Here is a 72,089-nt window from a genome sequence, read left to right as displayed (position 1 = left end):
GTGTCCTCAGGCTCGTCGAGATGAGGAGCTCTTTTTGAAGTACGGTTGAGGAAAAGTGTTTGGTTCCAATCGCCTTTTTTATTTTTAATATAAAGAAACAGTAGAAACAGCAGCCAAAAGTCTAGCTAGAGACCGACGGGCAGCTCCCAGACAGAGGCAATGTTCGGCCAGTGTGAATCAGATTTCAAGAATCAGATTTACAGCACAGCACAAATGCTGCCAGACCGGTTCGACCAGGGGTCTGCAACCCACGGCTTCGGGGCAGCATGCTGCTCCTCCGCCCCTTATCGGTAGCTCCCTGTAGATTTGGCAAAAACATATAAAAACAATGTGTAAATAACATGTTTTTTTGCACGGTAGACAAGGGAAAACATGTTATCTTAGAGTTCACGGTGATATTGAAAAAATATTACGTGAAAATATGCGTCACATCCTTGGTCTACGGCCCAGCGCATCTCCCTGCAGGTGGCTAATGTTGAGTTGGTGACCCGCGCTGCTGGTGGATAAATGCCCCCCAAAACATTAGCGAATATTCATTTGCTTTTACATGATGATGGCTTACCTGTTTGCTTGATATGTGGTGAGAAATGAGTGAACAACCACAATTTTGTCAACAGTAACTTTATATAAACCTTTATGAGCCGTGACATCAAATATGTTTTGCGGCTCCAGACAAATTTTACTTGGTGGAAGACGGGGCAAAATGGCTCGTTCGTAAAGGTTGCAGACCCCTGGGTTCGACGTTTGATACCTGCAGGGGACAACGCCTTTATGTGTCCTTTACCTCCAGGAGATAACCAGGTTGGAAGCATGGAGGCCAGGAGCACATTTACATTCATCAGATCTGGACGACATCACAAATGTGCAGTCACCTTATGTCGTCTAAACTTAACCATCACCTTCTGTTGCCTAAACTTAACCGTCAACTTATGTCGTCTAAACTTAACCGTCACCTTTTGTCGTCTAAACTTAACCGTCAACTTATGTCGTCTAAACTTAACCGTCACCTTTTGTTGTCTAAACTTAACCGTCACCTTCTGTCGTCTAAACTTAACCGTCACCTTTTGTTGTCTAAACTGAACTTAACCGTCACCTTCTGTTGCCTAAACTTAACCGTCACCTTTTATCACCTAAACTGTTAAAACTGTAAATAAAATGCCACATTTCTACACTAAATATATAAAACAGAAGTCCACTTTTTTAGACATTTTAATGCAGAAAAGTGACCTTTTACACATTTGAAGGTGTGTTCAGACAGAATGCACAGTACATGTTCACACAGTCACTGTTGATTCAACCCAAAATGATGCAGACATGAGCGTTTCACCCGGGACAAAACACCTTTAACACTGTTTAACACACAGGCACACGGTTGCTCTATAGCCTGAAAGTGTCAAAAATCATGTGTATTCAGTGAAATGCTCTGGGCTTAAACCGCTAAAGACCCAAACTACTGCTTATAACAGGTTAAACAAAACTACTGTTTGCCCCCCCCTCAGGTAAGACTGTATTGACTTCTGCAATCATGCCATGTTTATTTTCTACACAGTTAAATGACACGGACAAACACACTGCTGAGCTACATTCTCCTGTCAGGCTCATTCTCCATAACCATCGCCCCTCTTTGGCTTCACTTGCTTTGTCTTCTCTCTCTCTACCTTCTCTTCTCTCCATCTTTTTTTTGTTTTTTACATAAGCATGCTGTAATATCTGTGGGCCAAGGCAGTGACCGCTGACTCTCTCTGTTCTCTTGCTTCTTAAAAAGCCACGGGCGGCCCACCTGCATCAAGGCTCTCCTCTCCGTCAGAGTTTTGGGCTTTAGATGAGTCACTTTGCACATATTCTTACGGGGGAAAAAAAGCCTCTCACCTCTTTTTAAACTCTGCTTTGCTGCTCTCAACAAAAGCAACAAACTCACACCTCCCACTTGTCCCCCCGTCCCGGCTGCTTTTCATTGCTCCAGAGAGAACCCCGCCGACTGCACCAAACGAGCACCCCGTCTTTGCACAGCGCTACAGTGTGATGATGTTTAATGTGGTTTTTGTTTGAACATTGTGTGACAACTGGCGGACGACATAACTGAGTTGCGTTGCTTTTTGTTGTTGGAGGACACCTGGTTGCTTAGGAGACTGAAGCGATGTGATGTAACTGCAGTGTAATGTGACTACTCACTCCCTCTGCCCACGCAAGGCACCGTGCCGACTGTGGAGGCATAATGTAGAGTAATATGCACTGTGCGTGTGTGTGTGTGTGTGTGTGTGTGTGTGTGTGTGTGTGTGTGTGTGTGTGTGTGTGTGTGTGTGTGTGTGTGTGTGTGTGTGTGTGTGTGTGTGTGCGTGCGTGTGTGTGTGCGTGTGATGAGCAGTTAAAGCTAGTGTGTGGCAGAGGAGCTCCAAAGTACAGAGAGTAATAGTAAAAACAGAGGAAATTAGACACAAGAAAAGGACCTTGTGTGTGTGATATTGTGGTTCCAGAAAGAAGCAGAAAGTCCGTTTTAGACCCGGAGTCTTTATTCCCACAAGGGATTCACGTGATTCTTTTTGTGTCTTGGAAAAACCAGGTTACCCACTTACTTGTCACTTGTTACTGGACTGCCTAAACTCCCTCTGGGGCCACTAAAAATATCCAGTTACACTCTGACGGAGAATGCCCCCAGCAGCGTTTTTGTAAGAACATGTTTTACTATTTTTACGAGCACTGTAACATCTCTTCAGACCGTACTCTCAAACTGCCCCCACATTGGATTAGTGTGTGAAGAGGATTCAAATAATAATTTCATGTGCAAGATAATCTTTGTGTTTGCAGCAGGGCCTGGGCACAGCACATGGATTTCCAATAAATATGTAGCAGAAATACAGCTAGCATCAGAGAGAGGGTGACAAGTGGGCTACTGAGCACGACTGAGAGGAAGCATGTGTGTGTGTGTGTGTGTGTGTGTGTGTGTGTGTGTGTGTGTGTGTGTCCTGTGTGTGTTTGTGTGTGTGTGTGTGTGTGTGTGTGTGCTGTATCATTTTGTTTCACACAGCAGAGGTGCATTTATTCCTTACTTCAGTGACTGAAGAGGAACCAGCTGCTTTGTTTTTACAACCTCAAAGTCTTTGATGGTGTGTTCTTGTGGGCTAGCAAAGAAACAGCCTTTGAAAAGGGGCTTGTTCGACATTCAGGGTCTAGGTCAGGATTACGTCACAAGTGAAATATGTCGGTGGCTGAGCCAAAATGGCGGAACTGCACAAAAGGTGCTAACAGCGCTAACAATGGCAACAATGCTGACCGAGCTAATGTGGATCAGCTAGTCAGGATGGTATTACTGGCGTAGGCTAATACCACTAGTAGTGCTAAGAAGGGCAACAGAGCTAATGGAGGTGAGCTCACACTCACCAGGGTGACCTGTGTGTGTGTGTGTGTGTGTGTGTGTGTGTTTGTTTGAGGGTGGAGGGTGTGTGTTTTGCATTTGCACCACCAGCGTTCAGCCACCGTGCGTTAGGACGGGTGTTATCAGCGGTAACTGCCGTACTGTGACTCAGTGACTGTGGCCTTAAAATCTATACCCTGAAAATATGACGACCTCCCTTTTTTTAAGGACTTCCAGGAGAAAAACACTGTCTATATTCGGGAGAGTACGGTACAAGTAGTCCATGCATGTCCAGTGTGAACATTTAAGATGGAGACCAAACATCCATCCACAAATGAAGCCATATTTCCAGACTAATACTCTCATTGACACAATATCAGATCTACTTCGGGTCCAAGAATGTGTACGAGCACAGCGTGTCTGCTGCAGGAAAGCCTCGGTAGTGCCGCTGCCTGTGTGGGCTGCTGTCCATGGTGCTGAAAGCAAATAACCAGAGGAACTGTACACGTGAAGTCGCGGTTCCAAGCACGAATGAATACGACGGTATCAATAATTCTTCTCTGTTATTTTTGGCACACTGGGACAAAATGTGTGACCCTCCTCGAGAACAATGCTTTCCCTCCAGATCTCACATCCCTGACTTGTGCCGTTACCTTGCTACTACAAGAAGCCGACTCGCAGGTTAGAAACAAGCAAATTATGAGCCGAAGACTAACAGTACAAACAATCACAGCTCACAATCCCTTTCAAAAACTGCTCCTGCTCTCGTGTGTCGCCTTCTTTTATTGTGTGGTTGATGTTACAGTCAACGTCCTCTTCCCAACACCTCCCTGTGCATCTTTTATTTCACACCAAACGATATAAAAGATAGAGAAGTGTTACATGTGTGCAGAAGCTTACTCTACACAGACAAAGAACAAGGCTTTTTTTCTGTGTGTGTGTGTGTGTGTGTGTGTGGATGTGGTGTTTCTTCGGTTAATGATGAGCACGCTCTCCAGTGCAGGTCTATAAGTGTGAAGTGTGCAGAGACACGTGAACTGGAACATATGAGGTTCAATGCCCTGACAAGTGTGTTGCTGTGTCTGCGTGTAATAATTGGCTGTCGAATGCGGCCCCTTCTACATTTTCCTCTAAACAGAAAAGCCCAGCGTGCGAACCTCTCATTCATCGCTGCCTCTCTTTCACCCCCTCATTCCTCTCTTCTCTCTCTCTTCCGCCTTTGTTCGTCCTGTCAGCTGTGCTCTAATCTACTGTTGTTTCCTTTTATTCTCCTCGAGTGTTGCATGCCTCTCTCACTCATCTGCCATCCCTCTCTTCCTTTCTGTTGCTCTGCTGGCGGCTGCATATGAACGTTCAATCAGAAAGTGTGTGGTGACTGCTGGTGGAGCAAGTGTTACAGATACAACACTACAGTCTTCTTCAAAGTACGAGCAGGAAAATGTACTTAAAAAGCATGGAAAGTTAAAGTTGTGCTGTGAAATGTTTCCTGTCATTGTGACTGGGTTAACATTCCTGCTGCATACACGTGTCAGGGGCCCTGAGTCACTAAATGCTTCAAATCACCGGAAAACCCCCCACAAAACAATCACAAATAGATGCTAAATGACCACAAATCCACGCAAAACAACTGCAAACGACCCAAAATGACTGCAGAGATGCTAAACGATCGAAACAAATCGATCAAAAACATACACATAATGACTGAAAACAAGCAGGAGAACGCAAATCGACTAAAATAGATGCAAAACAACCATAAAAATAACCACAAAATGACCATGAGGAAGTACAAAATGACTATAAATAGATGCAAAACACCACAAAAAGACGATGAAAGGACTAAAAACCAACTCACAACAGTCATATAATAACCACACAGAGATGCTAAATGACTAAACTGTGAGTTTGGGTGTGCAGATGTTTAAGGTTGGGCTTATTTTAACTCCTTTATGCACCGTTATAAGTTTGGACGGTTGTCACGATGCCACCCTTTGATACTTTCACTACCATCAGATATGGATACTGTATCTTTTGCTACATTTACGCCTCATGTGCACACTACTCGGGCATCTCTGAGACCCTAAAACAGAGACGTTTTAGTTTGAAAACTCTGGGGTGGCGTTTTAGTCTGGAGGGGCAGAAACAGAGACGTTGCGTGGGTGCTCCTTTTGTCTCTGTCATGGCTTCCTCCGGAGGTGGATAATGCTCCCTACCCCTCTAAGAGGTCGCCGTATTTGTTTTGCAACGGTTCACAATCTGTGTTTCCCACCACCATCACCACCTTATACTCATGTGTTGCTTTCTGTGAACACTTCCAGCTCGTCAGCACTCCAAGAAATGAAATCCCTGGTCTTACTTTACGCCATTGCTCTTCCTTATACATCCATGATACACACACACACACACACACACACACGCACACGCACACGCACACGCACACGCACACGCACACGCACACACTTTTTCATACATCCACACGCTCTCGCCTCTCTCAACACTCCAGTCTCTGTGAGAAGATGAGCATCACAGGGCAGCAGAAGGGGGAGGGTTTAGTGTGTGTGTGTGTGTGTGTGTGTGTGTGTGTGTGTGTGTGTGTGTGTGTGTGTGTGTGTACTGGGGAAAATGAGATCGGCCTTCAGTGTCTAAGCGGTTGCGTCCTTTCGCAAGGACACTGACTTCCATTAAAGTAATGTGCCAACGCCTCGACAAAGAGGCACACGTACAACTGGAGCACACACACATTCAGAGGAAACACACTCACACACACACATTATCTTTCATAAACACCTGGACGAGCATCCATTGTGTATCGATGACCTCACACGTGCACACACATCTTAAGCACCCACAATGCACTGCTCGTGTTTATCATATATTCTTTCTGATCCGAGCCAGCGTTGTGTTCTCCCCCTCACTCGTCAGCTCGTCTCTGGACTCATCCGACGAGCTGCAGCTGCAGCATGCACCATTAATTAATCAGCAGACAGATTGTCATATCAGCTCTGGGAGCCAATTAAACACTTGGTTGTATTGCAGGTTCTCATCTATCTTTATTTATTATAATGATAGAGGCCAGAGCTGGAATTAACCTCACTTTTTTTGGCAGCTCCTTGTGTTTGGATCATTTGTATGCATGGATATGATTGGCCTAGAACGTGTTATATAATTTAGATGTGGAGTAAAGATTTTGATTTGAATAAAACGACAGGCTCTAGCTCTTTTTGCTAAAGCCTTTGTCTGCATAAAACATTAACATGCTTTGCATTTTGTGACGCATGTGTGTGGGCATGACTGTTACGTGTGCCTTGCTTTTGAGCATTTTTCCACGCATCTGATGATTTCCACTTGAGAGCAATTCAATTGCTTTTGAAATGGGGATGCAATTGAAATCTAAAAATAAATAAATACATAATGTGGGTTTTTTTGAATGTTTGATAGCGTAACAGTGTTTCTACATGCTCTTTATGCATCTTTAATTTCATGCATCTTTGGTATACCATCATTTTCACTTTAGTCATTTATAGCCGTGTGTGCGTGCGTGCGTTCGTGTGCGTGTGTGTGTGTCTGTGTGTGTGTGTGACTATAAGTCTGTCTTTCAGTCAGTGCATGACAGCAGAACAGACACACTGGAGGAGGATGGGATGCTCTTTGAAGCACACAAGCCTTTAGATGCCAGGGGAACAAGACAAGAGTGAGCGCCAAGCACAAGTCAGGGCTACTGGCGCTGGAATGATCGGCGCTGCTCCAGCTGTCAGTGTCTCTGGCTGAGCATTAATGTACGAATTTACCGTGAGACGGAGTGCGTGTTTGCGATGGGATCTGACGGATGCCGCTTTCCACACCGCCGCTGTGAAGTCATAGCATGCTGTACCGATTTGCATGACAACGTCTTCCAACACCACAAGATCCTTCCTCGCAGCAGGTCAGCCGACGACTGCAGCATCACTAATCCACGGCACCAGAACCACACTGTGCGGAGAATAACAACTACACACCATTGATGAATCAACCAGAACACTCATCACATCCCTTAGAGGGTCGGACCATCCCTGTGCACAGTATGTTATATCATGAAACTCCAGCTCCTTCTGCATTTTCATTATCAACATGTTGGTTATTTTTTTTAAATGAATTGTGTTTCCAGTGAAATGACGAGGGGCCCGAGGGGACGTCTTAAAACTCCTTGTTTTGTCGGAGCAACGATCCAAAAGTGATTCATTTTTAAAGATAGAAAACAGATAAAAGCGAGAACATCTTGAACACGGTGAGCGTTCGGCACATTTGCTTAATAATAAATGATTTAAAGTGAGACAATGGAACTTTTTAAAGAACAAAAATACACATCTCACAAATAAGATGTTGAATTCAGGAGCCATTAAAACAAACTGTGGCTCAAAACAACCCACCGCTGCTGCAGCGTCACCCACTCTAGTGTGACCTGCAGCTAATGTGGCTGTGACTTTGAATCACACTGACTCTCTTATTCTTCAGTTCATGCCTAAGTTTCAGCATTTACCCTCGATGTGTTCGAGCCCGCTCATTGTGGCCACGGTGGCTGCTGCCCCACAGAGGTCGACTCATTTCCACTTCACGGTTCTGCTCCAATCGATCCAACTCGAGAGGAATGTCTGTCGTCGTCAGATGACCCAAACGGTGGACGGTGAATTTAGGATGGCTATTAAATATAATTCCCACATGATGTCTTGCTTGAAACATCTCTTGAAACAGACACAGCATCAGGTAAGCAGGACAGGTTGAGAGAGACATGCAGCAAAGGGCCACAGGTTGGAGTCAAACCCCGGGGCCACTGCGTTAAGGACTCAGTGTTTTTGTTTATGGGCTACTAGGGAAATAATCTTTACAGAGAAATACAAGATTTTGGTCCTTAGACCTTCATCAGGTAAAGCCTTATGATGAAGGTAGAAAGGATTTGAGCTTGGCTGGTGATGATTCTCTCTCACACATCAGTGGTCTGCAGGTTTAAAGATATTTCTTATGGCTTTTCCATGCATTTATTCAGATAGCAGCTGGATGTTGACAGAAGATGGGAGAGAGAGAGAGACAGAGAGAGAGAGAGAGAGAGACAGAGAGAGAGAGACAGAGAGAGAGAGAGAGAGAGAGAGAGAGAGAGAGAGAGAGACAGAGAGACAGAGAGACAGAGAGAGAGAGAGAGCGAGAGCGAGCGAGAGAGAGAGAGAGACCTATCCCTAAATTCTACCAATGGAAAATCTGGAAAAGAGCGTTTCCACAGCCTGAGCTGAGCTGCGGAGATGCGGCCAATTAATCAATTAGTCATTTGTGCGTGACACTAAATGATAATCTTGTCAAATTCCCAATTCAATCAAATATTAACCTCTAAAGCTTAATGATGATTGATGATGTTTTGCCACGGAGAAACATCAGCATTCACCTGGAGCCATGTTTGTGTCCACCTGATAGGTCCATAGGTCTTTTAGCTTTGTTTTGGTATCTTCATGTGCTAAATGCTGCACTTTGGACACCAGCTATTTCCTAACTGCGTCCGCTGTCTGCTGCTGATCAGTGCTCGGACAAGTCGTGCGGCTAACAGCTCTCTCACTTTCTCTTTTCACCACATCGTGCGTCTCATCTGTCCTCAGCAGATCATCCTTCACTCCACCCCGCTGGTGTACCAACTGTGCATCGTGAGGAAGCATCTCACGCTTCTTCTGAATGTGCTTTTTTACCGACTGACTCGAAATTGCAGGCTTTGTTTTCTCTGGGAGACACACCACTCATGATGTCTGCATGTACTGCATGTGTTCGTGGTTCGTTAGGAAGTAAAGTTGGTAAAAAAGGAGGGTGGGCTTCTTATCTTGTCCTCTCCGTCTTCTTCCTTCTGCTCTCTGCCTCTGGGCTGCAGCTTAGCTCGACTTTGTCTCAGATTTCAGGGCGAGGGAATCCAAGTTTTGGATTGGTTCTAGTAATAATGAGGAGATTAATGTCTTTTGTGGGGAAAGTTCTCATTCAAAGTCAAGATAGAGTCGTGTCCCCCCCCCAGCTCAGGGGGGCAGTGATGAACTTTGCTGCTGAATACCAAGATGGATGAATGTCGGAGAGAAAAAGCAAGAGGAGAATGGAAGAAGAGGGGGGTGGTGGGAGGAAGAAATGAAAAAAAAGGCACAGTTCGATAACAGCTCGGGTGGAAAGAAAGACGAGGGGAGCTGCTGAGGAAGAGAGAAAAGAGTGATGGAGCGGAGAGAAAACAGAGAGGGCAGACAAAAAAAAAATTACAGCAACACAGCTCATTGTCTCCATCCTGCCCCTGCCATCAATCTGCCGAACTTCAGCTGCCTTACACACACACACACAACACACACACTCACACACACACACTCCTCTGCCTGCCTGCCTACACGGCTGATTGCCCAAGTGATGAATCATGGCACGGTATGGCATGGCACAGCACGGCATTAGTTAGAGGTGGTGTTTTTCTCCTGCACTGACAGACTTTGTATAACTGCTTTGTCTTCTGTGTGTGTGCGTGTGCGTGTACGTGTGCGTGTACGTGTGTGCGTGTGCGTGTGCGTGTGCGTGTGTTGTGGACATGGACAGTAGAGGCATGTGACGGTGTTGCTGGGCTGAGCAGTGTGTGTGTGTGTGCGTGTGTGCGTGTGTGTGTGTGTTGTGGATATGAACAGTAGAGGCATGTGACGGTGTTGCTGGGCTGAGCGGTGTGTGTGTACAGTACATAGACGTGTGTTTTCAGAGCACACAGAGTCTTTATTAACAGAGCAGAACAGACACAGCAGTCGCTCGGCTTTGACGTCATTAACTGTTGATTAGTATTCAAACTTCACATCACATCTTTGGATTTAGTTTAATTTGCAAAGGCCCCAATTTACATTTCAGCTGCTTTTGATGCCAAAAAAAACAAAAAAAACAAACAGAATTTGCTAAAATGTTTAAAAGGAAACAGAGTCAGCACTGGATCTGGCATTATGGCCTGAACACACATCGTGCGTCAGCTGCACGTCTGCGTCCCCATACCTGTTGCTTTTTATCTCGGCGCCCATGCTAACAGCCTGACTGAGCAGCTGTGTGTTGGCTGCAGAACATTAAGAGACTCAAAGTATTATTTTTACCACAACACGCACATGGTTTGCGTCAAACAGCGACAGTGAATAGTGTTTTGACAGTCATCTTTCCGTCATAACTTAACTTACACTTCACAGACTAGAAGAAAATGTAGATATCTGAACTTAACTGAACACTTTGCTTTGTTGCGTTTCCTTGGACAGAATCTTCTCTGTGTAAAAGAAAAGGCAAAACTCAGTATAGAAAGACAGGCAGAAGTGCAGCGTCACACACTGCTCATGCGTGTAGCCTGGCCCGGCCGACATGCAGGATTCATTCCATAAATTTGCTAATTTCCCAGTGTCTCCGCCCGCTCTGATTTTCAGTTCACGGTTTTATGCTGTATCAGGGTTTTTTTAATGTCGTTTTTGTTTTTAATTCCCTGTTTTATGTAATGCACGATGGCCCTGGCGTTCCTGTTTTTGCACAACCTGTAAGGAAAGGAAGGACATTAAATCTTAACTTGATGATAAAAAAACATTAATTGATAAAAAAAATGAGTTTGAACTTAAAATATTTCCCTTTTATAGGAAATATGTGTAGTGTGTGAATATCTGTGGCTGTCAAAAAGGATTTAATTAAGATTTGTTCATTTATTATCACATGTAAATGGTAAATGGACTTGTACTTATATAGCGCCTTTCTAGTCTTCTGACTACTCAAGGCGCTTTCACAGTGTTTGTCACATTCACCCGTTCACACAGACATTCACACTGATGGCAGTGGACATCTACAGACCATCTAATGTAACCATTCACACCACATTTACACATCCATGCGCAGCACAGGGAGCAACTCATGGTTCAGTGTCTTGCCCAAGGACATTTTGACATGTGGACCGGGGGAGCTTGGGATCTAACCGCCATTCTCTCAAATGGAGGACGACCCACTCTACCACTGAGCCACAGCCACCGTTAGTTCATAAGAGTATATACCTTTCAGTTCATACTTGCAGCACGTTGGACCTGTTGCATCGTAGAGCCGCGGTTCTCAAACTCACCTCCGGGGTTAAAGTTCCCTTTTTTTTAGACAAACTGGCACATTTTTAACTCTGTGTGTGTAGAAGTAGAAGAAAAACTTGTGCTGTTGGTTTTTATGAGAGTGGCTGAGAAACCATATTTGATTTGTGGATCAGACACGTCTGGCTGATCCTGTTAATAAGGTCAGTGCACAGGCTCGATACAGATCCAGCACATTGGATCAGTGCATCAATACCTTTTACCTGTCTCTCTTTGACGAACACACATAGAGCACTCCTCCTGCTCGCACTGCTGCCGCCACGTCCTTGTACTGACGCACATAAAACACAGACTCGCACAATCAAATGCTACCCGCCGGCATGTTAATAGGTTCTTAGCGTGTGTTGTAGCGCCCATCCTCTGTGAACGGAGACTTTAGCAGGAGAAAAGAAAGGTGCAGCGGAGCGAGGCTAGGCCTTCTGGGAGCATTTGTGGGGGGATGAGTGCGTGGCAGCAAGGCATACTGTCTGAGTCAGAGGTGCCAAACGTTCAGCCCGTAGGGATCACAGGGTGGCACTGAGAGGAGCTGGACTGTGTTACAGCGTCAGACAGAGAGGAGAGGGGAAATATAAGAGAGGAGGGGACAGAGACAGGGAGGGGTGAAAAGTGAGAAGAGGTGCAAGTGAAAGAGAGAGAGGAGGATTTTGAAATACAGCTGGGAGGAGGAAGAAGAGGGGGAGATGGAGAGAAAAGTGACTGCATCTCTCTCAAACAAGAGCCTACATTAAAGGTCTCATATTGTAACAAGTGAGAGTTGCATGTCTCACTTTAAAAAAAAATATATATTAAGTAGGGGGAGGTGCTATACATCTGTGAAAGTATAAAAACAGTCCACTGAGAAATGCCCACAGCCTGTATTCAGAAACTGTGCCTTTAAAACGAGCCGTCAGGACTTCCTGTACGGTTGTGATGTCACAAATACACTATACGGACCAATCAAATCCATATTTGTGCCTATTATGAGATCATTTATTGGCATATTAAACGCTTCATATCTCTAAAATCTGCACAACCTAAGCTAAAAGGTTGTGTAACTCATTCATTCATTCATCTTCAACCGCTTGTCCCTGTCGGGGTCGTGGGGGGTTGGAGCCGATCCCAGGTGACATCAAGCGTAAGGCAGGGTCCACCCTGGACAGGACGCCAGTCTATCACAGGACACATAGAGACGAACAGAGACAGACAACCATTCACACCTACGGGTGATTTAGAGTCATCAATGAACCGAACACCTGCACGTCTTTGGACTGTGGGAGGAAACCGGTGAACCCGGAGAAAACCCGCGCAGACACGGGGACAACATGCAAACTCCACACAGAAGGGCCCCAGCCGGGATTCAAACCAGGAACCTTCTCACTGTGAGGCGACAGCGCTAACCACTACACCACTGTGTACGACACCGACATGTTTTTTCCATCAAATTTCACCAAATAAACAAACAAACCAATCATTTTTCCCTCTGCTAATACTAATAATTATTAATTCCTACCCCTTCTCCACTTAGTACCTAGTTTTCTTTGTTTATGTTTTGTGTTTTTTTAATACACTCAACAAAACAAACAACGTGACGTTATCATGATTCCTTTTTGTGTTCTCGAAGGGCACTTTCCAATAACATCCACTTAGGTGTTGAAATGTGGTATCAAATGACAAATCTTACAATGAAGCGAAGGAGTAAATCTCATTAGCGTCAGTGAGACCATGAGCATGTGCCGCGCTCGTACTAATATCTAATAATGCTGCCGATTCCCTGTGCACGTTTCATGTCTTAGAGGTATGAAGGACACACAAACACAGGGCTCATGTGTAGTTTGATTTTCTATTATGATTAAAAACACACAAGACAAAATGTAGCTCCCATGGTGAGCGAGCGGCCCACATACAGAGGTCCAAAGTCCTCGCCGCAGCGGCCCAGATTCAACTCTAACCTGCGGACCTTTTCTGCTTGCAACCAGAGTTTCATGTCCCCCCTGCAGTACTCCAAAGTACCCCTAGGTGTCTACGGACAGTAATTCCTTTTTGAGACACAGTGGCTGCACAGTGACATGTATTTAAATAAAAAAAATCTCCAGATTGTTACTTTAACCTTGTATCGCTGTAGCTTTAGATGTCAATGTGAAAGCGTTCAATTCAGACTCCAGCTGCGTCGGAAGAAGATGTCAGCGTGTTCAACCTCGCCAGATTGGTGTAGAGTGACTTGAAGCAAATAAAAAATACACTTATTCAAACCGAACACCTACATGTACGGTAATGAATACACAAGCTTCTCAGAGAGTCACCCACTCAGTTCACGGCTGTGGCCTTTCCACGTCCACTGATGACGGCAGCGGAGCTTTTGGCCCTTTCATCGGCTTTATGCGGTGACAAAGGAGGAGAGGGAGGGGGGGGGGGTGCTGCAATCTCTGGAGAGAAACAGAGAGAAGAGACAGAGGAAGAGGTAGTCTCTGTGGAAAAACGTACGCCATGCCGGCCTCGTGTAATGTACGACTTCTTGCGGTAATGGCTGTAAATGAAGCAGGGAGCGAGACGTGCGCTCTCACCTGCACAGTGAAGGGCCGGCGGGGCCCCGAGAGCCTCTGCAAATGAGCCCAGAGGTCCAGGAGATAGAGTGGATAGTGTGTGACTGGAACAGAGGAGGAGGAAGAGAAGGAGGAGGGAAGGGAAGCTCAGTAGGAGCTGTGTGAGCGTGCCAATGAGAGGAGCACAGACAAAATGGATGTGCCCGTGTCCCCGAGTGTCCCTTTATTTCCTCCAGGACATATTCGGCCATCTATCAGCCCCCCCGCCCGCGGTGCTTGTGAGCCTGTGGACGTAGTAACGCTGTGGATATCGGTCTTTTATTAGTCACGCAGGGATGTAGTCTGTGAATAGGTACTACATGTGCAATGCAATTGAATCACAACATCCACTTGGCGGTTTTGATGATGTTTTTGTGGATAATTATGTCCTCGAGCCTGAAGGTAGGCGGATGGGGAGCGCTGCTTCTGTAGGCTTGTTATGGAAATGATTCACTACAGTACATACAGCAAGGTGAAAGCTCAGCCCTTTAAATACACATGTTCTCTCATCTTTCCGTCTGTTTTTGAATAAATCTATTTAGCTCACGTATACAGTGTTCAAGGCACCTCCTCGAACACTTGATGATGCACAAAAACATCAGTTTGACGACTAGAGGTAGAGGATTTTGGAAACGGATACAAACACAAGAGGTGAAACACTCAGCGATTACAGATAGGGCGGGAAATCTAGTGTTAGGTTGAGCTGATATGAAAATAGACCTTTTCTATGTGGATTGTGCAACAGCTCTGCACCCGAATGAGTCTGCAAAGGTACTCAGAAAGATCTTAACTAAGAATATTTGAAATTATTTTACATACTGAAGATGCTAATGCTGTCAGCCACATGTTTTTAACCATTTAACCAACAGTTTTAATCAGTCAACTTTCATATTGTCGTTCATTATTAACATCCCTAACGTACAGAATATATGAACACTGAGAAAATAAAGAACACAAATAGAATAGATCAGTGGTTCTCAAGTGCCACCACTAAGACCAATGTTTAAAGACAGCAGCGTAGCCGACACTATGCAGCTACGGACAGGAAGAAGATTATTCATTGTTGACTGTCTTCAGCCACGGCCACGCTGTAGGAAGGGGTAGCATCCAAACACGGTCATCCCTACGTTCCCTAGGATCTATGTTCCCCAGTGGCATAAGCCTCTGCCTTCACTGATTTAATTCAGCATTTTTAGGGTTAGGGGAACATAGGACCCTGGGAACATAGGACCAGGGGAACATAGGACCCAGGGAACATAGGACCAGGGGAACATAGAACCCAGGGAACATAGGACCCGGGGAACATAGGACCCAGGGAACATAGGACCAGGGGAACATAGGACCCGGGGAACATAGGACCCGGGGAACATAGGACCCGGGGAACATAGGACCAGGGGAACATAGGACCCGGGGAACATAGGACCAGGGGAACATAGGACCAGGGGAACATAGGACCCGGGGAACATAGGACCCGGGGAACATAGGACCCGGGGAACATGGGACCAGGGGAACATGGGACCAGGGGAACATGGGACCAGGGGAACATAGGACCAGGGGAACATAGGACCTGTGGAACATAGAAACAGGGGAACATAGGACCCAGGGAACATAGGACCAGGGGAACATGGGACCAGGGGAACATGGGACCAGGGGAACATGGGACCCAGGGAACATAGGACCAGGGGAACATAGGACCCGGGGAACATAGGACCAGGGGAACATAGGACCAGGGGAACATAGGACCAGGGGAACATAGGACCGGGGGAACATAGGAACTGGGGAACATAGGACCAGGGGAATATAGGACCAGGGGAACATAGGACCAGGGGAACATAGGAACTGGGGAACATAGGACCCAGGGAACATAGGACCCAGGGAACGAAGGACCCGGGGAACATAGGACCCGGGGAACATAGGAACTGGGGAACATAGGACCCAGGGAATGAAGGACCCAGGGAACGAAGGACCCGGGGAACATAGGACCCGGGGAACATAGGACCCGGGGAACATAGAAACTGGGGAACATAGGACCCAGGGAACATAGGACCCAGGGAACGAAGGACCCGGGGAACATAAACCCGGGGAACATAGGACCCGGGGGACATAGGACCCGGGGAACATAGGAACTGGGGAACATAGGACCCGGGGAACATAGGACCCGGGGAACATAGGACCCGGGGAACATAGGACCCGGGGAACATAGGTACGCTCCCCGTCAGAACTGACCTATCGGAGTTTTAAAAACCAATCATTTTCCCTCTGCTGACTATCTTCCATCACAGTTTAGCTCGTAACTCATGAACGTGACTACGCTGATCCTGAAAATAAGATATGACAGGAAAAACTCAACTTTTTTTAATTCAACATGATCTTAAGAGTTCATGTTACTATTATATTCATTTGGTAGTGAATGTTTCCTTTTTTATTTTGGAGATAACTTTGCGTACCGGCATTGAGCACATACCACAGTTTGAGAACTAGAATAATAAACATCAGTAGTGTATTTTCACTGGCTGACCATTTAAATAACGGACCATGTAATGACGCCTTTTCTAAATCATGCATCGCTTTCTTCGATATATAACCTCTACTGCAAGAAGCTTTAACACAACGGCTATCCCCGGCAAGTTATTGAACCGTACATCAGTGGAGAAGAAAAAATGAATAACTTCAAGAATATCTTCAATTCGACAACATGAGCACAACATTTGATTTGCATGTTCCGTGTGTTGAGCTCTCAGGGCCACCGTACATTTACAGGGAGTACAAAACTGAGAGTGACAGCGCGTTCACCAGAGGGAGACAACACGATGTCAGCACAGAGCACATCCCAGGACCTCAATATCTCCTCAGTGCAAACACCAGTCTCCAGGCAGCTGGCAGGTGACGGGCACTGTCCGTGTCCGTGTGTGTGTGTGTGTGTGCCGTCTCTTTGATTAGACAGGTTTTTGTCCACACATGCATTCTCTCTTTGTGCGACTCTTCCTCTGAGTATTTTTCTCTTGGCAGCATGTGCACAGACGTGTGTTTGTGTGCATGTGGGAGTGATTTTGGATCATCCTGTTAAGACCAGCTAGGAAAAAGAGCTGCAGATTGGCTGAGCCCCCCCCCCCCCCGCCCTTCTCTTGAAACACAAGGAAAATAGCAACCGTGGAGGAAGAAGGGAGCATATGAAAATAGCTCAGTAGGCAATCGCTGACTCACAAGGCAACGCTGGGATACGGGAAGGCATCCATTTCAGTATACATCAAATCACCTTGCTCCCTCAGTACCCGTAAATCAAAGCGTTCTCAGTGCGTCTAACCATGACTCCTGTGCACATGTCCCCTCTGTGGCTGCATCTAAAGAGGGCGGTGACATCACAGGTGCCCATTTATCACTTTTTGACAGCGTCGCCCAGAGCAGAGGCCGGGGGAGGCGGGGATGTAGCGTGGTCAGCTAACTACCCGGCTCATTCATCAGGCCACTGAGAGCGTGGGCTGTCACAGCTCATGTTTTTTTTAAATACTGTGTAATGGAACAAGAGCACAGAGCCAGACTCACACATGAATCAGAGCTTGATTAACACATCAGCTCCCCGACATGCACCGGTTACTCACGCACCTGCAGAGTAACCAGAGATGAGATGATACAATATAAAAGAGGCATTGGCTGTGCTTTAGAGATTGTCAATATGTTGATGCAGGTTGTAAGCATGTGGGTTGAAGAGAGAGTTTAATGTGTGTAAATGTGCTAAACCTTACATAATTAGAGGTATACAAGGACGTGTTCTCAGGAAAGTGACAATGGATGCTCATGAAGGACCAGGAGGACGGTCCTTCACCCCACAAACTGTGACCTTCATTGGCTCCTGTTGCTCATCTCTCTGCATAAATGGTTGCATAAACAGGAAAAGGGACTATGGAAAATACCAAGTTTGTATTTTTGTGCAGTTGATTCTGATGGAAGATGCCTTTTCCAAACAAAATAAAAAGTTGCATATATATAAAAAGAGGCATTGGCTATATAAAGCTACAGAACCTGCCATGAGCGCATCCTCAACGCAAGTATAAGGAAGTCAGTAACATGAGAAATATGATGATAGCTAATGTAATGGTGTTTTTTATGTGCTGAAGTAAAAAGCTGACTTGTTTTTTGTTTTTTTTTAATCACTGATGGAGATGCTAAAGCCAACAAACAGCAGTGTGTCCAGGCAGCCTGAAAAACAAACTGTGGAGGGACCGGCCTCCACCACATGTGATTGGAAACTGGGATAATCTTAAAGTGCAGGGTGGCTCCTCTTAATAAGACACCGGCTCCCTTGAAAGCATGATTTGTGAATCTTTGATGTTATGTTTGCCGTGCATTTCTATTTTCCTGTATCCACATCATCATGGATGCTACTTGCATTATTCCTGCAAATGACTTGGACCATTGAGTCCCAAACATACCCAACGGCAGCCCGCTGTCGTGCAGGCTACCGTCAACATGCCTGTGCTGAATGTGGTGATGTGCCAGTTTATGCTGATGCAGCACTAAGGGAACATACTGCCTTATTTCCATTTTCTTGCAAATCAGCATACGGCCTCACCGCGCTGGTTTATGAAATGTCATCTTTGTCCCACTTTGTACCTCACTCCTTGCAGGGCAGGATAACCAGGCCGAGTGTTTGTTTTTGTTTGTTTTCCCTTCATTCATGTTCATCTGCCCACACCGCCACAACACGGGTGCTCCCTTTTGTTTCAATAAAGGGACATTTGACTCGTTAGACACGACATTTCACTGCAAAGTATGTCAACATCAAATTCAAATGTGGACATTAAAAGAATCATGATTTCAGGAATAAGTTTAACAGACTAGCATTTCTGGTGCTTGCTGACAAGTGAGGCTGGCGACGTCGCCGAATCACACATCGCCACTGATGTGTGTGTGATTCAGCGACCCGCTGTTCTGTCACCTGGCTCAGCACGATGAGTTTTTTTTGGCACACAGCAGTGAGAAACAGCAATCATCAGATGGAAGGGGATGGGAGGATTTGCCACTGTACATATAGGCTCAAAGAAACGCTGATGCATCTCAGCTCTCGAGGGACACAACATCCGAGTGTACTGAGCGCTGAGTGCCCCGACCAAAAAAGAATCTGTATGGAGGGACGCTGGGGTGTAAAGAATATTTGGGAACCACAGGGCTAGACTGTTGTGCGGTCTGTGTTTATTGGCAACAATGTACAAAACTGTACTGATATTTGGTGAAGCTAGCTTTAAACAGAGTTCTGTCATTTCCCTCCTTTTCTTTGTTGCACATCTTTTTGAATTATTGTCATAAAGCCTTAAAAAAAGGGGGTTTAAGGGATAGAGGTCGCTAGAAACAACACACTCAACTCTGACGGATTATGACTTTAACTACAAACAATTTCACATCTTTGTCCAAAACTTCCATCTGTTTCCATCCTCTGCGTTGCATCTTTGTGCCGACTCTAAAAAATCACACCTCCTCTGAAGTTTTGCATCCGTTTGAAACACGAAGATGAAAATCAGGACGATGGAAACGACCCAAACATCACCTGCACAACAGAAAAACACACTCATGCGATACTGTCGGATGTCTGAATTATCCACTGAGTCATGTTGAAATTTCGCACTGGAGTAACAGTGTCCCTCCGTCTGGCTGCTGTCTCTCTCTGTACCCACTTTGCTTTTGAATATTTTACATTGTGTGTGCCAGAAATCCGCTCTGTGTCGACTGCGGCTTTGTTCTTTTTTTTTGTTTGTTGCGAGTAGCTGCCTGCTTGATGTTTTTAGCACTGCTGCATTGGCACTGATAGTCGACCCGTGCCAGGATTATGAACTGCCGTTTTCCTTTTTGTCGGTAGGTGCGTTTAATTGAATGGGGGGGGGGTGAAAATCTGGTGATTTGATAATTAATGAGCAAATAACTGTCTGTCCTCAGGTTGAGGCTCTGAGTGATGCAGTCTCTGTTTGGTGGAGGGGAGCTGGGGCTGCTGGGAGGAGGCGGCGGCGATGCAGGCGGCCTGAAGGAGGATGGCTGTGGCAGCGTGGTGTGGCACTCCACGCCGCTGCCCCCCGACGACGTCTACTCGGCCTCGCACTTCGCCCTCATCACCGCCTATCAGGACATCAAGACGAGGCTTTCCTGCCTGGAGCGTGAGAACACCAGCATCAAGAGGAAGCTCAAGATCTATGAGATCAAGGTGAAGACTTTTCATAACAGAGTCAAATATTAGGAGATTTTACAATCAGACACAAGGACCCAAGTGCTGACAAGGCTGGTTCTTTTGATTTATGAGTCTTTTGAAAGAGGAGTGAGCCGTCCACCCTGAGCATTACTGAGGCTCTGAGATTGAATACAAAGATAAAAAGCTTCGACGGGCTTTGATCCTGGACCAGTGGGGGAATAAACAGCAGAAATCACTCTGCCACATCTAAGCAGAAGGCTACTAAAGATTAACTCGTGTTTAAGTGAAATATTATATTGAGTAACAACCGTAAGGAGCCCTGCGAGCAAACAGAGGAGCCATAAAAGGGGGTTTTGCATTCATCACCCCTTGTTGAGACTAAATTGATCGTTCACCTGAGCTAATGCAGTGTAAATATTGCTCTTTAGAGTAACAACGGACCCCATTTACACCATGCAATCTGTATATGCATGCAGTATGTGGTTAATGAGGAGAGGTCACAGACTTTTGGATTCATACTGTGACCTGGGCTTGTAATTGGGTCAAGTGATTCATCAGGCAGAACTGGTTCGACGTATTTATTGTCATGTGCACAATTATAACAGAAGAGTACAACGTCTTTGACCATAAAGATCTCAGGCCCCCCTCCAACAATGCTCATTAAATATGAAGACAATCTCAAGGGCTGCAATACCTTCGACGAGAAGTGAGTGACAGCTGGACGCGCCCCTAATTATTCATAAACTTTAACCTCCAATTAAATAAAAACTAAGTAAGTTGCTGCGGTGGGGGCTTGGTAGTGAGGAGGGACGGGGTGGCTGATGGGTCCCAAAATACAGGACTTTAAGCTAAATCACAACCTTTTTATTTCTTCTCCCCTTTAACCAAATTGTTTTAGTTCCTAAACTTAACCCTCATGGTCACATACAAGGGGCCATTTCACAGCGTTAAATACAACAGTAGTCATGAATTGTCGTAGTATTGTTATTATTAGTATAATATTCAGTCAGTTCAAGGACTCACACTGAACTGAAAATGATTCAAAATCTGAACGCAAATTAGACGATGTGAAAATTATGACTAATGTATGACCATAGGTTTTATTAATGTCCCTGCTTTGTTGCTTCTTCAGTGACTTCATCTTAGGTCTAAACCTACTGCCGTTGCCAATATCGGTTTGACTAATTTACTCAATTCCCACGAGGATTATTGATGAAACCGACTGGGAGTCAGTAGAGAAACGGCTACAGTTAATGAAGAGGCTCATCCGGAGGGGTCGTGAGAGATCAGATATTGGAAACACACCCTGATCCCAAAGAGACGGAGCTGCACACATCTTATTAACTGTTCAAAAAAGGTTGCTCTGGATCAGTTGAGCTCCTCTAGCACACCTTGAAGATGTCGTGTCGGCATAAGCGGGGCTGCTTTGACTTGGTTTGTAGAAATCAGAGTACTTTTCAGTGCGATGAGGGAGCAGGTGAAGCAGCAGAAATGCACCTCTAAGCAGTAGCGGGGCTAACGGACACACATGCAGGAGGGGGATGGTAGCGTTAAGGGAAAGCGTGGGAGGATGGAAAGTGAAGAAAAGTGGAAAAATAAGTGGAAAGAGAAGCAGTTAAATGGGTGGAAGGATGCAGTCAGAGACACAGAAAGGGGGAAGAGAAATGAGAGCGTAAAGGGACGTAATGATGCAAAGAGCAAGGGAGAGATAAATGGCTGAAATTAAGAACAAAGGATGATTAAAGAAGGAGTAAAAAATCCTGAATGTTCATATTATCATCTCGAGCGTGTGGTACTTATTCTAGGAATGATATGGTGTAATGTACCGACATGTTTCTTGTCTGAGAGTAGAGAGAATGAAACACTTTAAATGAAAAATCAAAGAAGCTGCTGTGCTCAAAAACGCTGAGGAAGACAATTTCAAAAAAGATGCATTATGGTCTACGAGGGTTGCTGTTGTTAGGGAAACTGAGAGTGTGAATCTCCTGTGATGCTCCAGGTGAGTGAAAGCTCTGATTCTGGGAGATTTGCATCAAAAGCATTTGATCAGTGTAGACGTTTTTTAAAGCAGAGTTGTATGAGGTTCTACGTGGTTAGGTTTATGCAACAAAATCACTTGGTTATGGTTCGGAAAAGATCATGGGTGGGGTTACGTTATGTCTGTAACGTAACTACAGCGACATGAACAGGACACAAACTGCGGTCTGGTGACCCATCTCCGCTGCAATCTGCATCCTTATATAGGGTTTGGCGTCTGATATCACCGCAGACGGGTTTACATTTAGGGCGCACTCCCACTGTCCATCCGTACCGTGCCCAAACAGGTTTTACGGCTAAAGTCTAGTTCGTTTGACCAGTGTGAGTGCAACCGTACCGCGCCTATTTGCGGAACGCTTGCCGGCCACCGCCCGTTTGGGAGAGGTGAGCTTTTGTAAAGCGTGTTTGCACATGTACGAGCACAAGGCCTACGGCAGTTCTGACGTCATTTTATGTGCGCCTGTTCGGCAGTGTGAGTACAAACGGGCCTGGCCCGCTGGGGAGAGGGAAGGGGGGACAAGTACCCTAAAGCAAGGGGCGCGGTACGGACGGACAGTGTGAGTGTGCCCTTAAAAGCCTGTGGTTGGTGCCAAACGCAGAGGGCTGTGAGGAAACTGTGGCTGACTGTGGACAGAGGCTGCAGTTTAGAACCTATAAAAAAACAATATCAGTTTACGTGTACGTTATATTTAGAATATTTCCACTGCTTTGTGTTGACGTAAGACAGCCCTGTTTAAGTTTACGCAGGGGGAACTGAAGTTGTCTCTGCTCTCTTCAAAGCCACCAGACTCCATTGACAAAAACAATCATTTTACTGTCACAGAACACAGGAGTTGCTGGTTTACTGCTGTCGGGATCAGTCAGTATGTTTGTATAATTGTGTGATTTTGGTATTTTAAAGTCAATGGAGTCTGGTGGCTTTGAAGAGAGCAAAGATAACTTAAACAAGGCTGTTTGACGGCAACGAAAGTGGTGAAAATATTCTAAATGTAGCGTACGCTTAAACCGATATTGTGTCTTTGGCGTCCAAAACATATTTAGCTGCATTATATGTGTTGGATTTATGATTTATTGATCGGTACATAAAAGGATGGAAGTTCCTCTGCTGACACGCGTCAGTGCAGAAATCCTGCAGCCTCTCCGTGAGCAGCTGTTACTGAAGGCTGCAGGCTGCCACATCGCTGTTGATTTACTCGCAAGCAGCAGTTTATTCAGGGCCCAGTCCCAGAGACAGACAGGTGTTGATTTTAGGGAGAGAGCACAGGTGTAGATGTTGACGTAGTCACACCTGTGTAGCTCTGTAGATACAGCATGGACTTTTTTTTGTTTTTGTTTGAAAGATTTGGATAATAAATTGTCCTGAAATGACAAAATCCCCACATGGAAAGACGTTTTGCCCACTTGCAGAAATCTGGATACTTTTCTAATGTTCCAAGTGTTTCTGAGTGAGAGGCAAGTGTTGCTGCAGGCCGTCTCTGAATACAAGATGCAAGCTGCTGTAACGATGCAGATGGAAGTGCTTCCTGCTTCTCTGAACATGGGTTGAAGCGAGGTACTTCTCCGGTTTTAAAGCTCCCGGTGCTCGGCAGCATGAGCGTTCTCGGGACCCCTGGGGGTTTCTGCCCTTGTTGCAAACATTTACTGTTAAACTGAGCAGAGAGAGGTGTTCTGCTAAATGGAAAAGAGTTGTTTGCTCCTCAAATAGACGTTGCATCAGTGGCGTGATGACTTCACACAGAAAATGAACCCCCCCCCCCCCCCCCCCTGCACATGGTAGCCACTCTAAATGTAAATGTGTTCATTTAGGTTGAACCACACGCACATGTTATATAACTGTGCGTTTCCATCGCGAGTCTGCAACCAGACAACAGTTTAGAAATAAAATGAGACAAATTGCTCATTTCACGAGTAAAACAACAGTATATGTGCTACAAGCCAAATTCTCCACAGTTAGGATTATGTAATCAGTCATATCTGCATAACTCTAGCTGCATATAATGCAATTACTTCTGCACAATTTAAATGTTCACATGTGATGCTGTTGTTGTGATATGAGGTGCGACTATGATGCAACAATAAATGTTTCCCCAAGATTAATCCAGAGCTGCGAGGCAATAAGATGTAAATATAATATTCTATATTTTTCCCTACTGTCAACAAATCTCATTAAAAGACCAAAATCGATTGTGTCTAACAAGTATTGTGTGTTTATCGCAGCCTGATATTTCTTATACCTCAGAGAAGAAAATTAAACAAAACAACCAATAATAAGAGTGAACAATAAGCAACAAACATTAACATTTTAGGACCACCATGCTTATCTAGATCTACCCCTATTTTATACTGATCTAATCAATAAATACATAAAACACATAAACATGACCAACAAATACTCACTTAAGCACCAAATGTGGATTAATCTGCTGATGAAAATAGTCCCCAAATGCATCACTACCTCCTGTTTGAGTAACGTTTCCCCTAAAAACTAAAGTGAACAGCTGTTTAAGGAAATAATTTATTGTTTTTCAAGATCTAAGCGTTCATTAGAAACTTATTGGCGAGAGTCACCAACAGGAAGTCAGAAAGAAGTGAAAGGCGGAGTGACGTGTTGTTGGATTTGTGCTTAAACTGGATTTGTTGACGTGCCAGTGGCTGATATTCGCCTTATTGACTGGAATCTGGAAATAAAATGATGTTAAGCAATGTTTATCTGCTGTGTTACATTAATTGTGCACCGGCTAAATGTTGTGTTAAAAGGTTAAAAAGGCTTTTGAAAGAGTCATTTGTGATGTGTGAAAGAAAGTTACGTTGAAGGTCGTTATATGATTAAATTTGTGCTCCTCAAAAGAGAGAGAGTAACAAAGGACTGAATTACTTTAAAAACTGTTCAGTTATTCTAATCACTATTATTTTATGAATCAGATTTCTTTGTTTCTCTGGTACAAAAGGGGGGGGGGAGCAAAATAAACGACAAAAAAAGCATCAACATCTGCCGTCCGATCATGATCGAAAGAACCAGGTCGTGGGTACAAGCGGTCGAAATGTGTTTCCTCAGGAGGGGGGCTGGAGTCTCCCTCAGAGAGAGGGGGAGAAGTTCAGCATCCGTGAGGAACTCGGAGTAGAGCCACTGCTCCTTTGCGTTGAAAGGAGCCAGTTGAGGTGGTTCAGGATCATCTGGTAAGGATGAACCCTGGGCGCCTCCCTAGGGAGGTGTTCCAGGCACGTCCAGCTGGGAGGAGGCCTCGGGGAAGACCCAGGACCAGGCGGAGAGATTAGATCTCCACACTGGCCTGGGAACGCCTCAGGATCCCCCAGTTAGAGCTGGTTAATGTGGCCCGGGAAAGGGAAGTTTGGGGTCCCCTGCTAAAGCTGCTGCCCCCACGAGCGGACCCCGGATAAGAGGCTGAAGAAGAGATGAGATGAGATGAGATGAGATGAGATGAGATGAGATCTTCTGTCCGACAAATTTTTCATTCTTAAACATCATTAAAACAGTATCGGCCCAGAATTTCACATCGGTGCACCCCTGTAAAGTGTAAAATATCAGCGGTCTTAGCCTGTTCAGTGTAATTTTGAAAACGCCACAGTTGTGCGATGAGATGTGACGGCTCCCTGGCGATCTTATACGCAGTCTGAGAAATCCTGACATGGCTTAACAACCTTAAAAATGAAAATCGTAGCACCCACTCTCAGGCCAATGGGTGTCAATTTGAAAAAGCATGCATTATCTCTGGAGTCAGGAAATACGAACAGTCAGACAAACAAAGCAACTGAACTGTTACTGAAGCAGCAGCAGCTGAGTCACACGCACACGCACGCACGCACACACATGCACACACACACAGACGCACACACAGACAGACGCACACACACACAGACGCACACACAGACAGACGCACACACACACACACGCACACACACACACACACTCATACACACACACACATACACGCACACACACACACCGCAAATGTCATCATGTCTGCAGAAAAAGTGCGATTAAAGCAGCTCGAGCAAAAAGTGAAAAATAAAATCTAGTTCATGAGGAAAAAAACAAACAAACAAACCATGACATTAGTTAAAGCACCCTGAGTGATATCTGGGCCAAACAGAAGTTGCAGTTAAGACAAGATGAATCTTTAATGATCCCTGCGTGAAATCAACAACAAATGTAGAAAACAGCGGGGAAAGAAAGTATCAGCACCCAAACAAGCACTGCAAACCTCTTTTCTATGTCTTATTATTGCACGTCTGATTCTATTTTTCTATAACGTCATCTTCTGCCTTTGTCTGCAGTTCCCTATGATCAACGAGTTCGGGGAGGACACAAACTCCTACTGCTCCTTTGAGAGCAAAGAGACGGCGCTGCTGCACTCCGAAAATGGCAACCTGCAGCAGAGAGTCAACGTCCTGACCCACGAGGTGAGAGACGAGAGATGAGGACAAGAGGGAGGGGAGACGGGGGAGAGGAGATATGAGAGAAGGCAAGAGGCAAGATGGGATATGTACGAAATAAGAGGAAAATCCATTTAAAAACAACCTGATCGCACCAAAAGGTTTTTACTCAGTGCTTGAATCCTGCAAAAATCCCTCCTGTGCGTGTGGATTAATTGAATTAAAAAGAAAAAATTGAGGCCAACCCTGGTGAACATTATGCTAAAATATGTCCAGAACTAATTAAGCACTAAAGCTGCCGTACGAGCAAAAAATGAACTGAGATTGGGTGTTTTTTAAGGAAAGCAAAAAACGTCCAAGGAGCGCTGTGACATGGGATTTTCACGCTGCTGCTCTTTTTTGAGAAACGTTGCTATAATTGGGAACAGACCTGGCCAGGATTTCTGCCGAATGTGTGCGCCTTCAGAAAGAAGAAAGCAAAGTAGACGTGGGATAACATATCCTGAAATTAATTGGTATTTAATACATGCTACACACACATAGTGTTCTCACATACTCACGGTATTTCAAAACAAGTATCAGTTTTACTACTTTTCTACTAAAGTGTATACTTGACTCTGAACGGGCCAACCAGGCACAGGCCCATAAAGTTAGGGCACTGAGTCATAAGATGTTGCTGATAAAACGCACAAAATGAGCACAAAGAAATGCTAAATGTATACACAAGATATGAAATATCTAAAATAGATGCAAAACCACCAAAAAAGAAATGTAAAATTACTAAAAATAGATGCTAAACCACCACAAAAAGATACAAAATTACTAAAAATAGATGCAAAACCACCACAAAAAGATGCAACATTACTAAAACAAGATGCAAAACTTACTAAAAATAGATGGAAAACCACCACAAAAGATGCAACATAACAAAAAAATACATGCAAACCAATCAAAGAGATGCAAAAAAATTACAAAAGGCGTACAAAACAACTAAAAATGGCCAAAAAATGACCACAAAGAGAAACAAAATGACTACAAACTGACTAAAAGTCAACTCTTTGAATGTGGGTGTCTTGTTCAGACGTAGACAGAGGGGGGGGGGGGGGGGGGGGTGTCTTACATGCCTGTGCCCAGGGGCCCGTTGGCTCAGAATACGTCCCTGCTTTACTCCCTTTTCTAAAATGGGCTGCAGTCAGTGAGAGAGGAGAATAACACACTCATTGCCAACTCTAGTATATGAGAATGAGAGTGTGGGGGAATAGAAATGAGAAACTACTGACACCGGAGGGGCAGTGGTTGAAACTGGCAGAGGTAAAATTATAAAAAAATATATATATATGAGCAAGAAAGAGGAAGGAAATGGTTTGTGGGAGCAGGAGCGATTAACGGGGGACGCACAAGGTCACACGGCTCTGACACCGGGCGCTCAGAGTGATGAAGTGTGCCACGGCTGGCTGAGCACACTCTGTCGGGACAGGACCCACACACACACACACGCGCACACACACACACGCACACACACACACACACACACACACACACACACACACACACACACACACACACACACACACACACACACACACACACACACACACACACACACACACACACACACACACACACACACACACACACACACACACACACACACACACACACACACACACACACACACACACAGCGGTGACTTGCAGTTATTGCGGAGCAGTGGAGAAAGGTGACACATTTCATTTAGAGGAATTGAAAGGACACAAAAACAAATGTTTCCTTCTGATGAAGTGCAGATAAACCCGACGGCAGAGGCAGCGAGCACGGGCGAGCGTGTCGTGTGTACGTTCAGTTTGGGAGTAAATTCCACTATTCCAATTAATCAGGAAAAAGCAGAATTATCCTTTAAATATGGCCGTTGTCGTGATCCTCCCAGCAACACTCACACTGGCTCTTTGAGTCCATCACTTTACAGAGAAACTGCAATAATATGAAGTTTTTGTACCAACTAATTCAACTGGAAACACTCTCAAAAACAAGCAGAACTAAACCCAACAGCTTTGAAGCCAGGAGGTCGTGTAAAGCAACAAACTCATCAGACTCTAGCTGTGGAGTAACTCGGCTCTCCTCCGTCACGATGCAGTCGACACGTCGTCCTACACCTCGGAGCCAGTGTTCTCCAGCATATGTTGCCATAGACACGCTGAAGAGGCCTCGCAGCAGAGAGATATACTGTCCTTGTGCTCGCGCCGGCTCTGTTTCTCTCACTCCCTCGCTGCTGCTGCTGCTGCTCCCACTCTCATTCTCCGCATCGTCCTAAAGTGACCATATATCCTCCAGCAGCAAAAAAAGGAAAATCACACTCCCTCGACTGCTTTGAAAGCCACTTACACTCACTGCGGCGTGTGTCACTGCTCTCAGATCTGTCACAGAGCGTGTGATTATCCAGCAACATTCACCCCCTGATTACGCCGCGTGTGAGGGGGAAAAACACATCAGCGAAGAAATTTGTTTCTACTAAAATGCTCTTGAAGATGTTTTGAAATGTGTCAAGACAGGGAGGCGTGCGCGCTGAGGTGTCAGGAGCTCGGTGTCCTAAATCTCGCTCGGTTACACAACAGTTTCTGAACACTTGAGGACTCTCTTCGGGAGGAAGTTTGAAAGCTGACCAAAAAAAAAAGGGGTAAAAATTAAATGTGTGTCTCTTTCTCTGCAGCTCCAGAAGAGGAAGGAGAGAGAGGAGCAGCTGGAGGATGTGATCCAGGCCTACGAGAAGATCCACATGGAGAAGAGCAACCTCCAGAGGGACCTGGACAAGATGGTCAGAGGGCATTACTCAGTCCGCTGCACTGTGCATTCAGTTTACACTCACTTTTGACACGAGAGCCATATGGCTCATTAATAAATTCTCATAGTTTCACTTTCTGCTGAGTATGAACGTGGGGCATGGCTGACATCATGAGCATGCAACGAAGATAAGAGATAGTTAAATTTAAGTCACCGAAACACACTATTGGCCAGAAGTATGTGGACGCTGTGTATTTATGTTGTGTTTTTATCAAAGTCGGTATAAAAAATGGACATAGCGTCTCCATCAAGGTCCGTTCTCTCAACTTGATCCAACCGTCCTCGCCTACGGGAGTCGCCATCTTGTCAGACTTTGACTCCTCCTCATTTCATCTTAGCAAAAACGGGCATGTATGTGACGTTGGGGGGAGGGGCATACATCCATCTGGCGACGTTTACCTCAGAAGAGAAGTGAGGGTCAGAGGCTAGCTGTCACTCAAGAGGCCACGCCCCTAATTATTCAAAAACTAGCCTGGTACAAGAAACCCCCCCTCAGTGTTGTCATGGAGATATGATCCATGAACACGGGGGTCAATGAGAAACTGCTCCGTTATGAAACCTGCCCCTAGTGGACACTTGGGGCAGGGTTAGGGTTAGGGGCTATGGGGTTATGTGAGCTAAAGCAACAACATGTAGGATTTGCTCCCCCTGTAGTTGGGAAACAGTATTTTCTTTGACTACTGTCGTAAAAGTTGTCGTGGCTACATGATCAGGGGATACACTGCATTTGTTGACAAGCCAAGGACACACTCAACGCAGTCTGCCCAAGCCCAAGCCACTTACTAGTCGTCCAACAGCATGTTGGTCAAGACAAAACAACTATAAACAAACATGCTATTCATTGAAAAAGGCGTGGTCTGTCCTGGTCTTAGTTTCATACAAATATCACATTGTCTTTATTTGTGTTGCATACTTCAAAAACATCAACTCTCCCCATTACCTCATTGGGTAATATTGTTTTATCACAACTCAACGGTGAATGAAGGGAACCGGACATGAGCGTGTTACCTCTCCCCCACATTTTCAGCACAGTACTACTAAGAAAAAAGACACTTCATGAAATGCATGGGATCACTTTGACGGAGCACTTCAGAGAACACTGCTATATTCAAAGTGAACTTCTTTAATTACTTCTTATAGCGAGAGAGCAGTCCGTCAGAGAGAAGAGTGGATTTCCATTTCGGACACAAGACAAACACTTGATCGACTGTCAGGGTACAAACAACTCAAAAAGATTTAATTCAGCACATTATTCTAATCGTATTCCATGTTACTACATATTAAGATTCGTTTTAGCTTTATCTTCTAAATCCTTCACACTGTGAGAATCCCTGTTTCTGTAACTGAGTTTTGAATCTAAGTGGATCCAGACACAGGTAGAAGCTTCCAACTGCACAGATTGGCCGGCTGCTCTTTCCCAGATCTCCTCTGTGATAATAAACCCTCTCATATGAAGAGTGAAGTGCATCGAGCAGCTCATGCCGCGCAGCCTCAGCAGTTTTACAAAGAGCAGAGTGATTACGGGATGAGCTGCGCCAAAGACGTTGGAACTGAGTGTCAATGTCACCAGAAGTGTGTGGCAACGACGGTTCATACGGCTGTGAGCACCTGCTGGGCCTCATTGACCTTTAACCTTCCAGCAGTGCACTCACTCACTAATCTAACTCATCGATTAGTGTGTGTGTACTTTCTCACACACTTTCTCGGGTCGCAGGGGGGCAGCAGCTTTAGCAGGGGACCCCAAACTTCCCTTTCCCGGGCCACATTAACCAGCTCTAACTGGGGGATCCTGAGGCGTTCCCAGGCCAGTGTGGAGATATAATCTCTCCACCTGGTCCTGGGTCTTCCCCGAGGCCTCCTCCCAGCTGGACGTGCCTGGAACACCTCCCTAGGGAGGCGCCCAGGGTTCATCCTTACCAGATGATCCTGAACCACCTCAACTGGCTCCTTTCAACACAAAGGAGCAGCGGATCTACTCCGAGTTCCTCACAGATGCTGAACTTCTCCCCCTCTCTCTAAGGGAGACTCCAGCCCCCTCCTGAGGAAACACATTTCAGACGCTTGTACCCGCGACCTCGTTCTTTGGGTCCTGACCCAGTTTTCATGACCACAGGTGAGGGTAGGAACGAAGATTGACCGGTAGATCGAGAGCTTTGCCTTCCGGCTCAGCTCTCTTTTCGTCACAACGGTGCTAAAACACACCTGTACATACATTAAACCTAGTGCCGTAAGAATGTACGCCATATAACCTCTGTCAGCGTTGTTTTAATCATGCACATGTTTGGTGGATTCATATAAAGCATGCAGCATGTGTGTGATTACAGACCAGCCTGGTGGAGAAGCACGTGGAGCGGATCCTGGGCCTGGAGTCAGCTCTGAGGCAGAGGGACAACTCCCTGCAGAAACTGAACCTGCAGCTGCACAGCAAAGACATGCAGTACCTGCAGCTGCACGCCGGCCCGGACGCACACAGTGAGTGACCGTAAACTCTCACGCAGGGCGTAGATCTGAGGTGCAAACACGTGCTGATGGGATGTCAGCATTTTCAGAGAGCACCGGATAACTTAATTACTGTATCAGTGTGATTCACTTATTGTTTTTCTGTTAGTTTCTTGGGGTTTATTACGTTAAATGTTAAAAGTCTTCACTTAAATGAACAGATGTCAACTTTTTCAGTCTTCTATGACAAAGCTGTGAAATTAGAGCTGCAACTAACAACTGTTTTCCTTGTCAATTCATTGGTTGTTTGGTCTTAAAATGTCCGTTCCAGTTTTAAAGTGATTCTTTAAATGTATTATTTTGTCCAAAACACAAAGATGTTCTGTTTAATATGATGTGAAACAAAGAAAAACAGAAGATGCAGATATTTGAGAGGATGTCAGAGGCTGAAAACAGCATTTTTCAGCCATATTTGCATGAAAAGTTACTTTAACGATTAATATCAAAAAATCTGCAATATATCGTTTACTGTTCAGGTTCTTGGGTTCGTTTACATCCAAGCTCATCGAAGTGTGCAGTCATTTTACTTTGTACCATGGTGTGGGTGGGGGCACCCAGTAGCTCACCTGGTAGAAAAAAACATGTTCTCAGTGTAAACTTGATTGTTATTGGCTGCAGAAATAAGGTTTTCAGTGCAAAATGCATGAAAATATAACAGGTGACCATGTTATATGTAGGATAATACGCTGTGAGGTGTCCGTTATTGGGAATTAACAGATTCCACGTTGTCCATCATTGCAATTTCCCAGTTTGGGATCAATTAAGTATTTCTACTCTATTCTATTAATTCCTGCTATTATCTCTTAGATATTCAGCACAGCAGTAGCAGCTTACTTCAGCTTACAGGGCGACTGTGGCTCAGTTTGGTAGAGCGAGTCGGCCACTGTCCGAAGGGTTGGTGGTTCGATCCCTGCCTTACTTGTGTCATGGTCCTTCACTTCACCCAGCTTGCTCGTGTGAATGTGTATGACTGCTGTATGTTTGAAGGAGGTGGTCGAAGGGGTCGAAAGGGTCGAAGGGGTCGTAGGCGCTGATTGGCCGCCACGCTTCCGTCAGCTGTGACTTATACGCAAACGCAAACTCCCTGCAGAAACTGAACCTGCAGCTGCACAGCAAAGACATGCAGTACCTGCAGCTGCACGCCGGCCCGGACGCACACAGTGAGTGACCGTAAACTCTCACGCAGGGCGTAGATCTACCGTAGTTTACTACCACCATGTCTGTGTGAATGAATGGAACCTGGACTCTGTGAAGCGCCTTGAGCACTGACAAGGGCGCTATATAAATCAAAGCCATAATAATAACATCAGGAAAGTTAGGGTGATCATTTTGGCCACAATAATCGTAGCATGAGAATTTGATAACATCCCATCCCTAAGTTATACTATATCTATTAATAAATACATATATGTAATGTAAAATACAGATTTCAGGAGGTTGTTTGGGTCAGTATTTTCTGTTTATTCCCTAACTCTGTTGACAGTTACTGTAAAACTAGCTCAGTGAGAAAACAACATTACTTTATCCACCAGCTTTGACCACAGTTATCTCTGTCACATCAAATCCAACAGTGGTTTTCATTGATGTCAGTTGAATCTTCAGCCTGTCGGAGAAAACCAAGCTTGGACATTTTGCTCCAACTACCAAAGTTACAGTCGCAGAAAAACAGAATCAATTCAAAGTCTGCTGGGGATTGAACTTCCAAACATTTGTGTGTGCCCGCTGTAAATCTGAGGATTTATCCGTATTATTCAGCCTTTTGCCTCCATCTGTTACAGCCCAGTGATCGCTAGTGTAATTACTCTTTATCACCCAAATGCTCAAAAAACCTGCGACTTTGACTTGAATTTGACTTATTACGATGCAAATTCATTCCTGTATCAGCCGCTTTAAACGAGGCGGGTCACTGCATTGATTTCACTGCATTTATGAGAGAAAAGCATCGTCATTAAACGTTAAATCACTTATGTTTTTGGATTATAAAGCCTCTCTGAGTGAGCAGACTCCCTCGTGCAGGAGAGATCCAGTTAAACTCTAGCTGTTGTGGAGTGCATCGATGCTAAACTCTGTCCTCTTCATTGACGTGGGCGGTGATAGAAACCTGGAAGAATGCGTCACCGCCACCTCAACAGATGCCTCTACTGAGAACGCCCCTTTCTGCCAACGGGATGGAAAAGATCATATAAGTCATTATAGTGAGAAACTTTTATATTGTATCTCAAAATAATGATTTAGTTTATCAAAATAATGACTTAATATATCAAAATAATGACTTGGTATATCAAAATAATGACTTAGTATATTAAAATAATGACTTAGTATATCAAAATAATGACTTAATATATCAAAATATTGACTTAACATATGAAAATATTGACTTAATATATCAAAATAATGACTTAGTATATCAAAATAATGACTTAGTATATCAAAATTATGACTTAGTATATCAAAATAATGACTTAGTATATCAAAATTATGACTTAGTATATCAAAATAATGACTCAGTATATCAAAATTATGACTTAGTATATCAAAATAATGACTAAATATATCAAAATAATGACTAAATATATCAAAAAATGACTTAATATATCAAAATAATGACTAAATATATCAAAATAATGACTAAACATGTAAATAATGACTTAATATATCAAAATAATGACTAAGTATCTCAAAATAATGACTAAATATATCAAAATAATGACTTAACATATCAAAATAATGACTTAGTTTATCTAAATAATGACTTAATATATCAAAATAATGACTTAATATATCAAAATAATGACTAAATATATCAAAAAATGACTTAATATATCAAAATAATGACTAAATATATCAAAAATAATGACTAAACATGTAAATAATGACTTAGTATATCAAAATAATGACTAAGTATCTCAAAATAATGACTAAATATATCAAAATAATGACTTAACATATCAAAATAATGACTTAGTTTATCTAAATAATGACTTAATATATCAAAATAATGACTAAATTTATCAAAATAATGACTTAATATATCAAAATAATGACTAAATATATCAAAATAATGACTAAACATGTAAATAATGACTTAATATATCAAAATAATGACTAAATATATCAAAAAATGACTTAATATATCAAAATAATGACTAAATATATCAAAATAATGACTAAACATGTAAATAATGACTTAGTATATCAAAATAATGACTAAGTATCTCAAAATAATGACTAAATATATCAAAATAATGACTTAACATATCAAAATAATGACTTAGTTTATCTAAATAATGACTTAATATATCAAAATAATGACTAAATTTATCAAAATAATGACTTAATATATCAAAATAATGACATAACATATGGAAATAATGACTAAATATATGAAAATAATGACTAAATATATCAAAATAATGACTTAGTATCTCAAAATAATGAGAAGATTTGTCAAACGAATGTCTTATTTATCATAATGAGTCATTATTTTGATATATTAAGCCGTTATTTTTGAGAAAGTTGCTCATTAGGACTCACAGGATCTTTTTTCAATCACAAATTCAGCTTGAATCCTTTTCTTTTACTGTTATAAAGCAGCTTCCATACTTTACTGATCGTATATTGTGATGAAGAGTTCAGCATCAAACTCGATTAAATGGTTAGAAAAGGGTGTTTATGCTTTGTTTTCTCTCCTTAGTTTGTGTGTGAGGAGTCAGAGTCTGCAAGGTTGTATTCTTGATTAGTTGTATTGTTGATCACACAGCGTACACCTCTGACTGCACACATGAGGAGGCCGGAGGAGCGGGGGTATAAAGGATGAAGTGCTGTTACAGTGTCTCAGTGTTTCAGTGGCTCAAGGACTAAGTCTGTGTGAGCGGAGCTGAATCACTAACATGCCCACACAGATCACATCAGCCAGGTACAACACTGAAAGACGCTGCTGCCCTTGGAAGAAGAAAAAGAAGAAGTCAGCTCTCCTGCTCTTTCATACAACAACCGTAGACAAAAGAACGCTGCATGAGTGAGGGCGAAAACCCCCAACAATGACGTGCTTCACGTCACCTCACGTCTACATTTTCTCTCTCTCTTCCCTCTCAGTGCTGGACTGTCCGACTCTGACCCTTCAGAGCTCCCGCAGCCTGGACGCCCTGTCCGACCTGAAGCTGCAGCGGCTGGAGGCGGAGCTCGAGGGGGCGCGGCACGAGGCCCAGGGGGCGTGTCAGAGGGAAGAGGAGCTGAAGGGGGAGTGTGAGAGGCTCAAGGAGGACATGAGGATGCTGCACAACAGCCAGAGGGACAGGGTCAGTTTGTTTTTTAGTCAGATAGTGGTGTCAACAACCCCTGGACATTTGAAATGATGTAAAGAACAGGGTCAAAGAAGGTCAAGAAGGAGGTTGACCACAACACTTTCTTGCGATGCATTTGCTCAATTGTGTTGAAGTATTGAGAGAATTGTAAATGTAAAGTGGAACGTTGGCATTTGTCTGCTCATAGCTACAGTGGATTGTCATCCAACAACCAAAACATGTCCGACATGATGAACAGAGTCGTTCCAACAGCTTTAAAAACACCAGGGGTGAAAATATATCTCTGGCTCCAGTGGGACACAAATCCTGACCTTGCCAGTTTAGTGTCAGGCTGTAGGCGTTCAGCTGGGTGGGGACTAAGGATCCCAACACAGCAGAGTCCGGCTCTACCCAGGACACATGCATCTGCAGGTTTCTCCATTAGCACTGCACTTATTATTTAAGTAAAGGAATAGTTAGTGAGTTAGACAGGAACATCGATACCACTCTCATGTTTGTGCATTTAATATGCAGCCGGTAGCCTGTTAGCTTAGCTTAGCACAGAGACTGGAATCAGGGGGAAACAGCTAGCATGGCTCTGATCAAATGCACGGACGTATTCTGAGCCAAAAGGCCCCTGGGCACAGACACGTAAGAGGCCCCCCACTCTGTCTACATAGGAACAAGACACCTAAATTCAAAGAGTCGACTTTCAGTCATTTTATAGTCATGCCTAGAACTTGTATGTCTGTGATTGTGTTGCATCTATGTTTAGTCATTTTGCATCTTTCTGTGGTGGTTTTGTCTCCATTTTCAGACATTTTGCATCTTTTTGTGCTGGTTTTGCATCTATTTTTAGACCTTTTAGGTTTCTATGTCATCGTTTTATTTCTCTCTGTGGTCCATGTGGTTGATTTTCATCTAGCATCTCTGGTCATTTTGTGCCTATTTTCAGTCATTTAGCATCTCTTTGTGGCTGTTTTGCATCCCTTTAGTCATTATTTGTCGCTTTGTGGTCATTCTTGATAGTTCTGTGCATGCTTGTGGTCATTAAGCATCTCTTTGTAATCATTTTTGGGGTTTTTCCAGCAACATTTTATGAGTCAGACTGTGTCTGTCTACTCAGGAGGAACCTCTGACACATAGGCCCTACCATTTCCGGTAGAAGCTAATGTCGTTGTGTTTTGTGTTTAGTCACTTGCTGTTGTGATTTGCACTTTGGGGCCGCCATACATGAGAGTGGTAACAACCTTTTTTTATCACTAAAAAAGACAGCTTTCTATCTATATTTGGGCTTCTTGGATGACTTCACCTACTGTACAGCCATAACAAATGTCCACAGTTGCACATACAAACACACAGAGCTTTAAATTATAAGTATCAGTTACTAGGACATGTTTTCACCCTCTTTTCCTGCAAACACATAGCCTCGATGGGCTCCTCCTGCTGTCAGATTTTGTCCAATATTCCACCAGCACCTGCATGCTAATCTAATTTCACGCTCTACTTCGGCAGGAAATGACTTCTCCGTGCAAGCAGTGTGATGTGGAGTGGATAAAGAAGGTGGGAGATGAGCAGTAAGTGACCACAGCCGATCTCTGGGCACAGGGAGGGAGAGAGGGAGGGAGGGAGGGAGGGAGAGACATATTTATTGAGGAGCATCATCTACGGAAACAACAGAGAACAGAAAGAGCACAAAGAGGCCCGTCGCTCATCTGTATCTTTACTGCCCTGCTGTGATCTGCTCCGGCCGACCTCCAGGGGCCTCGTTAGGAACTAGACAAGCTCACCGGCTACCTGGGTTCAAGCGCAACATTTACAAAAAGGAGTGTTAGTCTTTGTGCATGAAAGCTGCATTTACTCATACACTCCACGATGTGTGCATTGAACTGTAACACTGCTGTTTTAAACACTTGTCAGACTGAGCAGTAGGGGGCAGCGTTAGCACACCTTTCATCCCATTTCCTAGTCTATCAATCAATCAAACTTCATGTGTACAGCACCTTTAACACGGGTTAGTGTAGCTCAAAGTGCTTCACAGTTGACTGATCAGACTGAAGTGATATAAAAGAGACCACAAAAAAAAAGAAAAGGAACAAGAAACACAAAGTAATTAACGGTTAAACACCAATGCACGTGAGATAGATGATTTGAAAGCGAAAATAAAAGTAATAAACGGTGAAATAAAGCAAGATTAAAGAACTAGATTAAACTGAGACATTAAGGCCTTAAGTGTATCTTTGCATCGTCTCTCCTGAAACCACAATAAAAGACCAAATGAGAGCATTCGAGCTGCTGTGTTTCCACTCATGTCTTTGTAGCTGCCAATGAAAGAAATGTGTGAAGCTGGAGAGGAAACAAAGCAGTTTATTTTAATGCTCAAACTGCCCCACGCACGACGACTACCTGTTACAGGTATAAAAAAGAAAGAAGAAGGGGTTAAAAAAAACAAAAACCACAGCAGGTCGGGCAAACTCCCACACAGTGAAACCCCAGAAGTGTTTCGATTTGATGGGGAACAAACTGAAAGTCACCGGTGTGGCTGAGTTTGTGCCGAGTGTGTGGTGGAAGCTTTTTCCACACCTCGGTCACCTTTTGGTTTTACTCAACAATATCACTACTCACTCCCACTGAACAAACCTACGATGCCTTCACCAAGTTTCCTGGTGCTTTTTCTTGTAATTGGGCTCATTTAGTGTAAACTGCACAGATTGATATGGAATATTTCTGCATGTGCTGTGTGGACAGTGGTGGAAGAAAAGATATCCACTGTGAGTTAAACTCTGCGTACAAAACCTCACTTAGTTAAAATATGTCTCCTCAAAATGTACTTAAAGTAAAAGTAGTCCTTGTGCAGTTTTACCATTCTAGAGCTCTGCTGCATTAATGTGAACGCTGCACTTTCCTGCTGTAGATGTTTAAGGTCGTGCTCATTTGAACTCCTTTGCGTCGCGTTTGGTAGTTTAATCCGCAGCAATGCGTCGTAATCTATAAGATCACCATGTGTTTGAAGTGTCGCTGTCCTGTGAGAGCCACCGATCTCTACAAAGTTTCATTTTTACGGTGAAAAACAGAAAAACAGGCTCGTTTCAGCTTTGTGACGATGCAATTCACTGCTGATCAAGAGGCTATTTTGAAGTGTGGTTGTATGAGGTACGTACAGTATGTCGTCAGTGTGTTACCTGCAGTAGATGACAGTTAGCATGTACTGACACAGAAGCTAAGAAAAGGAGGCAGCATCATACCGTATTTTAGACACCTAAAAAAATAAATTTCAGTTTAAACGTATACGCTATATTTAGGATATTTTCATCTCTCTGCAGAAGTTGTTCTTATGTGTACTTAATTAATTAAATTAAAAAGTTGTATTTGGGGCAATTCAAGGGCACATAGGGTAGTTGTGCACACGATACAAAAGAAGCAAATAACTGTACAGACTAAAAAATGATGCAAGCATCAATGCAGCATATATACAGTAAAATAATATGGTTTCAGGTGCATTGTGGGTAGATGTGGGTCATGAACAGGGTGGTGGAGGATGCTGAACAGCTTTGGGTACACAGGTTGTCCCTTCTCTGCGTCCTGAGGGAGGCGACTCAAACGCAGGGACCAGAGGATGGAAGGGGTCCTCTCGTCTCCACAGTGAATGACTTTTCATTGTTTCATTTTATTTTCTTATATTTATTTGTTCCATAAAGCGCGGAAAATCAAACAGATTCAAACAGCCAGAGGCGATTCTAGTGTCTGTTGGGGCCCAGGGCAAAAATTCACAGGGGGCCCTCAAACCAGCGTTTATCACTGTTTGTAAACTGAATCATGCATTTCAGTTACATGGGAGTGACAAACAAACAAAACAACTTGCAGTGGGAGTGGGTACAGTCAGGTGGGGCTTCCTTAGGGAGGTCAGGTCTCCTACTGTCATTGCAAACTTTGTGCACTGCTGTAGTTTAAAGTGTGTAGGACCTTGGGGGCCCTCTTTCTGATCCGGGGCACCCCTGCAAACAGCTTGTCTAAGGCTCAATACAGTGCGCAGAACAGTTGCACTTATGCTTAGGGATAAGAAAGTGTCAGTGCTAAAGGGAAGGGCTGTCTGATGGGGAGCTGAAATATTCTAAATATAGCGTACACTTTAACGGATTATTGATTTCTTGATATACCGGGAAAAAACTGCTTTAAAAAGAACAATATTAAACTCTGACATTGAGCTGCATGAAATAGAAATACTTCTAAAAAGTACAGTCAACTATATTCCACCACCGGCTGTGGAGCAGATGACACACGTCACCTTTGCCCTAATAACCGTCAGCCCTGTCAGAGTCTGTCGAGGGGAAATCTGTGCCGTTTGAAACGGAGGCTTTTTGTCAGTAGATGAGTTACACTGTGACACTTTTAAAGCTTCTCCAACTCACTGAAAAGGTTGCAATTGAATGAATGGGTTCATGAAACAACACATTGATTTTTTTACCTTCTGTGAGTCACCAAATATCCTTGTTTTTGTTATGTTTGTCATCTATTTTTCGTGACATTTGTGGATTATAATCATAACCTACTAATACGTAAGCGGGGTTGCCTTCACTAACCACAAGCCACGCTGCTGTCGACACTGGCATCCACCTGCCAGCACACACACACACATCCCCCCCTCCTCTCCGTCAGTATACAGCGACTGACTAATCCCTCTGCAGCTTTCAGAAAGTGAGAGATGTTTCCAATAAATCACGACATTCAGAGGAAATAACAAAGCAATGACATGTTTAGAAAAACTTAATCCTGCCTTAAAATGAGAAAACCACAGAGTGGAGCTTTGGAAAATCCATGTTTAAAACATATTTTTATTGATATTTAGCCCCCAAATAACACTTTAAAGTAACGTTCAACCCACTGAATGTTTGCACTGAGACTCAGTGTGACTGTTTGACACCTCAGTGCTTTGTGGGAGTGTGAAAAGCCCCCACCATTTAACACCTGCCCCTCCGTGAGGCCGGGGGCAGCGAAGACCAAGAGCCACTTTGTTCATTTCTTTCAAAGGCAACGCTACAGGTGAACAAGGTAAACACATGAACTCACAGATATCAGCAGGACACCTCCACAGTTGTTACTTACATTGAGAAACATATTTTTACAAGTTCAATAAAAGTTATAAATACAAGTTTTCTGAAATGTTATGTTTAAATATGTAAATGAAGCGTTCTCGTATGAAATATGAGCTTACGTGCATTTCCAGAAAAAGCCAGGTTCACAATTATTGTTTCATTTCGTTGACATATGAGCATCAAAGGTTTTTAGAGATATCTCTTTTTTTTTATCAGAAAATACTGCCAACAATAAACAAGAATAAACATAAGGAAAAAACAGTTATATATCATTCGTAGCCTGATTTATACATTTTATAATACTGCATAATTTGCTGAATGTCAAGTGCTGCTGAATTGGATTTCAAAGCAGCAACAGCGTAGTTAGTGAACCCAGAGTTTATTAAAAGAGTGTTTTAAAGACTTACCTACTGGCCCCTGTACCAGCTCCTCTCATAGTAAAGTCCATTACAGTGGATTACCAAAGTCAACCCCAAAGGAAGGAGCCCATTGGTGCTTTGTGTTGTGTGTAGGGACTCTTCTCATGCTGCTGCAGAGGTTTGCTGTTATTTTCAGCAGCATTAGTGGTTAAAAAAGACCCGAGCTAATCACTGTTAGCCACGTCCGGCTGTTAGCGACTGTACCAGATTTCTCCGTTAAACACGGAAAAAACTGTCTCGATGGCTTATTTGATGAGTGTATTTGCTGAAAAAGACCCTGATTGTTTCACTTTAAGTTGGTCTTTACTACATTCCTGCTCAAGTTTGAATGAAGACATGCTGAGGAAGACAAATAGTCCAAGATCTCAGAAGGGACCAGTGCATTAAAACTTTTGTTTACCTGCTGTTTGTACACAACCTCACACTGAGAAGTTCATAATACATCTGTGATCACCACATCCCGCTGACCCCTGTGAAGTCAACTGTTAGCCCCCCTCTGAGTATTATAGCCAACAAAGAGGAGCTCCGATCCCGCAGGCAGCTGCAGTGTTTCTTTGAAACATCAGATCAGAGGTCAGATTTTCTTCCCACACTCTCTTCACACACACACACACACACACACACACACACACACACACACACACACACACACACACACACACACACACACACACACACACACACACACACACACACACACGCACACACACACCTGATCGATTCAGTGGCACTAATCTTGCATCTGCACCATCACACCCCTCCCACGCACTGTACTGTACATTGCACAGTATGTTCGCACAGTCGCACACGCACAAGCAAACAAAAAGGAAACAAAAAACAGACGCATGCTGTAAAGTATTTTTAACCATGCAAGAGAGAACAACAAAAGAACTGGAGCTGATTTCAAAAGCTCTCTGTAGTTGAGAAAGCCTGTTAAAGGTTGATCACACGTCTGTTTTTTACTGCACTGGAACGTGACATGAGCGAGAAGTGTTGCACCCTGACCGACTCGGGCCCTCTGCTCTGACACACTCGAGACACACCGGTAAAATTGGAAAGTGAGATGGTGTGAAAAGGAAGAAGTGCATAAATATATACTGACGAGAAACTCAGCGTACACACCTGCGTTCAGAAAGAAAGACAGAAGTCAAAGCGGAGCTGGAGCTCAGAGGAGTGATGAAAGGAAGTGGATAAATGACATTTTTTGTGCCATATCAATATTATACTACATGCTCCACCCACCGTGCCAGTAAGTATAGCCTCACGATTATTTCCGTATGTACTAAAAGTATGTTTGCAGGAGATTTCAAATGACCCTGAATCATTTCAACATCAGCACCGCCGGCTTTTAGCGCAAAGTGGGATGCTGTTTGGTGTAAAGGTGGGGGATGAAAGGGGTCTCGTATCCCCCCCCCCACGTGTCTGAGTCACAGCAGAGTTGGTGGAAAAACTAGGTGGGCTACTTGCAAAAGAAGCCATCCAACGAGTGGAAGTTCTGACTTATTTTTTCAGCCTCATCCTGACTTTATTTTAAAAGATAAATGAGGAAGTGGTCGCTGTGTGTCAAGGGGTTTAAAAATGTCTGAAAAATACACACCAAGCATGTTTTTCAGCGCGGATAAAAATGTACAGAGATGCAAAAAAAAAGAAAAATAATGCTGTCAAGTGTAGAAGACATACACAAGTTGCAAGCTCACACACACACACACACACACACACAAGCACACACACACACACACACACACACACACACACACACACACACACACACACACACACACACACACACACACACACACACACACACACACACACACACACACACACACACACACACACACACACACACACACACACACACACACACACACACACACACACACACACACACACACACACACACACACACAGAAGTGGGTAGACTCAATTAAGTTGGTGCGCGGGTGTGCTCAGGAACATACTTGTAATTTGACAGTTTTATTTGCTGTGTAGGCAGAAGACATGACTGTTGTTCTTGTTTTTGGTGCTGGTGCTGCAGTGGAAGTTTACATCTATACTTACTTATGCATCTAAACTTATCTGCCACAATCTATGAACCATGAAGGAATGAGTGCAGGCAGATTCTGACCGAATCACGAGGTTAAGTTTGGGTATCCGCAGATGTTTTATCAGATCTGAGCCTGGCAACAAGCTGGCGCCAGAGCCACGTCTAAACATCCGGTGTCTTTTTCTGTTTACCGTGAACGTTTTTGCCCTCATGAGCATTTTTTAGTTTTTTATTTCACACTAAGGCAATTTAAAGCTGCGTCACTGCTTTTTCATTTTGTTTAAAAAGAAAAGAAAAACAGCATTAAAATCGTTAGAGTGCAATTTAAAAGAATAGAAACTTGAACAGAGACAAATACAGGATACGAGGGCTAGATAGTGTATGAAGTACTTACTATATATATACTTATACATGCAGTCTGTGTGTTACCTACAGGAGATGGTTGACACACCCCAAATTTGGCCGTGGACGAGAGCAGCAGCTAAACTTATTTTAGTCCCCTACAATTAAATCAATATCAGTTTAAATGTACACTATATTTTTAATATTCCCCTTGCTGTCAGACAGCCCTGTTTAAGTTGTTTGTTTAAGCTCTCTTCAAAACCACCAGACTCCATTGTCAAAAACTGTCATTTTACCTCACAGGACGGAGGAGTTTCTGGTCTCCCGCTGCCTCGTTAGTTCCTAACACTCTAAATCACCAAAGTCACACACTAACACAAACAAACTATCCAATCGAGGCCGCGGTAGATCAGAAATCCCTGTTTTCTGTGAGATAAAATTTCTATTATTGTCAATGGAGTCTGGTGACTTAGAAGAGAGCGTAGAACAGCTTTAGTTCCCCCCACGTAAACTTAAACACAGCTGTCTGACGGCAAGGTCAATCAGCGAAAAACAGTCATACACTTAAACTGATGTCTGTTTTTTAAAGGTGCCTAGGATACGTTTAGCTGCTGCCCCCGTCCACCGCAGCACGTTTCTGTCCTCCTGCTTCTCCAGACTGGAGGTGTGCAGACCGTCATCTACTGTCGTAACACACTGACTATGGAGAAGTCCCTCATATAACCACACTTCACATGAAATAAAATTAGAACTATCCCTTTAAGGTTCAGTTAAAGGCAGTGCAGAACATAAAAGTTTTAAATGCATGATGGAAATCTAATTTCCTGTGGATGTTTGTCAACGTCACATTTGTTATTGCATTTATAAAGGGAATCAAACCTTTGAAACGCCGGTCTGGATACAAGAGAACGACTCACACTGTCAGGATAAAAACTGATTATCTCAGCAGATTTCACGTTAGATTTCAGGGCTTTCACGTCTCGCCAATCTTGCAATTAACACTCTAATCTACCGCTGTCAGTGCAGGGATGAGTGATTTTCAGGTCAAGACTGGGGAGTTTATAGAAAATTGGTTAGACCTCTGAGATAAGCCGTGCGTTATCAGATCTGAGGACAGCAGTGACTAACTACTATACTTTCTGAACGAGCCTCTCTGCTTTTAACCACATGCAAACCGCTCTTTATCTCATCTAAGCTATCAAGTAGATGCTTAAATATGTAAACAGATTGTTCTGTTGATCTTCTTGCATAATGCTCGCCTGACAGTAATTCATACTGCGGGACTCGGATCATTTTCGAGCTAATGAGACGACTCAAAGTCAGCTCGTTGCCATGGTTAAAAGGCACAGAGGCATGCGAGGCAACCGTCCTTGTTTACCCTTCTTGAAATAGTTGCTCCATCAGCACGGCCCCGGAGAGAGTCGTCACATCTTGCATGAGATGGTGTGAATTTTCCTGAATTATGCGCCGTGACTTGCACTCTAAAAATATAAGCCTTTATAAGCCTCCCAATTAGCCAGCCTGATCCGTGGGACGGCGTCGTTGCTGCAGAGTTCATTCAGATCAACGTTTCACACATCTTACAATGATCCAAAGATCCACTGACGACACTGACATTCCACCAGCAGTGATACAATTCTGTAATGACAGTTATTATGATAATTACATAACTGCCTCCGTTCCTCCCTCCTCCAGGGTGAATTTGGCTCTGGCCTACACAGAGTTAACGGAGGAGCTGGGGCGGCTCCAGGCGCTGAGCTCCAAGCAGACGGAGATCCTGAGGAAGGCGTCGCAGGAGCAGGCTAGTCCAGGTTAGCATGGAAAACACTGAATATTATATGGGAATCCCGCATTTGCATGGAGGAAGTATTTAGTTCCTTTACTTGAGTAAAAGTAGCAACACCACACTGTAAATAAAAGTCCTGCATTAAAAAAGAAAGTACATGATTTAAAGTACATATACGGCTTAGTTTGTCTGTGTGTCTGCAGGATTTTGTCAAAACTACTGTGCCAATTATCATGAAACTTGGTAGAAGGGTGTAACCTGAGCCAAGGGTGTAACTTGAGCCAATCCGGACGTGCACCTCTCTCCAGCCACGTGGACTGGTGGCTGGAGAGAGGTGCCAGTTCATCTCCTGGGCACTGCCGAGGGGCTGTTGAGGGCACAGAACCCCCAACTGTTCTGGGCGCCGCTCCACTGGCAGCCCCCTCGCTCTCTCCATTAATTTCATGTATATAGGTCCTGCATGTGTGTGTGTGTATGTGTGTGTATTTTGGGCCTGTGTGTGTGTAACATGAATAATAATAGAGTAAAAAAAATCTAATTTCCCGTTGTGGGATTAATAAAGTAATTCTTCTTCTAACATTCCCAGATAGGGCATTTGTGCTGCATTTATGGAGAGTCGGAATAATCGGAAAAATGAGTTCCCGACTGATAAAATTCACACAGCATTAACATTTTGTGAAATAGGGCAATCCTTTGCGGAGGTAAGTGCTGTCCGGGTGCCCTTCTAGGTATATTATTGAATTATTATTGCTGTCCAAGTACAGTTGTGCTACAGCATTCATATAATTTGAACTGCTGTATATGTTAGTACGAGCTCAGTATGTTTGGTAGTAGCATGAAAAGTCCCTCAAATGTGTACTGTATGGTTAAGTTACATCCCACAACTGAGTTACTTGCTGGAAGAGGATTTTAATTGACAACCACATGTGTATGCAATACATCTCTCTTGATGCTGGTACTTTTAAAAAATGAAATATCGTTTAAATAAATGACTATTAATACATGACTGTAAAGAAGGCTTCCACAAGTGGCTGTGATTTGTTTTTTTCACACTAAAAAGTAAAGATAGAAACTAATAGACACGTTGTAGAGTCCAACTTAAAAGTGCTAAACAGTAGCAACACCTTTCCCTGCCTGCACTCAGTCACACACACACACGTGCACACACACACACACACAGCTAGCGTCTCACGACTGTGCATCTACTACTTACAGAACTGCAGACCGGAGCCTCCACATGCTTTGTCCAATCTGAGCTCGTAGATAACACAAACTGGAAAATGATGTCGCATAAATCAACGAATAACACAGAACTACGTTTGACTTTTCTGTCACATTAACGGAGAAAATGTGTCTTGAGCAGCACTTGTGCTTAATTAGTTACAGCATGGTGGAAGTGATACGATTGCCTCTCGGCCGTCTTTAACAAACAAAACAAATGTGCTTCGTGAATTGTTGAAATAGTCAGAGAAGTGGGAATTTATGTGGAGCCATAAACGCTCTCCTGGGTGTTATACTGCAAGAGTACGCGTGAACAGAAGAGTCCCATTTGACTGTTTCCACCTCGTTCGGAGTCTCCGAAAGTGCTTTCAGAGCACAAACAACCCCCTCCCTTTCAACAACTCAACCAACCGGCCATAAATGATTTGCTCTTTGATATGGGAAGTGGAGCTGAAGTGGTGACTGAGTCATCGACATATCTTGTGATTACACGAAACTGTACAACTGTACAGATCTGTATCTTTTTATGAATACATAGAGGAACATAATGTGCATTTCTATTAACTGAATATCCTGATGCAGCGTCTGCAGGAAGGTTTATTCGGAAGAAAATTATGTTAATGTTGTGCAATATAATGCATGTTAATTTGCTGTTCCAGTGCAAAAAGTGTTATAGATGTCTCCCATCATGGCCAAAAGTATGTGGACACCTGAACATTACATCTGATCCAAAATCATGAGCCTTAGTGAGCTGATATAACATCTTGTCTGGTAAGACTTTGTATGGATTTGCTTCCATTCAGCCACAAGAGCACTAGTCTAGCAGTTAGCATCGAGTTCATGTGCAGGCCAGGCCGGATCTTCCACACCAAACTGGGAAAACCGTTAAATGGTTCTGTCTCTGTGCCTGGAAAAGACCAAACACAAACTGTCCGTCAGAATTAAAGGATGTAAAGCCCAAACCATGATGAACAGCCCCAAAGCAAAAGTGCATAAACTCACATGCACAAGACAAATGTTTCCACATACTGTTGGACACAGTGTAGTAACAGGTTGTTGTTTTGTTTTTTTAAATGTGTTTTTACGTGTTCGTTTCTCTCCCCTCAGTCCAGCGTCACTCTCCCATCCACCACCAGCGCCACTCTCCTGTGCCTCAGCGCCACTCGCCCATCTCACAGCGCCACTCTCCGGTCCCGCCTCCACCACACCACTCTCCAATCCCACAGAGACGCTCCCCGGTACTGCAGCGCCTCTCCCCAGACATGCACCGCCGCTCCCCCCTGCTGGACGTCAACGATGGACCGGCCTCTTACTCCTGCCGGCCCCCGAGCCAGCACCTGAGGGCCAGCTTCCAGGGCCGTCGCAGTTACTCCGAGGTTGCGGACCCCTCCGCTTACCAGTGCCCGCCGCGGTTCTCCCTGGACCCTGTCTCCACTCTGCCCAAGCCTCGACCCTACATCGAGAGCTACGTAAAACAGCAGCCCCAGCATGTGGGCTCTCCTCACGGTGGACTGCAGCACAGAGGCTCCCCGTCTCACCATCAAGGTGGTGCAGGAGGAGACGGGGGCCTCGGGGAGAGCTCCATGCGCCACTCAAGAGAGATGCCATTCCCACTGTCTGAGGTGGCCCACCTGCATTTTGAGCCCCCTCCTCCTTCCACCCCAGCCCCACAGCCCCCACAGTCCTCTGAAGATGAGGAGGAGTGGACCTGCCCGCATCCCATCAGCCCACCGCGGACACTGGGCGTGCTGTCTTCTGCAGTGTCCAGTGGCGTCATGAGGGGCCCGGCGTCCTGCTCAGTCTTCCCCATCCCTCAGAGGTCCAACACCCTGAGCTGCCACCCGCAGCCGGGGTACATGTCAGCAGAGCACGCTCAGTCCTGGCCTTCAATCAACGTGAGTCTAAGCTAAACATGTTTGAGTGCTTTGGATACTGTGAAGTTGAAGCAGTGAAACATTTTAGGTGTTGTGTGTCACTTTATCACAACTATAGTTACAGTGAGGGTTCTGAGCTGGTTCACAGAAAACCGAATGTCACACTCATACACCCATATGTCTTTATCACATCTTTCTAGTTCCTTTAATGTAATTACCAAACAGAAATACAGTTATTTGCTTCCTCTCTGGGAGATGAGAAGTTTGATATCGATGGTGTGTTTAGCCTAGCTTAGCATAAAGGGGAAGCAGCTTTGCCCAAAGTGAAAATAAACAACTCATGACTCAGATCTAAACCTTAAAGACTAAATGCCAAGAAACAGTTCAAAGTCAGGTTGTAAGGTTTGGTAACACCATGACGATGCACTGCAAATGTACTTTGCAAACATATCTGGTGAACCATGCTAGACCCAGAGACACAGAAGAACAGGATGTATGGATCATCTGTGTTTACCAAGGAATATCTCCGACTCATGTTAATAAAAGAGCTTTAGAGGCCTGGCTCTTTATAATCGAATTATAGTGCATTACTTTTCAAAGGTATAAGTATGAACAGTGAATGAGCACAGCCTGATGGATGGACTTTGAAATGCAAGTATGCTATTTATCTTATTCTAATGAAGATATTTTTGCAGCAAAATCTCACCAAACCATAACTTTAAGCTTGATCATTAAGGAAACGCCTTATTTCAACAGTAGCGGAAGGCCCTGACTAATTTTGTCGCTTTGATGACGGACCAGAAAACACTTTCCACATCTCCATAATTCATCCCGTGATGTTGAATTGTTCCTTTAATTAGTCTTCCTTCTAAACTGAAGTGGATTACATAATGAATCGGTGCTTGGATGACGGTTTCCACCTGGATTTACTACGGTTCAGTCTATTTTCTCATTGCAAAACCATGTTGTGTAAGTCTGTAAGTGATCACCCGCCAAGTAGTAATGTCATTGTGCTGCCTCCCACACACTGACTAACACAACCAGTGAAGATGAAGATTGTCTCATCCTGTGTGTGTGTGTGTGTGTGTGTGTGTGTGTGTGTGTGTGTGTGTGTGTGTGTGTGTGTGTGTGTGTGTGTGTGTGTGTGTGTGTGTGTGTGTGTGTGTGTGTGTGTGTGTGTGTGTGTGTTTGTGTGTGTGTGTGTTTCCCTGCAGCTCTGGATGGAAACCGAGGAGAGCGACATGCGGAGCTGCCCTCTCTGCCAGCTCATATTCCCCATCGGTTACCCTGACGATGCCCTCATCAAGCACATTGACTCCCACCTGGAGAACAGCAAGATCTGATTGCCATGGCAACAAGCCTGCACACATCTGCGCTCTCCTCTTATAGATTATGTAACAGGATCGGCAGACCCTGGAAAAGTCAAGACGTAGAATCACCAGTTAGCTATGTGTGTGATGCAAAAATGGGCGCGGGGGGCCCCCGTTATATTTGGGAAGCACTTCAACACGGGTCCCTCCATGTCCGCATGCAGAGTCCTTCACTGATGGCCCTTCAGTTCAGACAGCTCTGCCTGTGTGATCACTGGCTCTGGTTGCTGCTGTTTTGTTATGAGTCTTGTTGTGCGGTTTTCAGACAGTTTCAGGTTGTTCTTCGCTTCACCGTGTCGTACACTTTGATTTTGCAAAGTAAGCCAAAGATGGGTTACGAGAGGCACGCCGGCAGGTTCAGGGGGCTCTGCATGACAAAAAGTGTCCGTAAATGATCAGGGAGATCTGAGGTGTCTTTTTGGGGGCTTTTTTTTGACAGACTATCTACTCTCACCACTTAGCTTTAAATACTGTACACCTGCTTGGATTTTCTATCTCTCACACACACACACACACACGTACTACAGTGTATGTTGCGGAGGTTTCTGTGCAGTAAGTGACGCGGTAGAAGCTGGCTTATTAAACGATCTGACCGATGTTTGTGCGATGATGAGTCGTAAGAGTGAAGAGTTTTTTGATGCAAGAGAAAACACTGTGAAGGAATATCGGGGGTGATGCCAGTTCACTTTCACTTCACACAAAAAATGGCAGTAAAGAAAGTATAAAACATTCCAGTCTCACTTTTCATCAACTGATAAATCAAGCTGGGGAACATGAATGTGAAAGTGTGTGTGGATCAGCGGTTTTATGATGATGCCCTGCAGGGCGGGGCATGTGTCTTCTCTACGATGGAGGGGAAGCTTTAGTCAGAATAGACTTTTATGCTTGTGGCTTGTTTAAAAAAAAACAACAACTTAGCACTTTAAGTTGGCATAGCCTTTACGATGTATCCGTTTCCAGTCCCGTATACTGTATATTTTCCATGTATAATTTACTATTTATATCAATAAGGCAAAAAAAATATGGAGATATATTTTTGCAAATGTTAACGCGCCACATGTCTCGTGTCGGTGCTTCTCCCATGTGCTTGCACACTGCTGTATATAGAGGAGTCAAAAGGTCAAAATCCCATCGCGTTGGGGTTCAATTTCTGTACAAAGACTTTGAAAGTAACGACCGGGATGCTCCTCGGTCTTTCTGAAGATCCGGCCTTCACACCCAGTTTGATGTCACCACTGCCCAGACCGCCCAACAAAAACAAGAAAAGAGAAGACACACAGGCGGCTGCATGAGATCGAGACTTCTGACACGCTCTGCGGAGAAAGTGGAAGACTTTTTAAAGTGAACTGTATTTCTATCTGGGAGATCTGGTACCAGAAACTCTCATCTCCTAATTATCAGCAAAGTTCTCTGCAGGGTTTCAGCAAAATGACAATACTCTTCTTTTGATACATGGGTTCAGTTTTTATCAGAAGTGGAATCTTTACTCGAGATCTGCTCGAAGTTCTTTTTGAAAAAAAACAACAAGAGAAAAAACAAATAACAAAGTTACACTGATGTCAGCCGATCTGAGGCTTTCGGTTCCATGTGCAGTTTCTCACGTTGGGGATGTCCCTACACAACCACCCATGCATCCACACTGGTTGAGATTAAACGCAGTAGATTACAGCACATTGGGCAGTGATTGTGGCAGCAGGATGATGTAGGGCATGATTCTTACCACACTGAAGTACTCTTGAGCAACACACTGAATCCCTACAAGCTCTGGAGCCAACTTCCTATAAGAAAGGTTTAAGCAGGGGTGTCAAACTCAGGCCTGTGGGCCAAATCTGGCCCGTGGTGTAATTATATTTGGCCCGCAAGATCATATCAAGGTTCTGTGAGAGCTGGCCCGCGAGTATAAAGCACATGCACGTCTACTTTTCTGTTAACAATCATGAGCATCCATGCTACCAGTCTCTGCAGACACACTGAATCCACCCCTCCCCAAAAACGACCCAAAGAAAGATGGAGGACAGGAGTTTTCAGCAGCGGTGGGAGGCAGATGATCTGTGTCTGAAGGTTAAGCGCTGTTGTCTCGTCTGCAGAGATAAGACGAAACACCAGGACAAGAACAAGGACCTGCACTGGAAAGGTTTATTACACATCTGGAGAGAAGGGAAACATGCACATTTGCAGCCTTTTTTGTTGTTTTTTTAGTAAATATTGAGTTCGGCCCGAAACTTTGTCCCAGTTTTTAAATTTGGCCCACTGTGAATTTGAGTTTGACACCACTGGTTTAAAGTAAAAGGGAGTTTTCCAAGGAATACCAGTGCAGTTGGACCTTATTTTAGTCAATTCAGACACTGGTTCTGTTAGTTATGATGACATTGTACTCACCTTGTTGATTGCTGAAATCTGGGAGAGCACTTACAATTTTAAGAAAAAGCAGCTAACTGCTAACACGCTACGGAGCAGGCCCGGTAACTACAGCGCCACGCTTTGGCGTCATAATGTTTGTTTACAGTAACGTCCAGGTAGAAAACACAGCGCTCCAGACATCTAATTCAACAGTGCTGAGGAAACCCGAGCGAGGGACGACTGGATATACTCTCACATCATTCATCTAAAATGCATGTGTGATGCTTTCATATCTCATTAATAGCAACACTTTAATGTGAGTTTAGAGACCTAATTAAGCTAATTTTAAGAACAAAAAACACAGAAACAACATCAGATATGTTTCACCACAGTGTTATTTAAATTTCCAACTGAAAATGACAACAGAAAAATAACAAGTTTGGCGATTTCACACATCTCTGCAGTTCAAATCAACTGCCAGTCGTCCACCCAGTAGTATTTTGTTGTTGTTTGTCACGTTGATTAAAAATGTCCCATTTGACCAAACGCCCATTAGTCCAACAGCCTGTTTAATCCTGATCTTTTTCCTAACTTAAGTGTTTTTTGTGTCTAACTAAACTCGACCTGACATGATGTTCACTGAATAAGTTATTACAAAGCGTAAAAGATCATAAAGTGCTCATCATGAAGCTCATTAGTTCAGCTCGGTCACCAACAGGACAGCAGGTCCACACTTCCTTAAAAGTATTACAGCAGTTTTCACTCCAACAGTAAAACGTTAAATTAAAGTGAGTTGTGCAGTGCTGCTACTAAACTCTCATAGCTTTTTCCATTTTTGGATTCTCTGGCTTTCTGGTCCTTTCAAAAGTCAGGTCCAAATTCACCCAAGTTGAATTCGGTGCAAGAATTTTTAGCATTTTAAATGAGAAACGGTTTCATTTTGGTTTCCTGCAGTGTAACGTCATCATCACTTAGCCTCGCCTGAAATGAAAACTAACTTCAGAAGAAATGATTCTTCTATTCTTCTTCTATTTAAAGTAGAAAAGTAAGAGGCCTCATATTTAAGGAACTCAATTCAATTCAATTCAATGTTATTTATAGTGCCAAAACATAACAAAAGTTCTCTCAGGACACTTTACAGAGTAGGTAAAGACCACACTCTATGACTTATTTATGATTTACAGAGACCCAACAATTCCCCGTAGAGTACGGTGGCGTTGAAAACCTTCACTATAACAGACAGGAACGTCAGACAGACCCAGCTCTGTGGAGGACGCACATCTGTCTGTACCGGAGAGAGAGAGAGAAGGAGAGAGAGAGAGAGAAAAGAAGGACAGATGGACAGAGAGAGACAAAGACAGACACAAAGACAGAGACAGACACACTTCCTGTAACTATAATAATATCTATAGTAATGTGAATATGACTTATATGTTATGGCAGTTATGAATGAGCCCAGTGACTAAATTGATCACATAGATTTTAGCTCAGTATCATACTTTCATCATACATTGATCGCTTGTTGCAGCTACCAATCGAAACTTATGTTGCAATATTGGGATTTAAAGAAAAACCTTCTGAGTTTTACAAATGGGAAATGCACCTACCACCTCCACCCACCACGTCCTGTGGGGAAGCCCTGAAAAAACTATTCAGAAATTCACAAGAAATAAGGTGACGTTCAAATAATCTGAAAAACAAACAAAAAAAATACTTAGCAGGATTTTGATTTTCTAATTTCTTGCACCGTTTCTTATTTTAACTTGATCTGGTTAAACAATCGGCTCATGTGCTGACTGCTGGGTTTTGTCCCATCAAACTTGTTTTAGCTCAAAGATTTAAGCAATTCACTTGGTGATGATTGTGAGTGATAGAACCAAACTGGAAGGATCCTTAAAAACAACGACATCCTGAAGTGTACATGAGAAACTCTAGGTTATTACAGAGACGCTCAACCGTCAAACTCGAGCTTCAATGACTCCCAAGTATTCTATACTATATGTACGTTCCTATATCACTCTATGTAAAAAAAAAAATATATATTTAAAGTTGTGTACAGACAGGTATTTTGCAAGTGTGTAAGGCTAATGCAACGTGTACTCTATTACTCAACAACTTCAAATTGGAGTGTCTGTAAATCAGTATATACCACCACCACCACCACAGTACGTATGAAATATATGCGAGTTATAAACACAAGTACTACCCTACACCTTTTCTCTTTTACTCACTAGGTAGTGGTATGTCCTTTAGTCAACTAATATCCACCTACAGTACAGCCTTTCAGATAAAAACCTGTTGTTTTCAGCTGTGGGATGTGCGACAGTGAGCACTTTCAGGCTTTGTCACAACAATGTGACAACATATGATCCGGATCACAAGTACACAAGGTTTAAAGGAAAATTATGTTTTGTTCTTCTTGTCCGAAAGTTTCAGTCATTATAAAAGAAACGATTGATATTTTTCTAGTCATGCAGCAACTGAAAGAAAGAAGCACAACAGTGGAAATGTGCATCTCTTTGCAGACGATGGTGTAATGTTGCATCATGAACTACAGATAGTTAAACTGCATTCAGAAACTTTACGTTCTGTGTAATTTGCCTGCAGGAAATGTAAAGGCGCGGTGGTTTCACAAAATATATGTACTTTTTTTCCCCTGAATCAGAGGACCTACGTTGGCTCACAACCAAAGACGACAAATTATTTCCTGTATTTTGCTAAACAGAGGACATGGTTAGCGTGTTTCTTGGTCATGTCAGTGTGTGGGGTGCTGCTGCGTTGTGGTTTATGATGCTGGGATGTGCGCAAAACCACAACCTGTTGGCCGGCAGCAGCAGCAGCAGCAGCAGCAGCAGCAGCAGCAGCAGCAGCAGCAGCAGCGATGCAGAGTGATCACGCCCCGTATGAGCTCACAATGTGATGCACACTGATGTTTTTGCCACAACATATCTGCAGGTTCGAGCTTGTGCTGAGGTCCATCAGATAAAGATTAGTTCAGGTTTTAGATTTTCCTTTTCGTGACCACCGACTGTCAAGATCTCATCCGATTTCTTTTTTTGTGTGTGTGTCCTCGCAGCAACCTGTGTCCTTGGTTTACTCAGGAGATTAACAGAGACAAACCCAGCAAAAAAAGATCCGTCATTGTTAGATTTAAATGTCTTTATCATGAAATTTCACTCAAAAATTCCCTCAGATTTACTCAGGAGGCAAACGGCTAGGTCCAACAAAGAGTCACAGTTTTCTCATCTTTGTACAGCTCCTCTCTGCGAGTCAGGTTGCTCTCCTGGGTAACACTAAGCGCACATGCAGACCTCAGCACTAATGAACTCTCCACAACACTAATGAGAAGTAATGTTTGCTCCACAACACTGTGCGGTGGTACAACAACAACACCGACAACTGCATCACCTGTTGGCATTCAAGGACTTTTACGAGTGTGACAAACAAAAAGAAAGCAACAACAGAGGTTTATAAAGAGTCACTTTTTCTTTCTCTCTCTCTCTCTGTCTGTAAATATTCAAATAAATAAACTGGAACATGCACTGAAATCATGTATGAACTGGCTTCTTTAAAGAAAAAATGATGATTGTCATCTTTCTTTATTGGTTTTACATTTAGAGCTTGTGATGCACATGAATGTGGATGTGGGGAGATGTGGTTTGTTGGGATAGTTAAGGAGTTTTCTTTAATTTGCATGATTTTAAAACACTTTAATGTTGCTGAGAATGAGCTTAACTTCACAAAAATAACTGCTGTGTGTATTCTTAAATATGTAAGCATGTTCAGTCGATGTGCTGCGTCCTAAAAGTCTCTTCTCGCTGCAGACGAAAATGTAGACGACATAAGAGGGTACAGGAAGTTTGGCTTGGCAGTCGGTGCTCAGACATGTGACATTTCAAAACTGAGTTTATTTAACAGACTCAACCAAACAATGTCCTTTATATATTTAAACTGCATTATTTAAATATTGGACATTGACATGCTTGAAAAACTAGTAGTTCCACTTTATTTATAGTGCCAAATCATAACAAAAGTTATGTCAAGACACTTTATATAAACTAGGTCTAGACCACGATAAATAGTGTTTAAGAAATGTATTAAAAGCTTCACATTCCTGAAGTAAACTCCTATTTTAATGAACAATTTGCATGTAATAACACCTGAAATGCATTCACACATCGAGTTTTAGTGCGTCATGTTGTTGTTATATTATTAACAAACAGCACGCACCACCTGACAGAAAATAAAAAGGAGAGGTTCACATTTAAATTAGGTTAGACAACAATATTCAGTAGTAATAATAATCGAATAATCTCACACTCACAACAAACACAGAGGCTGTAACGGATGGGTGTGTGTGTGTGTGTGTGTGTGTGTGTGTGTGTGTGTGTGTGTGTGTGTGTGTGTGTAGTCTGCAAGTATAAAGAGTCATTCAAAGACAATGCTGAACAAATAAAATACTTGAGATAAATTCAAAAGAAATGCATGCAAAGTGTGTGTGCGTGTGCATGTGTGTGTGTGTCATCATGTTAGTTACAGTCAGGAGGCCTCAATGCTGCTGCCGTTAGAGTCGAGCTAATCTTCCTGGTATTATAGATGTGAAATAGGTTCAAGTGTCCATAAAATAACCTTTAGTTTGATAAAGTGTGAGCTCACGCTGAGGTTTCAGTGAAGTAGTTAAATCGAAGCTTATGCACAAATTCATTTTTGTTAAAAACTGCAGCCAAAGTCACGGCAGAGGGGACGCTCCTGAAGTCGCTGCTTTGTATGGTTGTTGTACTTTTATTGTATAAAACATTATATTATTTCCACCTGAACGATAGATGTAAAAAATGGACAGATGGACATTTTAATGATGAAAGATCTCATGGACTGTTTCAAGGGAGCAAAACCTGGAAATCAAAGTGATAGAGTTAGAGTTAGAGTTAGAGTTAGAGATAGAGTTAGAGTTAGAGTTAGAGTTAGAGTTAGAGTTAGAGTTAGAGTTAGAGTTAGAGTTAGAGTTAGAGTTAGAGTTAGAGTTAGAGTTAGAGTTAGAGTTAGAGTTAGAGTTAGAGTTAGAGTTAGAGTTAGAGTTAGAGATAGAGATAGAGATAGAGATAGAGATAGAGATAGAGATAGAGATAGAGATAGAGATAGAGATAGAGTTAGAGTTAGAGTTAGAGTTAGAGTTAGAGTTAGAGATAGAGATAGAGATAGAGATAGAGATAGAGATAGAGATAGAGATAGAGATAGAGATAGAGATAGAGATAGAGATAGAGATAGAGTTAGAGTTAGAGTTAGAGTTAGAGTTAGAGTTAGAGTTAGAGTTAGAGTTAGAGTTAGAGTTAGAGATAGAGTTAGAGTTAGAGTTAGAGTTAGAGTTAGAGTTAGAGTTAGAGATAGAGATAGAGATAGAGATAGAGATAGAGATAGAGATAGAGATAGAGATAGAGATAGAGATAGAGTTAGAGTTAGAGTTAGAGTTAGAGATAGAGATAGAGATAGAGATAGAGATAGAGATAGAGATAGAGATAGAGTTAGAGTTAGAGTTAGAGTTAGAGATAGAGATAGAGATAGAGATAGAGATAGAGATAGAGTTAGAGTTAGAGATAGAGATAGAGATAGAGATAGAGATAGAGATAGAGATAAAGTTAGAGATAGAGTTAGAGTTAGAGTTAGAGTTAGAGATAGAGATAGAGATAGAGATAGAGTTAGAGTTAGAGTTAGAGTTAGAGTTAGAGTTAGAGTTAGAGTTAGAGTTAGAGTTAGAGTTAGAGTTAGAGTTAGAGATAGAGATAGAGATAGAGATAGAGATAGAGATAGAGATAGAGATAGAGATAGAGATAGAGATAGAGTTAGAGTTAGAGTTAGAGTTAGAGTTAGAGTTAGAGTTAGAGTTAGAGTTAGAGTTAGAGATAGAGATAGAGATAGAGATAGAGATAGAGATAGAGATAGAGATAGAGATAGAGATAGAGATAGAGTTAGAGTTAGAGTTAGAGTTAGAGTTAGAGTTAGAGATAGAGATAGAGATAGAGATAGAGATAGAGATAGATAGATAACTTTATTTATCCCTGAGGGGAAATGAGGTCATCGTAGCAGCGGTACAAAACAATCAGAAATACAAAATATAAACTATGGGTTTGGAGTATAAGTGGATTGTCTCCATGCAGTTATACTCCACTATATCTTCACATAGAAAATAGTGAGTCTGCTGCTTTATTAATGCTTTGAATGTTGAGTGCAGCTCCTTTATCCTTGTTTTGTTTTAATAAATGACTAAATATACTTATAAGAGCAGGCTTGATGGATATTTCCAATCACAAAACTCCCCATGACTATGTGGGAACTAATAACTGAAACTAAAAAGCTTTGATAAACGAAACCTCGTCTTAAGAAGCTTAAAAATACCCCCCAAATGTTTTAATAGTCTTTAGAACATGGTAAGTATTTAATAACCATTAAGAGAGGCGTTAGAAAAGAGTCATAATCTCGTCTTTTTCATTGACTGTCGTTTTCTGATCTGCACACAGAGCAGCTCAGACAATTCAGAACAAAATGAACCAATTCCCTGAAAGTGCTTCAGCAGCAAATGCAGTTTATACATGACTTCAAAATACTGAGCTTTGGTGCGTATGAAGTTATCAAAGACCCCAAATAAAAAAGATAAAAATCCCCCGACTCTCTCTGTGTGAAGTCAGGGTCGTTGTTTACCTCAAATCATCCACCGAGTCAGTTTCCTACAACTTTCAGCTCTGTGGCGCCTGACCTCAGTGCCTTCACTACCTCAGGAAAAAGAAAAAGGCACCCACCCATCCGGGCCACAAAACCACAGCAGACTCGTACACACACACACACACACACACACGGGCTGCACAAACTACGCAGTGAGAGAGAAAAAACACACAAACTCAGTCAATAAGTGATGAAAAGCAGCTTGTACTGCTCACTGATCAAAAGCAGCAACTCCTCTGTAAACACACACCAACATGCGTGCAACATCGTAAATGCACACACACACACACACACACACACACACACACACACACACACACACACACACACACGCACTAAATTCTTAGAAGTCACTGTTTTTTGTCATTTCTGTATTTCCAGTAATCCTGACCACATCACTTCTCCGCTGTTTTTGGCATTAAGGTTACCGTCAATTTTTAAAAAGAGTACTTGTCCTTTACTTCAGTATTTCCATTTTATACTCCTCCACTACATCTCAGAAGGAAACACTTTCCGTTTTACATAAGTTTCAAGCAGCTTTATTGTCCTTAATTTGAGTAGTCAGACAACAGTGTAACAATGTGACAACTGCAAAGAAAACATAATATACAGATATTATATAATATATACATAATATAGAGATACACTGTATGATGCAGTTCTTGTAATACAGGGTAGAATATAAAGTATGTGAAATCGGCGTCACGTGAGGAACATTAAAATGCTCTGACGTGCATTTCTCAGTGACAAAAACAGAAAGAATGCAACATTATATAATATAAAATATAATATAACACTTCTTTTTAAAGGAAAGAAAAAGAAGAGCCATGATCCATGAGTACTTTTACTCTCTTAGTACAGTTTACCGATAAAATATCTGTACTTTAACTTAACTTTTACTTATACTGTGGTATTCCTACCTTTGCTTCACTAAATAATCTGGGTATTTCTAATGTTTTTTTGTTTTAAAGTTACATAAAAAGTGCATTTTTAAGATCACATTCAAATGTTATCAATATCATTTCAACGCAAAATGGAAAAACACTTAAATATAAATGTTTGCTTCACATTCAATGACTAACGCTATAAAATTATCAGCAGGAAAACTATAAACTGGTCGATGCAATATATTATTTTTGTTGCCGTTTTACTGTTTCACAGGAATAACTCAACTGCTGAGCCACAAACGTCACACTGTGTTTGTGTTTTGTTTGTGTGTGGGACAAAAACACACATGAGGTGAAAGGGCGGTGGAATCTGTTTCTGTGTTGTGGTTCGTTAAAGGTTTACACGAAGAGTAAAGTGTTACGGGACTGTTGACGCAGTTCTTTCCTTTGTTTTTTTTATTTCTGATGCATCATGTTGAGTAGACAACAAAGCCATTTATGGAGCATGCTTTAAATGTGACAGTACTGGATAAGTGTGGTAGGGATGGGATAGCAAAGTGCAGATAGAGCAGCAGCGCAAACTGAGAGAACCTGTAGAACTACCAGTTTGTCACTGACTACATTAATGCAAAGTAGCATCATGAATTTCCCTACATCACTCGAGAGTCAACGGTTCAGGGAGATTAATGTTTAACAGTTGCATTACATGACCGAAAGAAGGAGGTCGCGGGTACAAGCGTCTGAATTGTGTTTCCTCAGGAGGGGGTCTGGAGTCTCCCTTAGAGAGAGGGGGAGAAGTTCAGCATCCGTGAGGAACTCGGAGTAGAGCCGCTGCTCCTTTGTGTTGAAAGGAGCCAGTTGAGGTGGTTCAGGATCATCTGGTAAGGATGAACCCTGGGCGCCTCCCTAGGGAGGTGTTCCAGGCACGTCCAGCTGGGAGGAGGCCTCGGGGAAGACCCAGGACCAGGTGGAGAGATTAGATCTCCACACTGGCCTAGGAACGCCTCAGGATCCCCCAGTTAGAGCTGGTTAATGTGGCCCGGGAAAGGGAAGTTTGGGGTCCCCTGCTAAAGCTGCTGCCCCCACGACCCGACCCCGGATAAGCGGATGAAGATGAGATGAAGATGAGATGAGTTGCATTACAAACCAAAACCTGAGTCATGTACGAGCTGAATAAGCAACAGCCGTTGAGTAAGTTTCCCTCTGCTGCTCTGCTTTTTTTTTTTCTTTTGCACATTTGATCTCAGTCCACCCACGACTGTCTCGTTCATAACGCAGTAGTGTGACAGTGAACATCGAGGCCATCATCACCCGTGCAACACTGTGATCCGAGCCTTAAAGGAGGGTCCAGGAGGAGAAGTCTTTAGAAACTCAACAGCTTCACTATTGAAACCTGAACATTTGAAAGCATTTTGAGACAAAAATCCTTGATTTCAATGTTACATTAAAGGCTGCTGTTATGTTTTACATTACACAATAGCCCGGTACGACATCCTAATACTGCCGACGTCGTCACGCCAACACATTTCAAGTTTCTCCCATTTGTAGGTTAAAAAACCCATTTTCCATGCCATGTTTATTTTCCATGTGGGAAGTGTCTCAGCAGCCCACTAGATGGCCACATAAACCACATAAACCACTGACCTTTGTCCCACCTGTCACTGCACACCACAGCAGGCTCACAATGTGTTATTGTTTGTCTTCACATTGATTGTAAAGCAAAAGAAGGAACAAGCAGTGTGTGGAGGAGGGGCCACGACTCCAGCATGTAGGCTTACTGCCTTTATATCAACACATCTAATAATGAGTTAAAGACCAACTCTGGTATCAGGACCAAACATCACAGGATGAAACGATACGGCATACTGCGGCAGAGCACAGCCGGTTTGATGCTGATAGCAAGAATAGCATGAATGCTGGTATCCTTACTAAAGAGAATTAGTGATTAATCAACCTCATGCATCAATAATATTGTCGTTTTACACATGACCCATGATGAGGAGGATAAAGACAAGCAGAAATGCACGGCACTGGAGCAAAAGTCCATTGAGTTCACATGAAATGAAAGGCTGAGACCGTGTAGAAGTGGACTTTTGACAAGGATTAAATAAAGATAACAACATTGTGAATTTTCTCACATTTATTTTGGATGGATTACTGAACTGGCCTGCAGGGCACATGTGCAGGGGCCCTGAGTCATGAAATGTTGCTGAAAAAACCCAAAACAATCACAAAAAGATGCTAAATGACTGAAAATAGACAGAGAAACGACAAAAAAACGCAAAATGATTGAAAATAGATGTTAAATGACCACAGAGAGAAACAAAACGACAACATAGAAAGGTAAAATAAATAAAAGTAGATGCAAAAGCACCACAAAACAATACAAAATAAATAAAAATAGATGCAAAACCAGCACAAAAAGATGCAAAACCTCCACAATAAGATGCAAATTGACCAAAAAAAAAACAAAGACATACATAACTTCTAAAAATGGACGTAAAAAGACCACAAAGAGAACCACAATGACTAGAAAACGACTAAAAGTCAACTCTTAGAATTTGGGTGTCTTGTTCTTATGTAGACAGAATGGGGGGCCTCTGACATGTCTGTGCCCAGGGGCCTGTTGGCTCAGAATACGGCCATGGCGATACCAATAAAGTTGATACAAATAAAGTTTGACTTGTAAGTCCAACAAAAGATATCCTCACTTTTAAAGACAGGTCCCAACGTCCAAATACGTCCTGGCTTTGTATTAATGTGGATTCCACTTTGAGAGTCGACTTCTTCCTCACCTCCTGTTGAGACGACGTCCACACTAAGATGGCTACTGCAAATTATTTTGAAAAAACAAAACGCTTTTTAAGATGTTTGAGTTCCAAAAATTTAGCTTCAACAGTCTCCAGGACAAATCAATCTGAAATCCTTGTGTTTAAGTGTCGCCGTGTAGTTAAGAGGGTGAACTCTGTCGCCTCTAATCCATGTAATCACTTATTTTAACAAGCTGTTATCATCGTCATCGTCATCAGCCTCATCATCGTCATCAGCCTAACCTTAATTTGTCAGGTGACATTATGATCATGGGCGGCTGTGGCTCAGAGGGAGAGCGTCCTCCGTTTGGAAGATCGACTGCATTGAACCCCAAATCTCTCCATGTGAATGAATGAATGATCTGCATCAGTGTGTGAATGTTTGAAGTGTTTATGAGCTGAGTATTTAAGTGTCTAGATATAAAATATGTGACTGAAGAACAACTTTATTGATAGTTTGTATTAAAACAGAAGGAACAGGACAGAGGTTAAACCAGCTGAGACAAGATTCTGCGTTTATTTCTTCCTGTTTGAACGTTTCAGTGCGGATGGAAAACTTTGCGAAGACTATTTACGTAAATGGCATTTTCACATTCACCCAGGTGAGTGGATCAGAGCTCCTGACGTGTCACAAGGATGTGCAGGAAGACACTCACCCAAGGATCGAGCGAGACGACTACTTCCGGAGCATTGATTGTTGCGTGACATTTTCTTCAGTGACACAGCTGATCTCTCACACACACACACAGTCCCCACCTGCTGTTCAGAGTAGGAATCAGTGCCGATTGTCACCACTGACAACATGTTCATTATGTCGGCTGGCAGAAGGCCCAGGCCAGAGATCGAACCCCTCGCTGCTAGGGCTGTGAGTGTGTGCACACACACACACACACACACACACACACACACACACACACACACACACACACACACACACACACACACACACACACACACACACACACACACACACACACACACACACACACACACACACACACACACACACACACACACACACACACACACACACACACACACACACACACACAATCTGCATGGATAGAAGCACAGCGAGTGTCGGCGTGAAGCGGTGAACTGCGTTTGAACCGGCGACCTCTGTAACTCACCCATATTGATGGCGGCCAGTGCACTCGCTCACAACACAGCGCTTCAGCAAGCACAGCGTGGCCCCAGGGACTGCGTCAATGTGTGTGTGTATGTGTGTGTGTGTGTGTGTGGAGGGGGGGGGGTGATCGGGGGCAGGGAGGGATGGAGGGGTTGAAAGGCAAGTGAAAAGTTTACATGTCAAGGTGTTTCGGTGGAATAACAAAGAGACACAGACGAGTGTGAGAGGTTTAGTGAATGGTAGTGAAGATGAAGCTTCATTCATTAACTGGTGGCTCCTTCTTTCTTATCCTGGATTATGAGTGTCTTATTAATTAACCGTCTACAGCCTGGGGTATGAAGACGCCAGGACATTACACCTACATGCGACTGTGAGCGTCTCAATCTGAAATCATGGGCTTTAATCTGCTTTAATCCCTTCACTCTTTGGGTTTCAGTCTTTCCACCACATGTTTGAGCCTGGCTGCAGAGATCACCATGAGCTCTCTTTATAATGATGTTGTCTGTAACTCTGTATGCTGCTTTCTTGGCCAAGTCACCGTAGTAAAAAGTCTTACTTGGTTAAATACGGGTTAAATTAATAAAAGGAAATTATGATTCTGCATTTCTTTTAGTTACGTTTTGAGGGAAACGCATTTTGAGAAAAGGGCGTTATAAGATCATGGTTAATGTGAATTAAAACAACAGGACTAGGTTACATTTAGTAAAGATAGTAGCTGAGTGTTGAGAGTTGAGTTTGGTTGAGTTAATTAAGTGCCTCGCAAAGGTTGAATACCTTCCATACACAAGTCACCCATCAATCCACCACCTCCTCCCTACGCAGAGTTTCAGACTTTGACTAGAAACAAACGTGATCCGAACAAAATACGTTTCCCTTAAAATATAATTAAGAATGCAGTTTCATTGTGTGTGAATGTATTTTTTAGAAGACGGTTGATTGAGAAGGGAAAGAAAAACTATGTTTCTGTTACGGCACGTCCAGCTGGGAGGACGCCTCGGGGAAGACCCAGGACCAGGTGGAGAGATTAGATCTCCACACTGGCCTGGGAACGCCTCAGGATCCCCCAGTTAGAGCTGGTTAATGTGGCCTGGGAAAGGGAAGTTTGGGGTCCCCTGCTAAAGCTGCTGCCCCGAGACCCAGCTAAGCGGATGAAGATGATGATGATGTTTCTGTTACACAAAATGATGTTTATACTCTCTGACGTTCCTCTTACTTCACAGCTTCATGTGTGTGACAGGGACGTCCACATACTTTTGTCCATGTACTGAAATATAACCCAATTTGTGCAATTATCTGTCTGTGAATCATCTGCATACAGACGTAAAGCTAGTTTGTTGAGCGTGAAACGTGTCTTTCCAGGACACGAGGGGTGACACAAAGGTGAGCCACGTGCCTCCATGAATCCTTAATGTCATTCTCATGTATAATCATCTAATTCTGCATTAGCGTTTCAATGTAAAGCCGAGGACATCCTCTAGAATCCTGTATGAAATATTTACTCTTATGCAGCGTCTCGATGCAGCGCAACTGCAAACATTATGCTCCAATCCATAACACATGACCCATTATGGATGTTAGAAGACGGGAACTACACTCAAGTGTCCGGGTGGAGGAGCCAGGTCTCACTGTCAGCTCTGCCTTCTACTTTAATATTTGATCAAGAACGGGCAGTCACTGACGCATCACAGGGGTCTTCAGCAGGGTATCCGTCTATATGAAATGCCTCTCAGATGACTTACACACAGAAGCAGCAGTTCATCTTTGTCCCACTGACATGGAAGAAATGACCTTTGTGAAGACAGCTGGGTTACTGTCCTTCCTGCGCAGAACACGCTGGCAAAAAGGGGTTTACAGGAAGGGCTGGGTATCAATTAAACAGTTTTAATTAAAGAGTACTTCATTAGTACCTTTTAGGGATGCCATTTTTTTCTCCTGACCCAGAGCTCACCCTTGTTAGCCAGTTATGAAGCGTTGCAGCTGTAGACCGGTTGTGCAGCCACGATGTTGTGTGTTTTGTTGTGGACACATGAATGAATGAATGAATGACTGGATGGTTCGGCAACGTTACAGTTTCATCAAAATCATCGCACATGATCGATCCATCGCTGATGAATGTATGCAGAGGTATTAAAGGTTGAATATATAGAATCTTTATTAAAAGATATATATATTTAAGGACAGAATAAAAGTATTGCTTTTCCATAAAAAAAACATTTTCTCTAAATTATTTTATTTTTTTTTAAAGATTGGCAGCTTTGACAATGACTTTCTGTCCCGTTTCCATGGTAGCAGCTAAAAGCGTTGGCCGTTGCTGTTTGCCAGGGTTGTCTGTTGTTGGGTGCAGCTACTGTAGGCTGGCACTGGGTGAAATGGAGTTAGCCAATCCTGCAGCTGCTTCGGAGCCTCAGTGAAGGCGGCGTTCTTTGTCCCAGCAGCTGAGTGAGCGGAGACGGGCAAAAACAATATAGTCAATATATTGAGTCACTATAGGCCGAGCATTCACTCCATGGACTGAGAGTAAGGAGTTCAACGGCATTAAAACACACACCCAAATGGCTACGCTTCTCCTAGTCGATAAGCTAACTTTCATCTTTACTTAGCTGTAACTGCTAACGGTAACTGTCAGTCAAACTCCTCTGCGATACTTACGGAGGGGATGGGTTCAAACAGGGTCTAACAGACTCCGGTCTCCTATAGGCTACTGGGCAATGAAACCTGGCAACCCGAATGCTGGAATCATTTTTTGTTGTTGAGACTACGATCTTGAGACAATAGATGGCGCTGTTCTGCTCATTCTCCATATTCAACCTTTAAGATTTCCATTAATCGGCGCAAAGGCAAACAATGCATACACAGAACAAACCCCTGTCCACATACTTTTGGCCACTCATAGTGTTTTAAAAGCTCTCGACTGAGCCTGAAATAATCGGTGCGTGGGCCAATGCTTCCAAAACTAGAAGTATGATGTGGCAGTAGTGTGACACAGATGATTATTAATTGAATTATAGAAAGGACAATATGGAGCAGTAAAGTGGACTCTGATCACTCGTTCTGCTACTCAAACACTTCCGAATAATCTTTGGAGGCACACTAACGGAGGCAGGTGCTTGAGCATCTTGCCAAATAACCATATGGCCCCTGAGGTGGAAGTCACAAGAGTGAGTGCACAGAAGCTCTCGTTGCCTTTCCACAGTGAAACATTGAGCTCAGCAGACTGCATCCAAGCCGAGGGTTCTGGTAACAGACGTGACAAAAGGTGTTGTAGCCCGGAGAGGCCCACTTGACCTCGGCTGCTTTGGGTGAGAACATCTCCTTTGAACAAGTGTTGATCCCGTTTCAACACTCGTGGCTTTATTGTCAGTAACAATATGGAGTTGAGCATCACGCTGGTGAAGAGTGAGGACGTACTGGTCTCCACTCTGTGACAGGAGATGGAGATACGTCGGGTAACGTCTGATTGGTGGGCATATTGCTCGACTCGGGGAGTTTTCATCATTAGCCGGCGCTGCATGGCAAACGGGTGGTGTGGCCCCTTTTTTCCCCCTTACAGGCGGCAGTATCACAGCTCTGATCTGTCACCCTTCGCTTGCCTTAATGTGTGAAAGCAAGACGTGTTGCGCCTATTAGCACTTCTTGGCAAGGCTGGCATGCTGATCCCTCATCCCCGGGGAGCCTGGCAATATGGTGCCGCATGGTGACCGCCCGCGAGCCCCGGCTCCCGCTGTCACAACACATCACACATCCCCAACAACCACAGTCACCACCTCCTCTTCCGCCACACCTCCATCACTGTGGCCGGATGAGTGACAGCAGCGCCAAACAGCCAGAGCCAGGGGTCCGCTGGGTGGAATAAAAACAAAAACTTTCAGAGAGGGTGAGGGGGCAGCTATAGTGGACTTTTTATTTTAATTACTGACTTCATATTTGGTTTAATAGAGAGAGTGTGGCTTAAATGGTCTGAGATTAGAGACTCCAGCGCAAATCACACATGTCATGTATGTTTCCGTATATATTCTTGCTGCATGCATCAACACCTCCATTTACTTCTAACACAGATCCTCTTCATTGGACCCCAGCACTTGACAGAACAAATTCTGCCTTTCAACCGGCCCCCTACTGCCTCATATCATGCCTTTTGTGAGGAATCCTGACGTCTGGTTTGACAGTAATATCAGTTTTGAGCAGCACACTACAAAGCTTGTGTGATCATGCTTTAATCATAGAAATCTAAAAAACAATACTAACTTTTAAAATGCACAGGGACCATTTCACACACCTTTATCCCAGTATGTCTTGGGATGGATGTTAAGATTGTACGGATCACATTTAAAGCTCCTCTCTCCTTATATTTCAGAGTTATATCTCTCACCTCTTTACGTACTCTGAGATTGTTGAAGTCTTACAAAACTAAAGGAGACTCTGCACTTCTATTAGAGATCCTTGACTTTTGTTTTCCTTGCCTTATTTTCTAACACTATGTTTTTTCAAACTTTGCCTTTTAAAATCTGATACGGTGTGCAAACTATAATACCGTGGCTTTCAGGAGAGCCTTTCTGCAAGCATGTGGGCCTACATCACAGCCAGCAGGGCCCAGTATGCTCTGCAGAGTGATGTGTAAAACATTTATTTGAATCTTTATTCATTTCTACTAAACTACTACACAAATGTATGAGCGTTAAATCAAACACAGAGCACTCCAGGCTGCCGACAAGGGTTTGAGTTCTCACCAACAACAGTTAAATGTTGAGACATGAATGCATGAATCAATAGTAGCCTAACTGTTACACATGATCCATGATGAAGATACAGAAATATAGAAATGCATGGCAACAATAGACACCCTATTTTGGCCTTCATTAGCTGACACCAAATGAGTCTAGAAGGAGATGGGGGGTGGGGGGGGTCTCTGTTAGACTCAATCCTGGGGTGATGTGATTACATGGTCAGCAAGTTGAACACTTAGGTCACATCAGAAAGTGTTTTTGTGTGTTTTGTGTCATTAGTTTATTCTAGTTCAGGCTGAGGTTTAAAAGTGAGCTTTTACTGAGTATAACTGGAGACAGCGTCACCCTTAACCTGCTGTAAGAAGTCAGCAAGAAATTTAGAGTAAGCAACAAAGATTTGACCCTAATCCAGCAGGGGCACATATGCAGTTAGATAAGACTACTACTTTCAGGTTAAAAGGCATGAGACACATTTCAGCCCAGTCTTTCTCAAACAGTGCCATTTAGAGCCAGGTGTTGCCGTTTTTGTCAACGACCAGAACCTGTCTGCAGCACCGGGGTCAAAAGCGCAGTCGGGTTTACAGGATTCAGATTCAACTGCATCATGAAGTGAAATGAAATGACGCTTCTTTAATCTTTAATCAGGAAAAAAAAGACAACCTCACTCACAAACACACCCCCTTACACGATCGAACCATTCATAACCAAACACTGCAGAGGTGGACGCCTACAACAAACCAAGAGGCTTGGTTGTGGGATGATGGAAAAACAGCATATTTGGAGGATGATACTATAGAATTTGCAAAGAAATGACCAGATTGGAAACATAGGAAACACTAGACGGGATATTAATGAGGTGTGCGAGTAATAGTTTCCATGCTGCAGCCATGTTACACAGATGAGTGCAGCAGAGATGACGACTGTGCAGCCTGGATCTGGATCTGACGATGAGTGGTCTCTGCCTCTCTGTTAGTGGAGATAGTGTCGCCTCTGTGAGTCATGAGGCTTCCACTGACTAACTTTGAGTATCGCCCGACCACGAGCAAAGATTTCAGCCAATACACATGTGTGTGTGTGTGGGATCCACCCACAATGTCTGTGTTTTTGTGGTGAGCAGACACTTTACAGTAGGAGGAAATGAGCCTTTATCTAATTTTAAACTCTGCTAGCTTTAGTTGTTGAGTTCTAAGTTGCATTTGACTTGAATTCAGCTATTTTTTTATCCTTAGGTCCCAATTACTGCAAAGTTCATCGCTATTCTATACAACGTAATGGACAATAAAGTTTCCTATTCTAAAATGCGTGCACCATATACATCCTACTTTATGGATTCAGATATCATTAAACTACAACATGCAAACCAGTCTCACCAGTGGGACTTGTTTATTTCAGCGTAAGTGCAACTCCCCCCAGAGGGAAAACAGGGGGCTTTTATTTTGAAAAATCGCAAGAAGGCAAATCATAGACTCAACAATGCCTCCGGTAAAGTCTAAATGTTTGCAACCTCAAAAGCAATGATTGCAATCTGCCTTAACACAGAAAGAAGAAGAACAATGTTGAGCCTCAGTCAAGAAAATATATATAATAATCTGAGATTGAGAGGTCACAATAGAATAGGTTGCTTCCAATCACTTTAGACATTTTTTATTGCAATATGTGTTTTCCCTTACAAACACTGGTGCATTAATATCCAACCGAATGCAGGAGATTACGTCTTTGATGTTTAAAATGTTCTCCACTTGATGTGTGTCTTATTTTGAAAAGAAATCTGCGTCCTTGTATTTCAGATAGGAAAGCACTTGAATACATTTAAGATCTGACCATATCTGACTATAAAAAGACAATAATCATCAGGAAGTTTTGCAGATTTCAGATGTAGATTGACTCATCAGATATTCATCATTGACTCAAACTCAAACTACAGGCTCAGGTTTAAGCCAAACATGTTTAACGTGATGTGATGTCTCGGACTGGTCTGAGGCCCAAACAGGAGGTCTGAGTTGTGAACCTTTTACCCCCTGCACACGGTGTACATGGTGCCATATTTAGATGAGTACCAACGCATATCTCTGACATCCATTATCATGCTGAAAATCTGAGGTCTGCATCTGCTCTGGCTTCCAAACATCTCTGCATTTCAGCATCACAAGCAGCACTATAGCTTCTCAACCACAAAGCCACAATGTTCACTGCGTACGTGGCGCTTTGCACACAGTGTGTGATGAAAAGGTCAGCTTAACGGAGGGACTTGCTACACAGCGTGACAGCGTCGGCACAGCTTACCTGCCTGTCACAACCGTACGTGCCCACACTGAATCTATGCCCACCATATATGTGCTGTTGGTAGAGCTGATGCCACAGGTTAAAGCTGCAGAGCCTGTGACGTGAGGCACAGCTGATCCGCTCTGCCACCCCGGCGGTGCCCACTGGGCATCTTCTGGTGCTGTGATGAATCGTAGCCCGAGCACCAGTGACCGATAGGTTCTGACCTGAAATTAAATAAAAACCCCATATGCCAGAGGTGATGCCTGGACAGTAAAGGATATTTAATCCATGTGCTGAAGGCAGGGAGACGGGGAGTGGGTGACTAGGGGAGGAAATAGGGTGAGAGGAGGTGGAAGCGGGTGGGGTAGCAGGGGTTCGTCTGCTGATCTGTCACAGCTCCACGCCTGGCTGGCCATGCTCACATTAACACTGACAAGACAAAGAGGTGACACATCCCAGCCTGCAGGGGCCTGAGTATATGGACACGCTCATGCTCATGCACATGCACATGCACATGCAGGCATTTACTCACATTCACATGCACACATACATTAACAGAATATGTCGCTTTGCAGTGGCAAGAACACTGAAAATAAACCTATTTTGATGCTGAGTAATTGTCTTTTACACACAATCCTTGTGACATGTATACAAGTCTTAAGCCTCTCTCTTTGTCTCACCCCTCTTCAGAACAGAATTGCTGCAATCACCGTGATTCAGATGATAAGTAGAGTATCATTTTTGACGCCCATTAAGAGAACACTTACAGTATTATGCAAACATGACCACAAAGGATAAACACCCTTATTTACAAGAACAC

The 72,089-nt window shown here is 43.4% G+C and overlaps 1 protein-coding gene across 1 annotated transcript; it reads left to right on the top strand.

The window, feature by feature from the left end:
- Positions 1–19,965: 19,965 nt before the first annotated feature.
- tbkbp1 (TBK1 binding protein 1) lies at positions 19,966–50,373 on the top strand (the record flags this gene model as incomplete). Its single annotated transcript, XM_083933415.1, has 9 exons — positions 19,966–20,211; positions 26,530–26,655; positions 29,336–29,440; positions 31,791–31,938; positions 36,061–36,263; positions 37,764–37,825; positions 45,845–45,960; positions 48,264–49,051; positions 50,245–50,373. The coding sequence occupies 9 exons, from the start codon at positions 19,966–19,968 to the stop codon at positions 50,371–50,373; spliced, it is 1,923 nt and encodes a 640-aa protein (XP_083789541.1).
- Between the last annotated feature and the right edge of the window lie 21,716 nt (positions 50,374–72,089).

The sequence above is a fragment of the Echiichthys vipera genome (genome assembly GCF_963691815.1).
Source record: "Echiichthys vipera genome assembly, chromosome: 18".
In the NCBI taxonomy this organism is placed as follows: domain Eukaryota; kingdom Metazoa; phylum Chordata; class Actinopteri; order Perciformes; family Trachinidae; genus Echiichthys; species Echiichthys vipera.
The sequence above is the reverse complement of the archived record's forward strand: the minus strand, read 5'-3'. Positions and strand labels throughout refer to the sequence as shown.